This window comes from Bos javanicus, chromosome 18, assembly GCF_032452875.1.
Source record: "Bos javanicus breed banteng chromosome 18, ARS-OSU_banteng_1.0, whole genome shotgun sequence".
NCBI classification, from domain to species: Eukaryota; Metazoa; Chordata; class Mammalia; order Artiodactyla; family Bovidae; genus Bos; species Bos javanicus.
In genome coordinates this window covers 33,429,901-33,501,989 of record NC_083885.1, presented here as the reverse complement: position 1 = coordinate 33,501,989, position 72,089 = coordinate 33,429,901, and positions in this window count along the sequence as shown.

The following is a 72,089-nucleotide window of genomic DNA, read 5'->3' as shown; positions in this document are numbered from 1 at the left end:
TAACTGGGTTGCATAGGCCACCAGGGACCACCCCCCCACTCCCTTTATGTTTCTATTTACTGTTTTATCTCCTACGTCTAACCCAGTACAAGGAACATGGAGGAGTTCAGCAAGACTTGTCAAATAAATGCATAGATATAATATTACTCAAGACATTCTGATTTAGGTAATAGTGAAACTTGTATGAACAAAGCTAGTGGAGGTGATGGAATAGTTGAGCTATTTCAAATCCTGAAAGATGATGCCGTGAAAGTGCTGCACTCAATATGCCAGAAAATTTGGAAAACTCAGCAGTGGCCACAGGACTGGAAAACGTCAGTTTTCATTCCAATCCCAAAGAGAGGCAATGCCAAAGAATGCTCAAACTACTGCACAATTGCACTCATCTTACACGCTAGTAAAGTAATGCTCAAAATTCTCCAAGCCAGGCTTCAGCAATATATGAACCGTGAACTTCCTGATGTTCAAGGTGGTTTTAGAAAAGGCAGAGGAACCAGAGATCAAATTGCCAATATCTGCTGGATCATGGAAAAAGCAAGAAAGTTCCAGAAAAGCATCTATTTCTGCTTTATTGACTATGCCAAAGCCTTTGACTGTGTGGATCACAATAAACTGTGGAAAATTCTGAAAGAGATGGGAATACCTGATCTGCCTCTTGAGAAATTTGTATGCAGGTCAGGAAGCAACAGTTAGAACTGGACATGGAACAATAGACTGGTTCCAAATAGGAAAAGGAGTACATCAAGGCTGTATATTGTCACCCTGCTTATTTAACTTCTATGCAGAGTACATCATGAGAAACGCTGGACTGGAAGAAACACAAGCTGGAATCAAGATTGCCGGGAGAAATATCAATAACTTCAGATATGCAGATGACACCACCCTTATGGCAGAAAGTGAAGAGGAACTAAAAAGCCTTTTGATGAAAGTGAAAGTGGAAAGTGAAAAAGTTGGCTTAAAGCTCAACATTCAGAAAATGAAGATCATGGCATCTGGTCCCATCACTTCATGGGAAATAGATGGGGAAACAGTGGAAACAGTGTCAGACTTTATTTTTTTGGGCTCCAAAATCACTGCAGATGGTGATTGCAGCCATGAAATTAAAAGACGCTTACTCCTTGAAAGGAAAGTTATGACCAACCTAGATAGCATATTCAAAAGCAGAGACATTACTTTGCCAACAAAGGCTTGTCTAGTCAAGGCTATGGTTTTTCCTGTGGTCATGTATGGATGTGAGAGTTGGACTGTGAAGAAGGCTGAGCGCTGAAGAATTGATGCTTTTGAACTGTGGTGTTGGAGAGGACTCTTGAGAGTCCCTTGGACTGCAAGGAGATTCAACCAGTCCATTCTGAAGGAGATCAGCCCTGGGATTTCTTTGGAAGTAATGATGCTAAAGCTGAAACTCCAGTACTTTGGCCACCTCATGGGAAGAGTTGACTCATTGGAAAAGACTCTGATGCTGGGAGAGATTGGGGGCAGGAGGAGAAGGGGACGACAGAGGATGAGATGGCTGGATGGCATCACTGACTCGATGGACGTGAGTCTGGGTGAACCCCGGGAGTTGGTGAAGGACAAGGAGGCCTGGCGTGCTGCGATTCATGGGGTCGCAAAGAGTCAGACACAACTGAGAGACTGAACTGAACTGAACTGAAGCTTGTACTGAACTAATAATTCCAGAGGAAACAGAAAATAAGGATACAACATAAGGAAAAAACAATACAGGAATTAAAGAGTGCCCCCAAAGTAGAAATAAACACTAAGGATTTTATTCTTAAAAAACAAAACCAAACAACAACAACAAAAAAACCCAGCCATGTTTGATGAGACCCACATTTATTTTTCCTCTGAGGCTACTCTAATAGTATGGGTCTGACAGCTAGAGCTCAAGCCACAGTACTTTGGGTCTAAGGAACCAGAGACAGTTTAGGGGCTTCCAGATATCTTGGAACACTGAGGAGAAAAATTCTAAGAAGAAAATCACTGAAAAGAAACTCCCAAAACCCACATATGAACTCTTCTCTAATCTGGGCCTAAATACTTAACTATGAATGTTGGAGTGAGGCTATAGGGAGCCCAGAGGCAATATGAACAGCTGAAGGATAAGAGAGCTAAACAGAGATTTAATCTCCTGCCTATCAAAGAGGCACAAGAGTATGGAGTTAGAATCCCTCTATGTGAGAAGCTTGGTAAATATATTTTGTTTTTTTGTTGAAATTGAAGAGAGGCCAAAACTTAGAAGTAAAGACTCTGAGAACTGAAAGATTTTACCACGAAGGGCAAAACGAACATAGCAACAACCTGACAGACTCTTAACAGTAAGGCAGGATCAAGATGATCTGTGAATAACTGCTCAACTACCAGGGCAGAAAAGCAGCACTGTTCTGAAGGGACTAACGTAATTCAGAGTCTGTACAACCAAGTGATGACGCCCAACACACACTTTTAACAATTATTAGATGCATGAAAAAGCAGGACAGTGGTGAAAACAGTCAATAAAAGTAGACCTGAGATGTCCAGCAGCTGGAATTAGCTGGCAATCAGTTTAAACTAACCAAGGCAGGACGTCCCTGGTGGTCCAGTGGTTAGGAATCTGCCTGCCAATGCAGGGAACATGGGTTTGATCCCTGATCCAGGAAGATTCCCTATGCTTCAGGGCAAATAAGCCTGTGCATCACAACTACTGAGCCCATGAGCTGCAACTCCTGAAGTCTGTACCCCTAGAGCCTGTGCTCGGTAACAAGATAAGCCACCACAATGAGAAGCCTGTGCGCTGCAACGAGAGAGAAGCCCTCACTTGCCTCAACTAGAGAAAGCCCACACACAGCAATGAAGACCCTGTGCAGAAGAAAAAACAAATTTTTTTAATTAAAAGCAAATAAAATAAACCAAGTATTCTGGGGAATAAAGACAGTATAGGAGACTGCAGCTTCCCTGTCCTCCCACAAAGGTCAGTGACTAGAGAGCTACCCACAAACACACCTGAAGACATTTTGGCAACACCATCGAACCAAATGTATGAGAAGAACGGCAGAAGAGGAAGGCAGCTTTGTTTTGCCTGCCTCGTCCCATGTCCCAGGCTGTCTTTGTTCAGCTCTGAGAAGGAACTTCCCAGCTAGTAAAAGCTCCTCTCACCAGGAGAGGAAGAGAGGGGTGAGTGACTAGCTTCTTCAGGCTTTCTGAGCACTGTGTGAAGGACCAGCTTAGTTTTTTCCATCCTAGATAAGCAAAGAGAGCTGGCTAGGGAAAAGAAAGAAGAGGCTATTATTAGCAAACACACAGTGGGAATGATTTGGTCAAGAGAGATCTTTCTTCCAGACAAATTCAGCAGCTTCCACCACACACCAGGTTATGGACTGGCTGTGCAGATCTTGCCAGCTGCCTTACCGGCGTTGATGTTCACTGACACCGCTTGTGAATCAGTCCTTCCCTGCTCCCTTCACCCTCCTCATACCCCCACCAGGGCCTACGCCCACCCTGCAGCCATCTAAGGTCTTTCTGGCAGTACAAATATAAAACAACAGCCCTTTGGGTCCCCTCTCCTCATCAGAACCCAGGATCTATGCTCACAGCCAGCCAGGCTTTAGGAGCTAAGTGAATACTGATTTTTGAAAAAGATCAACAAAATTGAAAAACTTTTTGCTAACTAACTCAAGAAAACAGAGAGAAGACTCAAAAATCAGAATTAGAAATGAGAAAGAAGACACTGAATTTGATACTGCAGAAATATAAAAGATCATGAGAGACTTCTGTGAACAGTTATATACCAATAAACTGGACAACATAGAAAAACAGATACATTCCTAGGAATATACAACCTACCAAGAGTGAATCATGAAGAAATAGGGAATCTCAACAGACAGATATCAAGGAAGAAGATAGTATTAGTAATCAAAACTCCCCAAGCAGAAAAGCCCAGGCAGACTGTTTTACTGCTAAATTCTACAATATTTACAGAAAAATTAATGCCATCTTTCACTAACTCTTATAAGAACTGAGGAAGAGAGAACACTCCCAAACTCATTTTATGAGGCTATCATCAACCTGATACCAAAGCCAGAGGATACAAGGAAACTACAGACAAGTATTCCTGATGAATATTGATGCAAAAATTCTCAACAAAATATTAGCAAACTGAATGCAACAGCACATTTAAAAGCATCGTTCACTATGATCAAGTAGGATTTATCTAAATTTAGGGTGCAAGGATGGTTCAATATGCCAGTAAATGTGAAACACCACATTAACAGAATGAAAGATAAAATCATGATCATCTGGATAGATGCAGAAAAGCATCTGACAAAGTACTGTATCCTTTCATGATAAAAATGCTCAACAGATTGGGTATAGAGGGCATATACCTCAAAAAGTAAAGGACATATATGATAAACCCATAGCCAGCATCATTCTCAATAGAGAAAGTTTTGAAAGCTTTTTTCTAAATTCAGGAACAAGACAAACGTGCCCACTTCTACCACTCATATTCAACATAGTCCTGGAAATCTTAGCCAGAGCAATTAGGCAAGCAAAAGAAATAAAAGGCATCAGAACAGGAAAGGAAGAGGTAGAAATGTCTTTGTTTGCAGATGATATGATTATATATGTATTAAGTCCTAAATTATATATATATATATATATAAAGTCTCCACCAAAATCATAACTAAATCAATAAATTCAGTAATATTGAAGGGTATAAAATCAACATACAGAATACAGTTCAGTTCTGTACATTAGCAATAAAACATATAAAAAGAAAACAATCTTGTGTATAACAGCATTAAAAGTAATAAAATACTTAGAATTAAACTTTTTTTTTAACCAATCCATTGATTTTTAATGTATGTAGTGTAACATTTTCAAATATCAAGTGAAAAGCATATTATAAATCTATTTTTTGGCACTTTAACATGTCTTTAATGCAAATGTCCATTTTAGTATTCATTTGGTGCCCAAGCTCCAATGAATCATTGGAGTGGAATTTTGTTGCCTACCAGGACCCTGAGCTAGGGGTGGGGGCAGAAATTAGCAGAAGACCCGTGACTTAATTCTGGAACTTCTTGGCTGCATGGCCCTAAACCATTTTCTGGATTCCTTGTGCTTCATTTTCATCCTGTGTAAAATGAGTCTTAATGGTACCTGTTCCTCAAGTGCTTAACTCAGTAAGGTATAGGCCACAATGCTTACTCTCCTGGTTTGGGTTCATATAAGCATGGTCTGTACTAACCCAGTATATGACCTCCTGGGCATGTTGCGTGTTGCTGAATAACTGCTAACATCTGTGTCTAAACATTGGTATACACTCAGGCCAAGAGTTTCAAGAGATGGTTTGCTTTTATTTCCATTACTCTGGGAGATGGGTCATAGAGGATCCTGCTGTGATTTATGTCAGAGAGTGTTTTGTCTATGTTTTCCTCTAGGAGTTTTATAGTTTCTGGTCTTACATTTAGATCTTTAATCCATTTTGAGTTTGTTTTTGTGTTTGGTGTTAGAAAGTTTTCTAATTTCATCCTTTTACAAGTCGTCGACCAGTTTTCCCAGCACCACTTGTTAAAGAGATTATCTTTTCTCCATTAGCTTCCAATTAAAATAAATTAATTTACAAAAAAAAAAAAAAGAGATGGTTTGATTCTGAATTTTGCAACTCATGATATGTTCCTTGAATCTCCAAATTTTTCTTTTCTTTCTCCCTAATGTCCTACTGTGGGTTATCTTAGAAAAGTCTGTTGAGGAACTCCAAGCTTGGTGAACTCCAGTTCTCGTACACAAGATCTATCCTCCAAGAGCTTAGTAACAATATGGTAACAGGAACAGAGCTAGCACATGTGTGGCTAGCCTATGGCCCAGTCTGTCATATCTGGAGGAAGAACCACAGCATGCATTTTGGCAAAGGGACTTACAGTGAAACGGACTCAGTCCCCAGTTTGTGAGAAACGCCATGCGCTGCACTGTGCTTTCTTAGCCCTCAAAATCCCAGCTTTGCCTCCAGAGCTGCTTAGTCTCCAGAACCATTGTCCCCAGTCAGGTTGGAGGACTTCAGGCTTCAGAGGGTTGGCAAGAAGAGATCTAGAAAAGCCAGGCATCCCAGACACATGCTGCAGGAGGGAAACGAGATGAGGACAGGTTTCTTGCTTGCTATTATTTTAGGCCAAGTGACAGTCAACACAGAGTCACAAGAGAGTCTGACCATGAATTAGCAAACTCAGTTATGTTCCCCAAACATGAGGCTACAGAAATCTGATCTGTTTTCCCAGAAGGCCTTGCCAGGTGCTAGCAGCTAGGTTTAAAAATGTCAAGTGATGTCACAGATAGGTTTTTCTGCCTTCACCCACTCCCCTTTTCAGTTACTTCCCACATCTCCCCATCTCCTTTTTCTTCCCTTGGACCACTCCCTGTGCCTCCCAACAGTATCATGTGGAATTGAAAATAGTGCTGTGCCCTCCTGATTTGCTGCTGGAAGGAACTTGTTTGTTCCAGAGGCAAAGGGGGCTGAAAGAAAACAGCTGGTGTCTGGTCAGCTTTGTTTGTATTCTGCTGTGATGGTGATGAACTGTTTTCCTTTGGCCATCCTTCCTGCATGGTTGGGTCTGGGGGCTCTCTGTCCTGAGTACATTGCTTCTTTATTATTATTTTTCTTTGGGTCTCTCTTTGCTGGCTTATTTTCTATCACATGCCACTGTAAGATTCATTTAGGGTGAAAGTAATGAAGGCTTTTTTTTTTTTTTTTTAATCAGCATCCTTGATAAATGTTCTTAAGGCTCTGAATGTAGAATACAGGGCTAGACCCAGATGTATAAAGTATATACCTTTTCCAGAGGATTACAATCTACCTAAATAAGTAATCAAATTTAATTCAAGTTCATACAGGGTGGACAGGGCAAAGAGTAGGGGCGGGGTAGTCACGGATCTTGGTCATTGCCGGGTGCTGGGTCCCTAGGATACATCTTACATGAGTGATCCATCCTAACACCCCTTGAGAAAAGGGTGGTTCCCATTTTACCCGCAAAGAAAATGAAGTCAGGGAGGAGAGATGGCTCCACACAGGTGTGATGTGGCAGATTTCATCTGCCACTCTATGAGGGGGAAAGTAAGAGGGTTAAATGATAGGAATTCAAGGCAGAATTATTAATATTAGAGAGCCAAGGTCCAGCAGTGATTCTCAAAGTGTGGTCCCTAGACCAGATGCATTAGCACCCCCTGGGAACTTGTCAGGAAGGCACATTCTGAGGCCCCACCCACACCTACTGACCAGAACCTCTGGGGGTTGGAGCCTAGCAATCTGTGTTTTAACCTGGTCATTTTAACCAAGTTACTCAGAGACAGGAAAATGTTGACAACCACTGACCAGGGAAAAGAAGTCCAGCTGGGTGAGGGAGCAGGCACCCGGAGATGGAGACAAGATGATGATGCAGGACTGAGTAGCAAACTTGGAGCATCCAAAACTTTGAGAAGGCAGCATGCAAACCTCACTGGGAAAGAGGGCCCTGATCTTAGCACACTCTCAGCACAGCCTGGTATCCTGCCAAGGACAGAACCTGAGGCCTCAGCTGGTTCTCTTAGACCCAGCGTGTTTGAATCATCACATTACAATGAATTCAGCAGGCAACAAAGGTTGTGACTATCTGAAATGCTCATGCTCTGGTGCTTATCAAGCATCTAACCATGATGAAACTCCTGCAGGTCTTGGGTGGAAGACCATTTGTCCTTCAATTTTATTTTTACATTAATTATTGTGAAGTAGAGTTTAAGTGTGGACCATATCCTCTGATTCCAGCTAAAAAGATAAGCACATTTGTATTTGTGTGGACAAGCCCGTAGATTTTTAACCATTGTCATTACCTGGATAAAAGCAACACTTTTAAATAACAGTTCCCCTACATGATGAGATTAAAGATTGTTCTTATTGCTGTTAACAAGAATACTCACGGGTTGGTTGTGTAGATGAACAGAAAGTATTTCTATTGTTGCTTGGAGTTGTGACATCATCTGTTGCCTGGTAGCTTTCCTTGGGGCTATCTCTCAGAAAATTGATAAAAAGACAGAAACATAAAGGATTCAGAAGAAATGTTCCCTGAACTCTATTATGAGAACTTCTTTTCACATGTTTATCCCCACATTTTCTCCTTGGAAAACATTAGTTTTGGGTAGAAAAACATACCAAGTACAGTTGTGGGGTTTTTGTTTTTGAGCTACCTATTATATAACTTAGAATCAATCACTCTTTGGTTATAATAAAATATACCAGTTGACCTTTAAACTTTTTTGGCATCTTGAAATTGAAAATGAACTGTTTCTATCTGGATCGCAAGGAAAAATTAGAAAAACTCAATCCTGACATCATTACAGCTTGGCATTTTGCATATATATGTTCAAAGGATGTGTGTCCATGATGTACCAAAAAACATCATGCTGGTGCCTGTTTCTTCACAGTCTACTGAACATCCAGTGTACAGTATAGTGTACATCCCAGTGTACAGTTGAATGTACATTCAGTGTGCAGTATACACCCCAGTGTATGGTGTACAGTCCAGTGTACACTCACTGTCCAGTATAGTGTACATCCCAGTGTACAGCCTAGTGTACATCTATGTACAGTCTGATGTATGGTCCACTGTACAGTGTACATTCCAGTGTACAGCTGGAGTACAGCTGGCATACAGCCAAGTGCACATCTGGACACATCTGGTGTACAATCCAAAGGCACATCTCAGTGTACACAGTGCAGTGTAAATCAGTGTATGTCTGGTGTACATTCCAATGGAACAGTCTGATGCACAGCCCAGGATACACCAGTGTATGTCTAGTGTACACCCATGTACAGTCCAGTCTGTGCCTGTCTCTTTCACATTCATAAAATCTTATGAATAGCTCTTACAGTCATTCTTACAAGAAATGGCAAAGAACAAATAATGAATAGGTTCAAAGAAGAAAGGAAAAAAGGAACAAAATTTAGGCAAATTGAAAATCGGATTGCTTGACATTGAATTCAGGTCAGTGGTGTGCCGGAGCTCTCTCGTATTGTCCTACACAAGCAGTGTTCAAAACAACAGGAATTTTGCCAGCTGATTATTAGGCCCTTTGTAGCTTGAAACTGCTGGGAACAGTTACACCTGGGAAATCAGCAAGCTCTACAAGTCAGGGCGTTTATCAGCAAGTCCAGGTTCTAGTGGGCAACTGACATTCATGGTTGTGGTACAGTTCGTCCAAGTTCTTGTCCATCCAACATATGATGCTACTAAATCTCCCAGATGCCAGTGACTGGCAGTTCACGTCCTAAGTATCTCCCTGGTATGTCCCTTCTCCCCCATCCTGCCATCTCTGCCTAGTTCCTGTCTTTATTGTCTCTGCCTTAGATTACTGCTATTGCTTCCCAGAAGACTCCACCCCTGGAACAATATCACGGTTAAAGCTACCACTAGAGGGACTTCTCTGGTGGTCTAGTAGTTAAGACTCCATGCACCCAATGCAGAGGGCACAGGTTCAAATCCTGGTTGGGGAACTAAGATCCTACACGTTGCATTGTATGTGTGTTAGTCACTCAGTCATGTCCAACTCTGCAATTCCCACGAACTCTAGCCTGCCAGGCTCCTCTGTCCATGAAATTCTCCAGGCAAGAATACTGGACTGGGTCACAGCTAAGCCAAAAAACAAAAAAACAAAAAAAACCTACCACTAGAATAGTTTGGTACGAACCCTGCCAGTCTGGAATCTAAGAAAATAAGACCATTATCTTTGACTACTGGGAAAAATAATGTGTAACACATTCCTATATAAACAGGGAATTTTTGATTGACTATAAAGTAGGTGCTTTTATTTTTTTCCTCTTTTGATGTAGGTTTCTACACATTGAATCCATAACCATAGGTTTTATTTTCGAAATAGTTGGCCATGGCTAGGTTACAGCCTGTAACTATGTGACAGGGATGGTAATATGATCACAGTGGTGTTGACCCCATGACTTTTAACCTCAGGGTTGTCCTGTTCTAGCCAGCTGATCAAAAGCAATTTGTCAATGAAAACATCCACCAGAGGGAATGTTCCTGTGGAGCATGATTAGACCTATTTCTGTCTTCACTCCACCCTAAGCTTAGTCTGGGGGAAGAAGTCTTTCAAGCTGCCTCAGCACTGATTTTCTGTCACCCAGGCTGGTGAAAGTGTATCTATAATTAACACTGGTAGACATGCAGAAATGCAAGAATGCCATCTTCTCTTCTAATCCATGCAGATTCATTAAGAAAGTAAAATATCTATGAGTCTCCTGCAAGGTTTCCTCCTCTGGGTTGTAGAAGCTCTCTGGCTGTTGGCACAGCACTCTGGGCCAGGAAAGTTCAGAGAATTACTTCAATCATATGACAGCTTTGTCTGTTTAAAATGGAATTCAATGTTGGCTTCCTTCAGAGGCATTCATTGAAAGTCTGTGCATGATCTGTTCTTGTAGTCACTTAACAGTGTTTCTTATGTTTGCTGGCCAGTGACAGCATTCCTCAAGATCATTAGGATGAAATGGGCTTACTGGGACGTGATTAGGCTCCTGTGGCTCATTCTGCATCTTGTTCCAAGCAAGAACAGCAGCTGTCACCAGGCCATTAGGGATTCCCACCATGGGCGCAAGTGGAGGGGTCTTAGAAGTCAACTTAACCAAGGAGAGGAAAGATCTGTAAAGTAAATGCTATAAGACTTTGATGAAGACAAACAAATGTAAAGATACCCCAAGTTTATGGATTGGAAGAATACTGTTTAAAATGTTCATATTATCCAAAGTCATTTATAGATGTAGTGTAATCACTATCAAAATTCCCATGGCATTTTTCACAGAAATAGAAAAAAGTCCATGCCCAAATTCTCATGGATCCACAAAGGGCCTCAAATAGCCAAAGCAATCCTGAGAAAGAACAAAGCTAGAAGCATCACATATTTTTATTTTAAACTAAACAATAAAACGGTAACATTCAAAACTGTATGGCACTGGCATAAAAATAGACACATGGAATAGAAGTGGGAGCCTAGAAATAAACCCCTATATATATGGGCAACTAATATTTTATAAGAGTACCAAGAATACCCAATGAGGAAAATATAATCTCTTCAATAAATGATGATTGGAAAAGTGTATAACATACAGAATAATGAAACTGGATCTCCATCTTTCACAGTGACAAAATAGAACTCAAATTGAAGGCTTAAATTTAAGAATTGAATCCATAAAATAATTATAAGTAAAATAGGGAAAATCTCCTTGACATTAATCTCAGCAGTGATTTTCTGGATATGATAGCAAAAGCACATGCAACAAAAGCAAAAATAAATAAGTGGGACTGCAACAAACAAATGAGCGAACTTCAGGAGACAGTGGAGGACAGAGGAGCCTGGAGGGGTACAGTCCATGCGGCTGCAGAGAGTTGGACATGACTTAGCAACAGAACAACATCAAACTGAAAAGGTTTGGCATAGCAAAGGAAAAAATAAACAAAACCTAAAGGCCATCTGAGGAATGAGGAAAAATATTTGCAAATCATACATCTGATAAGAGCTTAATATCTAAATTATCTCAATACAATCTAATAGCTAAAAATCTAATAGATTAAAAAATGGACAGAGGGCCTTAGTAGAGAGTCTTCAAAAGAAGACATACATATAGCCACTGGTACATGGAATGCTGGTCAACATCATAAATCATCAGGGCAATGCAAATCCAAACCACAATGAGATATCACCTTACAGCAGTTAGAATGCTTGCCATCAAAAAGACAAGAGGTAAGTGTTGGCGAGAGTGTGGGGAAAAGGGAACTCTAGTGCGAATGTAGGAATGATGTAATGTACTCTAGGAATATAAATCGCTACAGCCACTAGAAAACAATATGGGAGTTCCTCTAAAAATAGAAACATAACCACCATATCCTCCAGCAATCCTACTTCTAGGTGTATTTCCAAAGAAATTAAATCAGGATCTTGTAGAGATATCTGCACTTCCATGTTCATTGCAGCATTATTCACAATAGCCAAGACATGGAAACAACCTGTGTCCATCAACGGATGAATGGATAGGAAAAAATGTGTTTATTTAAACATAGAGAAAAAGGAATATTATTCAGCTCTAAGAAAGAAGTCTTGGTGTTTGCCAACAACTTGGATGACATTGAGAGCTTTATGCTAAGTGGATAAGTCAGAGAGAGAAAGATACAATACTGAATGATATCACTTATATATGGTAGCTAAAAAAAGACAAACTCAGAGAAACAGAGTAGAATGGTGGTAACCAGTAGTTGGGGGTTAGGTGTAATGAGTAGACACTGGTCAAAGGCTACAAACTTCCAGTTATAAGATTAACAAATTTGGGGCTCTAATGTAGGAGCATGGTGCTTATGCTCTACATTATATACTTGAATATTAGAAGACAGTAGCTCTTAGATTTTCTCAGTACAAAAATGATATGGTAACTATGTGACAGATGGCAGCTAATGGTAGTAATCATTTTACAATTAATAAATGTATCAAATGAAGATATTGTAACCTTAAACTGGCACCATGTTACCTTGTCAATTACATCTCCATGAAGCTAGGGGGAAATGTCTTTGCACTTTGTTAAAAAATAACCAATATAAAATGTTAGAGATAAAGATAATAAGTAGATAATTTCAGGAGATATAACAACTTAGAAAAGGCTCAAATAGAGATCTTACATGGACAGCACATCAGCTAAAATTAAATAAAAAGAATTACCGATTAACAGAAGATTGGATCCAACAAAAATAATTCATAAATTTAAAGACACATTAACAGTAATAATTTTAGACTAAGAACAGAGGAAAGAAAAACTTGGACAAAAACCCCATAGCTGTGTCCAAGAGGATAGGAAAGGGAGAATTAGGGGGATAAAAACTGTATATTGGAAAAAATGTTGGCCAAAGTTTTTCAGAGTTTGAGCAAAATCATCAACCCACAAATTCAATAATCCCAGAAAACCTCAGGCAGAACAAATACAAAGGAAATCACACCTGAGCACATTACAGTTAAACTGCTGTCAAACAAGGTAGAAGACAAACCTTGCAAGCTTAGGGGATGGAAGGTGCGGAGATGTCTACAGGAGAACTCGGAGGAGAATGACAGCGGATTTATTATTTAAAAAGAAAGCCGGAAAAAGCGTGAAGACTGGAAGATAAAGGAAAGACATCTTGAGAGTGTCATGGTGTGATGTGTGGGGAGGGACCATTATATAGATTGCTCCACCAAGTGCAAAAATATCCTTTTTAAAATGACAGAAAAAAATAAAGACTTTTTTCCCAGTAAATAAAAGCTGTGAAAATATATCCAGACTCATACTACAAGAAGTGCTATAGGAAGTTCTTCAGGTTGAATGGGAATAATACCAAATGATCCATTACATCTGAAGAGCACTGCAAACATTAAATATGAAAAGCTGTATTTTCTTTTCTCAAATTTTATACCATGTAATGAACTGTTTAGAGTGAAAAATAATAACTTGAGGCTGATAACAAAGTATTGGTAAAATATGTGATGGTAGCACTAAGACAGGGTGGGAACACACTATTTTAGGCTTTGTCATTATATGTGAAGGGATATAAAGTTAATTCAAATTAGGTTTGAATTTGAATTTATCAAAATAGGTTTAGATAAGCTAAGGATGCATATTGTTATCGGAGTAACAATTTTAAAAAGACTAACTAAAAATGAAAATGCCAATAAAGGAGGGAAGTTAAAAAAAACTCAGAAAGGTGATTATACCAAAACCAGACAGCAAGGGGAGAACAAGAGGACCAAGAACTGAGAATGCAAATAAGCAATAAACAGCCTGCTGGTATAATCAACACAAACTATATCGATATTTCCATCAAATGCAAAGAAACTGCACATTCCAATTTAAAGGAAGAGATGGTCACACCAGACAAAAAGAACTACCAAATACATGTTTTTAAGAGATCTCCTCTGTCCATGGGATTCTCCAGGCCGTGATACTGGAGTGGGTTGCCATTCCCTTCTCCAGGGGACCTTCCTGACCCAGAGATCCAAGCTGGGTCTCCTACATGGCAGGCAGATTCTTTACCATCTGAGCCACCAGGGAAACCCTTTTAGGAGATACAGGGTAAGTATAACCACATGGATGAGTTGAAAGCAAAAAGAAAGAAAAACAGTGAACAGAACCTTAATGCTCTATGTGGCTATGAAGAGGCTTATACTGCACATCGGGTAAAGACGTCAAGACAAGGAGGACTGCCATAAGTAAAGAATAGGATTTAATACCAGCTTGAGCATACTGGTATTTTGTAGAACAAATACCAGCAGCTGCAAAATGCACGTTCTTTAAAAGTACATGTGGCACATTCACAAAGACAGACCGCACGTTGGCCCTTAAAGTGAAGTGAAAGTCGCTCAGTCGTGTCCAACTCTTTGCAACCCCGTGGACTATACAGCCCTTGGAATTCTCCAGGCCAGAATACTGGAGTGGGTAGCCTTTCCCTTCTCCAGGGGATCTTCCCAACCCAGGGATTGAACCCAAGTCTCCTGCATCCTTTACCAGCTGAGCCACAAGGGAAGCCTGCTGGCCCTTAAAAGATGTTCCTAAAATCATCTACTGGTTGGAATTATACAGAGTATATTCTTGTACAAGAGTAGAATAACATTTGAAGTCAGTAAGATTTCTGTAAGATATCTAGAAAGGTCTAACATACTTGCAAATTAGTAGAAATCACAAAGGGGGGGGGTTAAAAATATTTTGAAATAAAGGGTAATGAAAGCACAACCTATCAACATTTGTGGGCAGGAACTAAAGAAAAATTTAGAAATGAATGTGTAAACTATAAATAATTATATCAGAAAAGGAGATAGGCTTAAAAATCAGCGATTGAAGCTTCCACCGTATGAAGCAAATAAAAGTATAAATTAATCACAAAGGAAAACAAAAATCAGGAAATGATGAAGATGAGGTCAGAAATCATGACCGAAAACAAACCAAAAGTGACCAGTGCTGAGTTGTCAAGTCCACAAGGCCAAAGTTTGTTCTCCAAAAGGATTCCTAGACCAATTAAGGAGAAAATATAAATGACAGATACTGTTATGATAGAGGAGAAATCAGTACTGTATTATTGGTCCCCAGACTGCCCAGGTTTCCTGGGATGACTCAGCATATAGACAGACTCATGGCTAAGTGTTTTGTTTGTTTGTTTTACAGCAAAAGGGTATAAAACGAAATTAACAAAGAGAAGCATTTCATGGAGTGATGTTCAGAGGAAACCAATGTGCCAGCAAAAATGGCACTGATGGCATTCCTATCTGTAGGGCAGGGACAGAGACACAGACATGAGAATGGGTCTGTGGACACGGTGAAGGAGAGGGTGGCGCAAATGGAGCGAGTAGCACTGACATATATACACTGTCGCGTGTGAAACAGACAGCTAGAGGGAAGCTGCCCACAGCAAAGGGAGCGCAGCTCGGCGCTCTGTGGTGACCCAGAGGGGTGGGATGGGGGGAGGGGGGCTCAGGAGGAAGGGGATAGGTGTATACTTTTGGCTGATTCCTGTTGTTGTATGGCAGAAAGCAGCACGACATTCTAAAGCGATTATCCTCCAATTAAAAATAAATTAAAAAATAAAACCATGCTTAGTTTCCCCACAATGACTTATGACAGCGTATGTAATACATCTGACGAGCTTAACAGAGACGCAGTGTTCAGGGATTCGGGGGGCTGGTCACGTATGCAGCCTCTGTCTATCAGATAACAAAATTCCAGGGAGACTTTCCTGGTCGTCCAATTTCAACCTCTGGTCAGGGAACTTGATCCCACAGTCTGCGACTAGACCTGGTACAGCCAAATAAGTATTTTAAAAAATTCCAGAAGGAAAGTACATATTTAGCACGCACCATATTGTCTATACAGTTTAGGACAACGAGGACCCTCCTGAAATCCAAGTTTCTAGATGCTAGGCAGGGGCCAACCTTGCAAGCAGCTCTTTCAAATGACAGCAGTCAGATATGCTGTGTTACCTCTTTTTCTGCACTAGATACCCTACAAATATGACAGAACTGACCATTTTACACTAATATCAGAATGACAGAGGAGAATAACAACAAACCCCATAAATATTACAAAACTAACAACTTTGTGTGATTTGTCAACTGAAACAAAATGGTCAAGTTTCTTGGCAGTGACAACATATCAAAGCAAACAGGAAAGATTTTGAATGGCAATATAGCTTTCAAGCACTTTCACAGCATCATCTTTCAGGATTTGAAATAGCTCCACTGGAATTCCATCACCTCCACTAGCTTTGTTCATAGTGATGCTTTCTAAGGCCCACTTGACTTCACATTCCAGGATGTCTGGCTCTAGGTGAGTGATGACAGCATCGTGATTATCTGGGTCATGAAGATCTTTTTTGTACAGTGCTTCTGTGTATTCTTGCCACCTCTTCTTAACATCTTCTGCTTCTGTTAGGCCCATACTATTTCTGTCCTTTATCAAGCCCATCTTTCCATGAAATGTTCACTTGGTATCTCTAATTTTCTTGAAGAGATCTCTAGTCTTTCGCATTCTATTGTTTTCCTCTACTTCTTTGCATTGATCTCTGAGGAAGGCTTTCTTATCTCTCCTTGCTATTCTTTGGAACTCTGCATTCAGATGCTTATATCTTTCCTTTTCTCCTTTGCTTTTCACTTCTCTTCTTTTCACAGCTATTTTTCAGGCCTCCTCAGACAGCCATTTTGCTTTTTTGCATCTCTTTTCCGTGGGGATGGCCTTGATCCCTGTCTCCTGTACAATGTCACTAACCTCCATCCATAGTTCATCAGGCACTCTATCTATCAGATTTAGTCCCTTAAATCTATTTCTCACTTCCACTGTATAATCATAAGGGATTTGATTTAGGTCATACCTGAATGGTCTAGTGGTTTTCCCTACTTTCTTAAATTTAAGTCCGAATTTGGCAATAAGGAGTTCATGATCTGAGCCACAGTCAGCTCCCGGTCTTGTTTTTGCTGACTGTATAGAGCTTCTCCATCTTTGGCTGCAAAGAATATAATCAATTTGATTTCGGTGTTGACCATCTGTGATGTCCATGTATAGAGTCTTCTGTTGTGTTGTTGGAAGAGGGTGTTTGCTATGACCAGTGCATTCTCTTGGCAAAACTCTATTAGCCTTTGCCCTGCTTCATTCCATACTCCAAGGCCAAATTTGAGCTATTTCAAATCCTGAAAGATGATGCTGTGAAAGTGCTGCACTCAATATGCCAGCAAATTTGGAAAACTCAGCAGTGGCCATAGGACTGGAAAAGGTCAGTTTTCATTCCAATCCCAAAGAAAGGCAATGCCAGAGAATGCTCAAACTACTGCACAATTGTACTCATCTCACACGCTAGTAAAGCTAAGCTCAAAATTCTCCAAGCCAGGCTTCAGCAATATGTGAACCATGAACTTCCAGTTGTTCAAGCTGGTTTTAGAAAAGTCAGAGGAACCAGAGATCAAATTGCCAACATCTGCTGGATCATGGAAAAAGCAAGAGAGTTCCAGAAAAACATCTATTTCTGCTTTATTGACTATGCCAAAGCCTTTGACTGTGTGTATCACAATAAACTGTGGAAAGTTCTGAAAGAGATGGGAATACCAGACCACCTGACCTGCCTCTTGAGAAACCTATATGGAGGTCAGGAAGCAACAGTTAGAACTGGATGTGGAACAACAGACTGGTTTCATATAGGAAAAGGAGTACTTCAAGGCTGTATATTGTCACCCTGCTTATTTAACTTCTATGCAGAGTACATCATGAGAAACGCTGGACTGGAAGAAACACAAGCTGGAATCAAGATTGCCGGAAGAAATATCAATAACCTCAGATATGCAGGTGACACCACCCTTATGGCAGAAAGTGAAGAGGAACTCAAAAGCCTCTTGATGAAAGTGAAAGTGGAGAGTGAAAAAGTTGGCTTAAAGCTCAACATTCAGAAAACGAAGATCATGGCATCCGGTCCCATCACTTCATGGGAAATAGATGGGCAAACAGTAGAAACAGTATCAGACTTTATTTTTTGGGCTCCAAAATCACTGCAGATGGTGACTGCAGCCATGAAATTAAAAGATGCCTACTCCTTGAAAGGAAAGTTATGACCAACCTAGATAGCATATTCAAAAGCAGAGACATTACTTTGCCAACAAAGGTCCGTCTAGTCAAGGTTATGGTTTTTCCAGTGGTCATGAATGGATGTGAGAGTTGGACTGTGAAGAAAGCTGAGCGCCGAAGAATTGATGCTTTTGAACTGTGGTGTTGGAGAAGATTCTTGAGAGTCCCTTGGACTGCAAGGAGATCCAACCAGTCCATTCTGAAGGAGATCAGTCCTGGGATTTCTTTGGAAGGAATGATGCTAAAGCTGAAACTCCAGTACTTTGGCCACCTCATGCAAAGAGTTGACTCATTGGAAAAGACTCTGATGCTGGGAAGGATTGGGGGCAGGAGGAGAAGGGGACGACAGGATGAGATGGCTGAATGGCATCACTGACTCGATGGACATGAGTCTCAGTGAACTCCGGGAGTTGGTAATGCAGAGGGAGGCCTGGCGTGCTGTGATTCATGGGGTTGCAAAGAGTCGGACATGACTGAGCAACTGAACTAAACTGATAGGTTTTAAAGAAATCAAATTCGGGGGGAAGATTACAAGAAAACCCTAGATTCATACAGTTACTCTGGTAAATTCTATAAAATGCTTTAGGAAGAAATAGCATGAATCTCACACAAACTCTTTCAGAAAACAGGCTCAGGGAGCATATCTGACTTGTTTCATAAGATCATCATTACTCTGATACCAAAACCTGACAAACATATTATTAGCAAATAAAATTATGGTCCACTGTCCGTCATGGTTATAAATGCATACTTAAAAGTATACTAGAAGATTAACCGAGAAATATATAAAAGGAGTAATGCATCATTGGGATTTATTCCAGGTAGTCAAGATTGATTGATGTAGGCATGTTAAGCCAATGTAACTTAACCCATTAGCAAAATAAAGAGAAAAATTACATGACTACCTTAATAGATGCAGGAAAAGCATTTGACAAAATTCAGTTCCCATGAGTGATCATGGAAGGGGGGTAAAAAAAAAAAGACCTCAGCAATCTAGAAATAGAAAGAAATTTTTTTCAAGCTAATAAAAGACATGAGGTATAACCAACATTATACTTTAGGGAGAAATACTGGATGTTCTACTTGAGACTGGAGAGAAGACAGGGTTTCTGTTCATACCATTTCTGTTCAACATTGTGCTGCATATTTTAGCCAGTGCACTAAAGCAAGAAAAATAAGCTACATTAGAAAGAAAAATCTTTATGCACAGATGACATGATTTCGTTTACAAAGAAAATCCTAAGACATCTTAAAAAGAAAAAACCTACTAAAATTAATGTCCACGTAGCAAGGTCACAGAATGCAAATCAACATAGAGGAATCAGTTCTATTTCTATTGATGGGATTGGCATCTAGTTTCTAAAATGATTTTTAGTGACCCCTTGCTTCCCACTATTTACTCCCTGTCTAGTTGGCTCAGACGGTAAAGAATCCGTCTGCAATGCAGGAGATCCAGGTTGGATCCCTGGGTTGGGAAGACCCCCTGGAGGAGGGCTCGGCAACCCACTCCAGTATTCTTGCCTGGGGAATCCCCATGGACAGAGGAACCTGGCGGGCTGCAGTCCATGGGGTTGCAAAGAGTTGGACCTGACTGAGCGACTAAGCCCAGCACACAGTCTCTGCAGACACTGAATCAGGGCTGCCTTAAGTGACTGGTAGGATAAGCAAAAATGACTATGTGTAGTTTCTGAGGCCAGGTCACAAAAGGCATTGCAGCTTTTGCTCAGTCTTTTGGATCACTCTCTGTGGAGGGAGCCAGCTACCCTGATACAAAGACGGCCAACCAACCCCACAGAGAGGCTCACACGAGGAGAGTGATCAGCATCAAACCACCAGCTTTGTGAGGAGCTTACGTGTGATGAGCTCACCTAGTTAGGGTCAAGCCTTCAGACGACTGCAGCCTGATTTTACTTTTTCCTGCAGACTTAGGAGAGACTCTTGAGTTGAAACTTCCCATCTAATCAGTTCCAAATCTCTGGCTGACAGAAACTATGAGGGGAAATAAATGATGACTGATTTTTTGAGCCCTGTTGGAAGGTGTATTGTACAGCAACTGATAATGAATATAGAGATTAGAAAATGAAATACAAAGTAATACAATCTACAACATCAAGAAAGTATTTGAGGATATAACTTTATATGTCAGGTTTTATGCTGTAAACTACAAAACACTGTTGTGGGGTGGGGCGGGGGTGGGAAAGACCTAAGTAAAAGATTCACCATGTTCATGGATTGGAAGATTCAGCACTCTAAGATGTCTTCCCCTCCTCATTGTTCTATAAAATTAATGTCTTTCTTATTAAAATTCCAACAAGCCTATTTGTACTAATTGATTAGTGGATTCTAAAATTTTTATGTAAATACAAAGGAGCCAAAACTATCTTGGATAAAGAAGATAGAAGACTTACAGTATCTGAATGTTAAGACTTAAAAGAATTCAGTAATGAAGAGTGTGTTATTGTAATGATGAGGACAGACAAATCAATCAAGCATTACCAAATGGAGAATCTGTAAATAAATTCATACATATAGACGTCAAGGCAACTCACTGGGGAAAGGAAGGTCTTCAAGAAATAATATTGGAAGATGTTTCTAACAACTTTTTTTTTAAGATTTTTTTTTTCTTTGAAGTGAACCATTTCCAAAGTCTTTACTGAACTTGTTACAACATTGCTTCTGTGGTTGATGTTCTGATTTTCCAGATGTGGTTCATGTGGAACGTTAACTCCCCAACCAGGATCAAACCTGCACCTCTGCATTAGAAAGTGAAATGTTAACCAATGGGCTCCCAGGGAAGTCCCTCTAACAACTCTTAAAACAAACAAAAAACAGTATTAGATCAGTTATTTACTAGATGCCTTCAGAGCACTGCAGCCCGGTTTTACTTTTTCCTGCAAACTAAGGAGAGACTCGAGTTGAAAAAAAAATGGGAAAACTCAATCCTTACTCATACCATTCACAAAAGTTAATATGAGATGGATAGTATACCTAGCATACCAGCTAAAACTAGGTAACTTCTGGAAGAAATGTAAGAGAATATCTTCATGCCTTAAAGGAGATGCAAATTTCTTAGCTGGGACCCAAATAGCACTCATCATAAAAGGAAAAAAAAATAAACTTCAGTAAAATTAAAATCTGTTCTTGAATAAAAGTAAAAAAAAAAATACATCAGGCTGGTAAACACATTTGCAATGGAAGCATTTTATCTAGGATATACAAGAATTCATGCAGTTCATTAATAAAATAGCCCATTAAGAAAATGGACAAAATGATTTGTAAAATAATACACACATAGCCAATAAGTATATGAGAAGATGTATCACACAATTAGTCATTAGAGAAGTACAAATTAAAACCACTGGGAGATATCACTTTGTAGACTGACATCAGAACAGCTAAAGTTAAAAAGACTGACAATACCAGGGGGTTGGTAAGCATGGGGGGCATCTTGCAATTTGATGGGAATACAAAATGGTTCAGCTGTGTTGAGAAATAATTTGGTAGATGCTTATAAAGGTAAAGATACAGCTACCCTGTGACTCAGAAATCTCACTCCTCTTTAGCCAAGTGAAATGAATGCATGATTATTTCCACAACAACTGTACAGGAATGTTCATAGCTTTACTTGTTATCGCCCAAGCTGTTATCAACCCCAGTGTCCACCTACAAGCAAATGGATTAACTGTGATACATTCTTATAATAAAATACTATTCGGCAATAAAACAGAACCAATTTTTATTGCACACTACAGCAGAGACAATGTAAAATCATTCTTCTGGGAGAAAGAAGTCAGACCGAAAAGCATACTGTATGATTCTGTTAGGCAGGTAGAATAGGGAAAAGGAGTCCAGAATGGCGGTGGCTAAAGGACAAAGAAGGGAAAAGCCCGCGAAAATAGAACAAAGGAAGGTCTGAGGACCGGAGTGAGGACCTCAGGTAAAACAAACAACACTCCTGGCTGGCCCAATTTACACAGGACAGGCCCAGGGAGAGATAAACATATAAAAAGAGGAGCCAAAGCTAGCTCTCTCTCGCGTGAGCGCGCTGGGGCGCTCTTCTCTTCTTGTCTTTGGATCGACGTGCCCTCATGCCTCGAAGATGGATTTTCCTGCTATCTTCTAAATAAAATAGAGCTGTAACACTGAGCTGTAACACTGGTTTGTCTAAGAGCTATAACATGGTCCTTTCGAGACCTGAGAGCTATAACACGGTCTATCCAAGACCCAAAAGCTGTGACACGCTGAGGGGGCTTTAATATCCGTCACTCCAAATCTTTCTTGTGACGAGACAAAGAACCGAGGAACACACACTCTATTTAAATGAAGCTCTAGAACAAGCAGAACTCACCTTGTGATGACAGAAATCAGTGTTTGCCCCTGCAAGGGAAGTGGGGTGAATACTGGCTCGAAGGGGCAGAGGGGAACCACTCTGGGGTGACGGGGAAATGTTCTGTATTTTGACCGGGACACTAGTTACATGAGCGATCTGTTTGCAAAACTCAAATCAGCTGCACCCGTAAAAACAAAACAAAACAAAATAACTGTTGTATGTAAATCGTTCAGTTAGAAAAAGTAAACACCAAAACACTTTTATCCTCGGGGTCAGGTTGGCTAAGGGAGAAGCTGGGACATTCCTGGTTTGGGGTTCTTCAACCTGGGAGTCTCCATTCGGAATCATGCCTGTTCTTTTCTGCCCGCAGTCCCCAAAGACACCCTCCTCTTGGGAAGGGGTGACCTCTGGCTTGGCACGTCTCTTCAACCCTCCCTCTGACCCACAGGGCTCCCGGCCTGCCCACCCTTTTCTCCACTTCTGACTCCATCCCGGACTCACAGATATAAAGCCTCCCAGCTGGAACAGTTTTCTTCCTTCTGCCCCTGAGCTCTTGCAAATTTCAGGTTGATTTGTCTCTAGGGAACAATCTCCACTTAAAGTCATAGCTACCAAGAGGCTTCTCTAATATCAAAAGCATTCGTGGAGCTCAAAGCCTTGTTTTCCTTTGCGGGCTAACCTGCCTGCAGTCACCAACTCTGCCTTGTCCTGTCGCACTTTTACAGCGAGTGCAGGCAAATGGGGCCCGCTTTCCTTAAAAACTCCTGTACCTGACAGGTGACCCTGAACCTCACTTTTCATCCTGAGTTGTTGCTCCCCAACGCAGAGACAGAAAGGCAGGCTCTGGCTTCCTGAGTCCCCATCAGCCGTTCTGGGGGCACAGGGACATCTCATCAGACCACCAACCCCTTTGGCAGACAGCATCTCCCTTCCCAGCACACCCCACGTGTGAGCCTTTCCTCCTTCACAAACCATCAGTAATGATATTTTCTCCCTGGCTGACACCTGCCTTATTAGGAATGTGCTCCACTCAGCAGAGCAGAGCCCAGGCCTCCAGCCTGCCCCAGGGCTGGCTGAACCCAAGAGATGAAAGACAGTCGATTCAGAACATCAAAACTGAGTCGCCGAGATTTGCAGATACTTGTGTCCTTGAGGGAGCTGTTAGGATCCAGGGATATTTTCAGAGTCACCTGACTGGATGTGATTTGGGGGCTTCGTTAGTCCTTGTTCAATGGCATGATCCAACCTTCCTCCATCTTGGCAAGTGTGGTTTGCATTTTGGGGAGCTCCCTCTGCACTCACACAGGGCTCAGGGAGTTTGGAACTCAGATAACAAAAGTTCTTAGAAGGTCCCCCTGCATTCTTTGTGTCAGCTCACTGCAGATCAGCAAAGGAGGGCAGGGATGCGTGGCTGCCTGCATCTAAGGTAATAGCTCGTAAGGACAGGGAATGCTACCTGGAGTCTGCACACAGCAGAGAACACTGAGCTGGAGGGGCAGGGGGCTGAAAAACATCCTGCTGTAATGAGAGAAACAGTCATGCAGACTGTCTTCCCAGACATACTGCTATCAGGAAGCTTGAAGATGTTCTGGGAACCTGATTTCCTTGAGCTTTTCCCAGGCTGGAGGCTCCAGGGGGTCCAGACTGAGGCCATGGGAAGGCATTAAACTGTGTGACTCGGGCATAAAGAACACACATTTCTAGTTCTGACCCCACAGCTGGGTTCCAAATGCTGATCAGGAGTCCCTCCTTCCAGGGCTGTTGAGCAGCACGTGTCCAGATCTGTCTGCTATGTGCCCTCCTCATGTGACTTCAGTGGTCTTCCCTGCTCGCATCGGCCTGGCGCCTGGAGGCTGGCTGTGACCGGAGAGGGGGACACAAAGGCAGTTGAGACCAGCACAGGTTTTGCATCTTTAGAAAACGAAGCAGAAAGGTATAGTGGGCAGCCGCTGGGCAGTACAAAACAGAATCAAAAATAAAACCAGGCTTAGGGGTGAGACACTTGTGTACTTGAATCCCAGCTCTGCCATCAGCCAGCTGGTTGGTTTTGGGAAAAAAACACTGATGTCTCTAAGTCTATTGTTTCTTTCTCTGTGAACTGGGGAAAATATGTGGTATCTGGTGGCTGTGTGAATCCAGGTAGGTAATGGATATAATCAAGTGCTCAGTGCTGGGCTTAGCACACAGAAGCATGAGTAAGTGGTTGTCTTGGCTTACCAAGTTTAAGTTTGAGTCATTACGCCTGAGTTTGAGACCAAATTTCTGTCATTTCATAGCTACGCTGCCTTGGGCTACTAAGACAGAATCTTTTTAAAAACTTCATTGTCCTTACTTACAGGACAAAGAAAGTGATGTCCAACTCATCAAATTGTTGAGCACCCCCGCACAGCTCTTCCCAATCCCCTGCCACGTGGAGTACTGCTCTCAGACTTTAAAGTGCTTTTGCTAAGGCACGGGTCATGATCAGTATGTCTGTGATGGGGTCTGAGAGTCTGAGTTTATAACTCACATCCAGGTTAGGCTGATGCTGCTGGGCCATGGACCACACTTTGAACAGCAAGGATATAAAGTTAATCATTCTGAGAGAGAGAGGGGAGGGGGGTGTGTGTGTGTGTGTACCTTTACACATGTGAGTGTATACATGTGTGTGTGCCTTTGTCTCCCATGCACAGGGCAGGGACCAGGTTGGACTCTCTTCCCTCCATTCTTCACAGATGGGTCCACCCCTGTCCAGGGCTCAAGACAACTTTCACAGGCAGGAGGCTCCAGCTCAGTCTTGTGAGACTTTGAACGAAGTCCCCCGCAGTGACCTGGAGTGGAGAAGCCCAGCTCCACCTGTTGGCAGCCCCATGATTCCATCTTGGATCTCCTCCACGTCCCTTCACCCTCAGAGTCCTTGCCCATACACATAACTTTCGATTCACCACCCTTCAATGGACATGAGTTGGAGCACACTCTGGGAGATAGTGAAGGACAGGGCAGCCTGATGTGCTGCAGTTCATGGGGTCGCAAAGAGTTGGACATGACTTAGCTACTGAACAACAACAATCCCACCCCATGTTGGCTTCTAGAACTCTCTACTGGTCTTTGTGCCCAGGATCCAGTGTCCCTCCATCTGATGCTGCTATCCTCTGCTCATGGACCATAGGCTGCCCTCCTGGGTGGGGAACATACACTGAGTCCATACATCCATGGACATAACTAACCCTAATCTATCTGCCGGGTCAGGACTGACTCTTCCTCTGTCAGAGACCTCAGAGCCAGAAAGCCAGTTCAGCGCTTGCTGCCTGTGGAAGCTGAGCCTGACTCTGCGATAGACCCCAGCATCCTCCCCTCTGACCGCTTTCGGGCCTGCAGGATTCCCCTCCAGAGTGACCCCCTGCCATGTACCAGGGTGTGAAGCAATAAACCACAGAGTCCCCAGCTGCTGACGAAATGACTGGAAGAGCTGGTTCCTTTCCAGGAAGAGAGGAAGAATGAAAAGCAAAGCTCTTTTGGGCGCTTACAGAGGTGTCTGAGGTAGTGAGGGGTGGGTGAGGCAGAGGGCATCCTGTAAGTCAGAGAGCTTCAAATCCCGTGCCTGTCGGAGGCTCCTTCCACACACACCCCCATCACATGTGCACACACGTATTCGCACACACCTGCAGCATCGTCATCCACACTCACACATACACCCTCATTCACACGCCCTCACACCTGCTCTCACCCGCGGCCGTCAGCCTCGGGCGCAGTCTGCTCACAGACTCGCCTCTTCTTCTCGGAGGCCCCAGCACTCCTGTGGGTTTCTGCCTTCTGTCTCATTCTGCTCTGTCTCTTTCAGTCCTCCTCGCCTGTCTTTTATTTTCACGGCCTTTCCCTCTGTGCCCTTCACTCCTTGTCTCTGTCTTGCTCCCCTCTCCCTGTCCCCTCTTCCTGTTACCACTCTTTCTCTCCTTCCCTGCCTTTTTCTGAGCTGTCTGCTCTCTGGGTCTCACTCTCTCTTGTCCTATCTCCCAGCATCTCTGAGCTTCTCCATCTCTGTCTGTTTCCCCAGTGTGTGGGTATATTTTGTCTCCTCACATACCTCAACCAGGCTGGACAATGAGAGAAGGGAATGGCCAGCTATCTTCCTCATCAGGGCCTGACAATCTGGACTTAAGCCCTTTGAGTCAACCCAGCAGGCCCTCTGCTTCCTGGCAGGAGAAGAGCTGGGAGGTCCTGCCTGAGTCATCCCATCCCCGCATCATCCAATAGGCATGGGTCAGACACCGCCCATCAGTGATGCAGACAGTTAAGACACACAGACACACACACACGTATGGACACAGACACACACACACACACACACGTATCAGCTTCCAAATCTCATTGTAAACACACCCTCCCGCCCTTTCTACTGTCAGTTCTGAGGAGAATCATTTCCTCAGCCTTTACTGTCTGCCCTGAGGGAATTCTCTGAAGGGTGGGCTCATTTCTGCTTTCTTCAACCCTTTTCAAATAATTTACAATGACTGTGAATGATCTTTGTTAGAAGAGAAAAAAAAGTCATGAAATAAATAATTAGTGTGTTAACCTTAGTCATCTTTGGACCCACTTTTCATGATTCTGTGATAGCTCCTGACTTTGCGAACTCAAAAACAAAAGAATGTTATGTGTCAATTATAGCTCAATAAGGGGCTTCCCTCGTAGCTCAGCTGGTAAAGAATCCACCTGCAATGCGGGAGACCTGGGTTCGATCCCTGGGTTGGGAAGATCCCCGGAGAAGGGAAAGGCTACCCACTCCAGTATTCTGGCCTGGAGAATTCCATGGACTGTATAGTCCACGGAGTAAGAGTTGGACGTGACTGAGCTACTTTCACACACACACGTAGGTCAATAAAAAAAGAGAGAGAACGTTAGCACGCATGAGTGAGTGTAGGCTTCTATGCTGAGGAAAGAAAGTCATTCTGCACAGAAAGGCCTCTGCTTCTCTTTTGAGCTTGGAAGGAGGAATTTCAGAGGTGATTGATACTTTTTAAGTATTTCACAACAAGAATGATAGATTAGGTGATTAGCACCTGCCCAAGCCATCATTTGGCTCCTCCCAGTTTCTCAAGAACTCACTTTATCTGCTTAGGTGGAGTATTTGAGTGGTCCAAAGATGCCCAGTGAAATACCAAAACCCTTGAATTTTGCAGGTGACATCAAGAATATCAAAGATGCGCCATGTACAAGGAGACTCAAGCCATTTTACAAAAGGGGAACAATGCCTATAGCATTTGCTGACACCTTCTCTTATATCCTCCTTCATAGCACCACAAAAAACAAAATGCCCCGTCTAATTCCATCCACGGGCCTCGGCTGTCTATTACATTATCCCACAATTAGCTCAACAACGGGTGATCTGGGCGGGTGGAGTGATATTGCTGCGAATGACCTATTATTATCTGCAGATTACATTTTCCACGGAAATTAAATGAATTCTGTCAGAGCTCTGGGGCCTGGGAGAGAGGAAAATGCCTCATTGTTCAGTTCCGCGAGCTGGAGGGACTGCACGTGGCGATAAAGAGACCTGTGTTTGTGCAAACAAGGCGTGGGCTTCCAGTTTGAAAGATGCATTTGTTACACCAAAGCTCGAAATAGGAAATGTGTGTGGGCAGAAACAACGGAGATGAAAGGGGGAGAAAACTAATTATTACTACCGCTGCATATGCGTATTGGGGTATTTATATAATGTGCTAAACTTCTTCTGTTGGGAAAATGTTTGTCATATCAGTGAGAATGAAACTTTACCCTGAGAAGGGGTGTTCTAAGGCTTCATGCTTTTAGCTCAGTGTTTTTTTTTTTTCCTTAAAAATTATCTTCTGCACTTTTCTCTTCTCTCCACTTGTCTTTCAGTGAACACTCTCCTTTTTCTCCGTAAGTGTGCCTTTTGTTTTTCTTTCTCAGGCATATGGCAGTTATTAGTATCAAGTAAAGAGCGACTTAGCAGCAGCAGCAAAGAGTCAAAGGAAAAATAGCCTTGGCCTGAAGCCACAGTGATCTGGGGAAACAATATTAAAGCTGAGAAATCTATAAAAGGTCAGAGACTCATAGAGACCTTAACTTGGATGGGAAAACATACCTTCAGCCAAGTGTTCTGAAATGAGGAGGAAGAAATGGGGTGACCGCCTCCTTTTGGAAAAGGAGTTGAGTTCTGACTGATGAAGGTGTTTTCTCATCTGTAAAAGGAGAAGGACAGGTATGAATCAAGTCTCTCAAACTCTTCTACTTCTGATAGTCGCACAAGGCTGATTAGTATCTTGACTCATCCATCCAGCAAATATCAACTGACTTACCATTAGCAAGCATTGTGCTGGGCATTGGTGAAGACTGAATCTGGGAACAGTACATACAACTAATGAGCTAACTCCTAAACAAGCCCTTTTTACCAAGCACCCAATAAAACTTTACCCCTTTCCTTTTTTTTTTTTTTTGTGCACATTTCCTTTTAATTTTATTTTTTCAGTTAATGTTTAGGGACTTTCTGGTGGGCCAGTGATTAAGACTTTGGCTTCCATTGCAGGGGGTGTGGGTTCAACCCCTAGTCTGGGAGCTAAGATCTCACATGCCACACAGCCAAAAAAAAAAAAAAAAAAAAAACCAAAATGTAAAACAGAATCAGTATTGTAACAAATACTAAAAATGGACCACACCAAAAGCAAAATCTTTAAAAAAAAAAAGTAATGCTTAATTGAAGTGATGTTGATTTATAACCTTACGTTTTACGTTGGTTTATAACATGATATAAGTTCTATGATGTACAACATATGTGTATACATGTTAACTTCTGTGTATACAACATGCTTACCACCAAAAATTTAGTTTCTAGCTGTCAGTACCACAGGGAAAAGAATGAAACTAGACCACACTCTCACATCGTACACAAAAAATCATCTCAAAATGGATTAAAGCCTTGAATGTTAAGACTGAAACCACAAAACCAGAAGAAAACATAGGCTGTATGCTTTTTTGACATTGGTCTTAGCAACATCTTCCTGGATACGTCTCCTTGGGGAAGGGTAACAAAAGCAAAAATAAACACGTGGGTCTTCTGCATAGCAAAGGAAACCATCAACAAAAGGAAACCTACTGAATTGGTGAAGATACTTGCAGATCATATATCCTATAAGGTGTTAAAATCCAAAATATATAAAGAACTTGTACAGATCAACAATGATAAAACAACCCCTGCCCCTTTTTGAGGCACCTTTTTCTCAAGAGTAGGAAGACTACTGCCATCTCTCCATGGCTATGCATCTTCGTGTCTCAAATAGGAACAGAAGGACCGTGATTGGATACCCAATTCAATTCATCAGCACAAGGGTAGAGCGGATCTGGAACAAGGTTGCAGCTAAGCCATCTGAGTTGTTGGGGAGTGAGGATCCTCTATGTATGTTTTAATAAGGACTAGTAAAAACCAGATTTTTGCGCTCATTCTCTTAGTCAAGAGGTGCTGCAGACACACGGAGGAACCTGTGTTTTGTTTTGTTTTCCCTTTTGGATTTTTTTGGAACATAATGGATCATCAACAATATAACAAATATGGATTGGGAAGAGAAGAACATCTTTCCCCATCCACAGTGGAAATGATGCTGGTAATGTGCATTCTGGCCATTAGGGGATGTGAATCTTTTCAGGAAATTGCTGAAATGCTGTATGAAATGCTCAAGGGAGAAGAATGCAATGGTGTTTAAACTTATGTGAATCAGAATCCCTTGTGGCATATTAAGATTCTGGGTGCATGTGTACTAAGTCACTTCAGTTGTGTCTGACTCTTTGCAACTCTATGGACTGTAGCCTGCCAGACTCCTCTGTCCATAGGATTCTCCAGGCAAGAATACTGGAGTGTGTTGCCATGCCCTCCTTCCCAACCCTGGGATGGAACCTGCATCTCCTGTATTGCAGGTGGATTCTTTACCCCTGAACCAGGGAAGCCCAGGATTCTGAGTACCACCTTCTCATTCACCTGGTCTCATTCAGTTGGTCTGGGCTGGGGCCAGATAATCTGTGTGTGTAATCTTATAGGTGGTCTTACAGGTATTCTTTGTCCAGGCTGAGAGAAATAGCCCTGATACAGGAGTGAAGTACTTGAATTCTGCCCATATTAGCCGAGTAATTGTATACAAGGCCCTACAACATATAGAGTATGTCTGCTGAAATCCCAAGGAAGAAAATGGCCATGAAGATTGAAAGTTAATCTATATTAGGGCTTCCCTGATGGTCCAGTGGTTAAGAATCTGCCTTGCAACATAGGGGACACCAGTTAGACCCCTGGTCTGGGAAGATCCCACATGCCACAGAGCAACTAAGCCTGCGAGCCACAACTACTGAGCCCACAATCCTCAAATCCTGAAGCTCATGTGCCCTAGAACCTGTGCTCTGCAACGAGAGAAGTCACCACAATGAGAAACCCATGTGCCGTGACTAGCTAGGCCCCTGCTTAGCGCAACTAGAGAAAAGCCCACACACAGCAATGAAGAATCAGCACAGCCAAAAATCAATAAAAATAAATGCATAAATTGGCATATAAAAATTAAATAAAAATAAAATTAATCTATATAAAGCAATTATGCCAGTCTCAGTTGACATTGTGTGCTTAATAATACCAACTCATTACCTTTATCCTGTGAGAAGGGTAAGAGGTTCTGGGGTGTAAATGTCACCCATTGACAGTTCCCAGGCATATCACAGACTGGTAGAAATGTATGGAAGGAGTCCAGAGTCTCAAATCGAATAAAGCTGTGAGGCTAAGGCATGGAATTGGAAGAGAGGCATTTAGCTTAGAAAAGCTTAGGAAGAGGATCATGCTGATAGGAGATGGTGCAGAGAAATTCCAAAAGCAAGACACCGTAGGGGCCTTTATGACATCCCAGTGTGATCTGGAGCTGGCCTGTCGGCTCATTTAAAAAGGTCAGAAGAGGGTAACCACAAGTTTTATGGTAACTGCAAAGACTCCAGGTGACCATACACAGACCATCATGCACTCCAGAAGGATCTTATCTGTGAATCAACACCAATACATGTTTTTTTCCCCCTTTCTTTTCTGGTATGAATTATACTTGATTATTAGTTAGCTTCCTAGAACAGTTCTAGAAAAGGTCTACATGGCTTAAGTTTGAGTCAACAGTTTGCTCCCAAATGAATCCTAATGAAAAAAAAAGTCACATTCAAGCTCTATGAACGAAGTCACTGAGTTAACATTCACTTTTGTAGCTAGCACATTCTAAGATAAAAGTTTGCGGTTTGCTATATAAAGAAACTAATTAATACTGAATATGTAGAGTGAATATAGTATAATATATACACACACAGACACATTTATAGTTTTAAAACTATTTTATTGATCCAGCCCTGTCAAATCACTTTACAGATAATTTTCTCATTTTGGCATCAAAGTTGCTGATGTTATAAATACATCTTTCTATTACTTTAATTATTTCTAACATTTCAAAACATGCTTTTCATCTGTTTCCAGCTATTAGTTTAGGGATAGACATACCATTTATAATGAGATAGTTTCCTATCTTTTAGAGCAGAATGGTGATTTATATGTAATACAAATTTCCATGGAAGAATAAAAGGGTTGATTTTACTTCACTGAAAAATGAGTATTGAAACAGGAAAATAATCTGGAGTCTCACAGGTGTAAAGAAACATTTTCATAATACCAGCCCCACTGCCCAAGTGTGGACCAATTCATCTTTGAATTTTCAATTCATTGTCCCTTTTCTTAAAAAATTAAAAATGCTTTATTTAGATACAATTTACTTATCATATAGTTCACCCATTTAAAATACACAACTCAAGAGTTTTTAGTATGAAATTGTGTAACCATCACCACAGTCTGAATTTCAAAACCCATTTATCCCTCCAAAAAGGAAACCCCCTGCCTCTTTAGCAGTCTTTATTATCTCCCAGTTTTAGGATAACCATTGACCCATTTCCTGTCTCTATGGATTCACCTATTCTGGACATTTCACATAAATGAAATCATGTAATACATATTTTTTCCCCTGACCTTACACTTAGGATATGTTTTCAAGGTTTATCCAGACTATAGCACGTATCAAAACTTCATCCCTTTTCATTGCTTTTTATCACGAGAGTATATGACCTTTTATTCATCCATTCATTTTCTGTTGAACACTTGTTTGTTTCCACTTTTTGGCTTTGTGAATAATGCTGCTATGAACATTCATATACAGATATTTGTCTGGATATATGTACTTATGTATCTACCTAATAGTGGAATTGTTGGGTCATATGACAATTCTATGTTTAACTGTTTAAGGGAATGTCAAACTATTTTCTAAAGTGACTGCATCACTTCACATTCCCACTGGCACTGTATAAGAGTTCCCATTTCTTCATATCTTTGCCAACACTTGCTAATTGCTGTTCTATTATAACCATCCTACTAGGTATGAAGTGGTATCTTATTGTGGTTTTGATTTGTATTCCCTAATTACTAACGACATGAACATTTTTCATGTGATTATTGAGATTTGTGTATCTTCTTTGGAGAAATACACATTCAGACAATTTGGCCACTTTTTAAATTTGGATTTTTTTATTATTGAGTTATTAATTTGATTTTCAGATATGTCATTCATAGTGTACAGAAATACAATTAATTTTTAGCATATTGCTCTTGTATCCTGGAACTTTGTTAAATTAATTTGCTACTTCTAATGGGTTTTAATATTAAGTAAATTCCTCAAGGTTTTCCATGTATAAGATTACCTTCAAATATACTTTGACTTTTCCTGTCTAATCTGAATGCTTTTGATTTCTTTTTCTTACCCTCATGCCCCACATAGAATCTCTGGTATGATGTTGAACAGAAACAATGAAAGCAGTCATCCTTGCCTTCTTTCTCATTTTAGGGGACAAAGTATCCTGTTTTTCTCCACTAAGTTTTAGTAGCTGTGGGTTTTTCATAGATATCCTTTATCAGATTCAGGAAATTATTTTCTATTCCTAGTTTATTGACTTTTTTAAAAAAATCATGAGGGAGTGTTGATTTTTTCAAATCCTTTTCCTACATCTATTGAGATGATCATATTGATTTTATCCTTTATTCTATTAATATAATGTATTGTGTTAACTCAATTTTGGATGTTAAATTTGCCTTTTTTGTATAAATCCCACTTGGCTTCAGTGTGTAATTCTTTATACTGTTTCTAAGTTTGGTGTGCTAGTATTTTGTTGAGAATTTTTGCGCCTGTATTCATAAGAAATGTTAGTCAGTAATTCTCTCATCATGTTTTTGTCTGATTTTGGTATCAGCCTATTACTGGCCTCATAACCATATGGTATCACTTACATGTGGAATCTAAAATATTTATGACACAAATGAACATATCCTTGAAACAGAAATAGAGAACAGACTTGTGGTTGCCAGTGGGAAGAGCTGGTGGGGAAGGAAAGGATTGAGAGTTTGAGATTAGCAGATACAAACCATTATATATAGGATGGCTAAACAACAAAGTCCTGCTATATAGCACACAGAACTATATTCAATATCCTGGGATGAACCATAATGAAAAAGAATGTGAACACACACACACATATGTAACTGAATCACTTAGCTATACAGCAGAAATTAACACAACATTGTAAGTAAATCATACTTCAATAAAATCTTTAAAAGACCCAGAATTGCCAGAGTAATCCTGAGGAAAAATAACAAAACAGGAGGTATAACCTCTCAGACTTCAGACAATACTACAAAGCTACAATAACCAAAACAGTGTGGTACTGGCACAAAATGGATATATATGGAACAGAATAGAGAGCCAGAAATAAACCCACACACCTATGGTCAATTAATCTTGAACAAAGGAGGTAAGGATATACAATGGAAAAAGACAATCTCTTTGGCAAGTGGTGCTGGAAAAGTTGGACAGCCACATGCAAATGAATGAAGCTAGAACACACCCTCACCCCATATACAAAAATAAACCCAAAATGGCTTAAAGACAAGACCGGACACCATAAAACTCCTAGAAGAGAACATTTTATGACATAAACCAATGTTTTCTTAGTTTCCCAAGGCAACAGAAATAAAAGCAAAAATAAACAAATAGAACCTAATCAAACTTACAAGCTTTTACACAGGAAAAGAAACCATAAACAAAATGAAAAGACAACCTACAATATGGAAGGAAATATTTGCAAATGATGCAACTGACAGGGCTTAATTTCCAAAATACACAGATGGCTCATACAACAACAACAAACTACAATCAAAAAATGGGCTGATGATCTAAATAGACATTTCTCCAAAGACATACAGGTGGCCAACAAGCACATGAAAAGATGCTCAATATCACTATTAGAGAACTGCAGGTCAAACCTACAATGAGGTACCACGTTACAATGATCAGAATGGCCATCATTAAAAATTTTTCAAATAACAAATGCTGGAGAAGTTGTGGAGAAAAGGGAGCCCTCCTACACTAGGGTTGGAATGTGGTACATCCACTATTGGCCCAGCCACCCTGGAAAACAGTACAGAGGTTCCTCAAAAACCTAGAAATAGTGTTTCCATATGATTGAGCAATCCCACTCCTGAGCACATATCTAGACAAAACTATAATTCAAAAAGACACATGCATCCCTATGTTCATAGCAGCACTATTCACAATAGCCAAGACATGGAAACAACCTAAATGCCTATTGACAGGTTGAGTGTATAAAGAAAATATGGTCTCTCTCTCTCTATGTGTGTGTGTGTGTGTTTGTGTGTGTGTGTGTGTGTATGTATATGTATGTGTATGTATATATATATATATATATATATATATATATATGGAACATAACTCAACATAATAAAAGCCATATACTATATGACAAACCAACAGCAAACATTATCCTTAATGGTGAAAACTGAAAGCATTTCCTCTAAAATCAGGAATAAGACAAGGTGTCCACTCTCACCACTGCTATTCATATAGTTTTGGAAGTCCTAGCCACAGCAATCAGAGAAGAAAAAGAAATAAAAGGAATCCAGATTGGAAAAGAAGTAAAACTCACTGTTTGCAGATGACATGATCATCTACATAGAAAACCCCAAAGATACCACCAGAAAATTACTAGAGCTAATCAATGAATATAGTAAAGTTTCGGAATATAAAATTGATACACAGAAATCTCTTGCATTCCAATACATAACAATGAAAAAAACAGAAAGAGAAATTAAGGAAACAGTCCCATTTACCATTGCAATGAAGAGAATAAAATATTTAGGAATAAATTTACCCAAAGAAACAAAAGACCTATATATAGAAAACTATAAAACACTGATGAAAGAAATCAAAGATGACACAAATAAATGGGGAAAAATACCATGTCCGTGGATTGGAAGACTCAATATAGTGAAAATGAGTATATTACCCAAAACAATCTATAGATTCAACACAATCCCTGTAAAGCTACCAATGGTATTTTTCACAGAATTAGAACAAATAATTTCACAATTTGTATGGAAACACAAAAAAACTCAAATAGCCAAAGCAGTCTTGAGAAAGAAGAATGCAACTGGAGGGATCAACCTTCCTGACTTCAGATTATACTATTAAATTACAGCCCTCAAGATAGTATAGTACTGGCACAAAGACATAAATATAGATCAATGTAACAAAATAGAAAGCCCAGAGATAAATCTATGCACCTGTGGACACCTCATTTTCAACAAAAGAGGCAGAACTATACAATGGAGAAAAGACAATGTCTTTAACAAGTGGTGCTGGGAAAACTGGTCAACCATGTATAAAAGAATGAAACTAGAACACTTTCTAACACTATACACAAAAACAAACTCAAAATGGATTAAAGATATAAGACCAGAAACTATAAAATTCTTAGAGAAAAACATAGGCAGAACACTCTGTTGCATAAATCACAGCAAGATCCACCATAACCCACCTCATAGAGTAATGGAAATAAAAACAAATGGGACCTAATTAAAATTAAAAGCTTTTGCATAATGAAGGAAACTATAAGGAAGGTGAAAAGGCAGCCTTCAGAATGGGAGAAAATAATAGCAAACAAAAAAACTGACAAAGAATTAATCTCCACAATATACAAGGAGCCCATGCAACACAATACCAGAAAAACAAACAATCCAATCAAAAAGTGGGCCAAGAACTAAACAGACATTTCTCCAAAGAAGACATACAGATGGCTAATAAACACATGAAAAGATGATCAACATCACTCATTATTAGAGAAATGCAAATCTAAACCATAACGAGGTATCATCTCACACCAGTCAGAATGGCTGCCATCAAAAAGACTCAGTTCAGTTCAGTTGCTCAGTTGTGTCTGACTCTTTGCAACCCCATGGACTGCAGCACACCAGGCCTCCCTGTCCGTCACCAACTCCTGGAGTTTACTCAAACTCATGTCCATTGAGTCAGTGATGCCATACAACAATCACATCCTCTGTTGTCCCCTTCTCCTCCCGCCTTCAATCTTTGAATTCATCAGGGTCTTTTCCAATAAGTCAGTTCTTTGTATCAGATGGCCAAAGTTTTGGAGTTTCAGCTTCAACATCAGTCCTTCCAATGAATATTCAAGACTGATTTCATTTAGGATGGACTGGTTGGAACTCCTTGCAGTCCAAGAGACTCTCAAGAGTCTTCTCCAACATCACAGTTCAAAAGTATCAGTTCTTCGGTGCTCAGCTTTCTTTATAGTCCAACTCTCACATCCATACATGACTACTGGAAAAGCCAAGGCTTGACTAGACAGACCTTTGCTGGCAAAGTACTGTCTCTGCTTTATAATATGCTGTCTAGGTTGGTCATAATTTTTCTTCCAAGGAGTAAGCATTTAATTTCATGGCTGCAGTCACCATCTGCAGTGGTTTTGGAGCCCCAAAGAATAAAGTCTGTCACTGTTTCTACTGTTTCCCCAACTATTTGCCATGAAGTGATGGGACCAGATGCCATGATCTTAGCTTTCTAAATGTTGAGCTTTAATCCAACTTTTTCACTCTCCTCTTTCACTTTCATCAAGAGGCTCTTTAGTTCTTCTTCATTTTCGGCTATAAGGGTGGTGTCATCTGCATATCTGAGGTTATTGATATTTCTCCCAGCAATCTTGATTCCAGCTTGTGCTTCTTCCAGCCCAGCATTTCTCATGATGTACTCTGCATATAAGTTATATAAGCTGCTGCTACTAAGTCACTTCAGTCGTGTCCAACTCTGCGACCCCATAGATGGCAGCCCACCAGGCTCCCCCATCCCTGGGATTCTCCAGGCAAGAACACTGGAGTGGGCTGTCATTTCCTTCTCCAATGCATGAAAGTGAAAAGTGAAAGTTAAGTCAGTCAGTCATGTCTGACCCTTAGCGACCCCATTGCAGCCTACCAGGCTCCTCCGTCCACGGGATTTTCCAGACAAGCAAACTGGAATGGGGTGCCATTGCCTTCTCCAGTTATATAAGCACAGTGACAATATACAGCCTTGACTTACTCCTTTCCATATTTGGAACTAGTCTGTGGTTCCACGTCCAGTTCTAACTGTTGCTTCCTGACCTGCATACAGATTTCTCAAGAGGCAGATCAGGTGGTCTGGTATTCCCATCTCTTTCAGAATTTCCCACAGTTTATTGTGATCCACACAGTCAAAGGCTTTGGCATAGTCAATAAAGCAGGGGGAAAAAAAGTTTTTCTGGAACTCTCTTGCTTTTTTGATGATCCAGCGGATGTTGGCAATTTGATCTCTGGTTCCTCTGCCTTCTCTAAAACCAGCTTGAACATCTGGAAGTTCACAGTTCACATACTGTTGAAGCCTGGCTTGGAGAATTTTGAGCATTACTTTGCTAGCGTGTGAGATGAGTGCAATTGTGCAGTAGTTTGAGCATTCTTTGGCATTGCCCTTCTTTGGGATTGGAATGAAAACTGACCTTTTCCAGTCCTGCGGCCACCGCTGAGTTTTCCAAATTTGCTGGCATATTGAGTGCAGCACTTTTACAGCATCATCTTTCAGGATTTGAAATAGCTCAACTGGAATTCCATCACCTCCACTAGCTTTGTTCGTAGTGATGCTTTCTAAGGCCCACTTGACTTCACATTCCAGGATGTCTGGCTCTAGGTCAGTGATCACACCATAGTGATTATCTAGGTCATGAATATCTTTTTTTGTACAGTTCTTCTGTGTATTCTTGCCACCTCTTCTTAATATCTTCTGCTTCTGTTAAGTCCATGCAATTTCTGTCCTTTATCATGCCCATCTTTGCATGAAATGTTCCCTTGGTATCTCTAATTTTCTTGAAGAGATCTCTAGTTTTTCCCAGTCTATTGTTTTCTTCTATTTCTTTGTACTGATCGCTGAGGAAGGCTTTCTTATCTCTCCTTGCTATTCTTTGGAACTCTGCATTCAGATGCTTATATCTTTCCTTTTATCCTTTGCTTTTCGCTTCTCTTCTTTTCACAGCTATTTGAAAGATCTCCTCAGACAGCCATTTTGCTTTTGCAAACTCTCTTACACTGTTGGTGGGAATGCAAACTGGTACAGCCACTATGCAGAACAGTTTGGAGAATCCTTAAAAAACTGGAAATAGAACTGCCATATGTCTCAACAATCGTACTGCTGGGCATACACAGTGAGGAAATCAGAATTGAAAGAGACACATGTACCTCAATGTTCACTGCAGCAGTGTTTACAATAGCTGGGACATGGAAGCAACCTAGATGTTCATCAGAAGATGAACGTATAAGGAAGTTGTGCTACATATACAAAATGGAATATTACTCAGCTACAAAAGAGAACATATTTGTGTCAGTTCTAATGTGGTGGATGAAACTGGAGCCTATTATACTGGAGCCTATTAAACTGGAGCCTATTATACTGGAGTGAAGTTAGAAACAGAAACACCAATACAGTATATTAACATATATATATGGAATTTAGAAAGACGGTAACAATGATCCTACATGCAAGGCAGCAAAAGAGACACAGATAGATGTAAAGAACAGACTTTAGCACTATGTGGGAGAAGGCAAGGGTGGGATGATTTGAGAGAATAGCATTGAAACATGTATATTGCCATTTGTAAAATAGATGACCAGTGAAAATTTGAAGCATGAAGCAGGGCACTCAAAACTGGTACTCTGGGAGAACCCAGAGAGATGGGGTGGGGAGGGCAGAGGGGTTCAGGATAGGGGGACACAAGTGCACCTGTGGCCGATTCATCTCCATGCATGGCAAAAATCACAATACTGTCAACTAATTATCCTCCAATTACAATAAATAAATTAAAAATGTAAAAACAAAAAGCCTCTTGATGAAAGTGAAAGAGGAGAGTGAAAAAGTTGGATTAAAGCTCAACATTCAGAAAACTAACATCATGGCATCTGGTCCCGTCAATTCATGGGAAATAGATGGGGAAACAGTGGAAACAGTGTCAGACTTTTTTGGGGGGGCTCCAAAATCACTGCAGATGGTGATTGCAGCCATGAAATTAAAAGACACTTACTCCTTGGAAGGAAAGTTATGACCAACCTAGATAGCATATTCAAAAGCAGAGACATTACTTTGCCAACAAAGGTCCATCTAGTCAAGGCTATGGTTTTTCCAGTGGTCATGTATGGATGTGAGAGTTGAACTGTGAAGAAAGCAGAGTGCCAAAGAATTGATGCTTTTGAACTGTGGTGTTGGAGAAGACCTTTGAGAGTCCCTTGGACTGCAAGGAGATCCAACCAGTTCATCCTAAAGGAGATCAGTCCTGGGTGTTCATTGGAAGGACTGATGCTGAAGCTGATACTCCAATACTTTGGCCACCTCATGTGAAGAGTTTACTCATTGGAAAAGACCCTGATGCTGGGAGGGATTGGGGGCAGGAGGAGAAGGGGACAACAGAGGATGAGAGGGCTGGATGGCATCACCAACTCGATGGACATGAGTTTGGGTGAACTCCAGGAGTTGGTGATGGACAGGGAGGCCTGGCGTGCTGCAATTCATGGGGTTGCAAAGAGTCGGACGTGACTGAGCGACTGAACTGAACTGAACTGAACTGAAAAACAAAAAGAATAAAATAGTACTCAGCCATAAAAAAAGAATGAAATAATACCATTTCAGCAACATGAACAGACCTAGGGATTATTATACAAAGTGAAGTAAGTCAGAAAGACAAATGCCATGTGATATCACTTATATGTGGAATCTAAAATATGACAGATGAATTTATCTATGAAACAGAAACAGACTCACAGACAGAGAACCAACTTGTGGTTGCCGAGGCGGGGGGGATAGACTGGGAGTTTGGGATTAGCAGATGCAAACTGTTATATATGGAATTTATAAACAATGAGGTCCTACTGTATAGCACAGGGAGCTACATTCAATATCCTGTGATAAACCATAATGGAAAAGAAATACAAAGTATGTGTGTATGTGTATGTGTGTATAAATATATATAAAATACATATACATACCTAATGTATGTGTATATGTATATACACACATATATACACACATACATACCTGAATCACCTTGCTGTACAGCAGAAATTAACATTGTAAGTCAACTATAATTCAGCAACTTAAAAAACATTACCAGTTATATGCGTGCATGCACGCTGAGTCGCTTCAGTCATGTCCAGCTCTTTGCGACCCTATGGACTGTAGCACACCAGGCTCTTCTGTCCATGGGATTCTCCAAGCAAGAATACTGGAGTGGGTTCTCATTTCCTACTCCAGGGGATCTTCTCTATCTAGCAACTGAACTCACATCTCCTATGTCTCCTGCACTGGCAGGCAGGTTCTTTACCACTAGTGCCGCCTAGGAAGCCCCTTACCAGTCACAGGTGCAAATTATTATTTGACTGTTGGCTTAATTTTCAGGTATCTGAGTTTGGACATATTTAAATGTTTGCAATCCACTTTGATTTGCTTTTGCGTGTGTTTATTCATAATCTTGTCTATTTTTCCTATGAAGTTTCTTTTCTTTGTCAATATGTTAAGGTTACTTTAAATATTATAAGACCCATGTTGTATGCAATGCAAAGAGATTTGGGGAATATTATTTTCATATTAAATTTGTGTATACTATATTGTGTTATAAAATTTCCTTTCAATTCTGACTTGAACTAATGTCCCCCCTATTTTCTGTAAAAACAATTTTAGGTTCTCAGATCTGATCAACAATGTCCCCATGCCCTATATATCCTATGCATGTTTCTTGAGTTTTATGTAGTATTTTATTTTTATATTTAAGACTTTAATGTATATAAAATATTCATGTATATGGCCTTAGACATTTTTTTTAGATGGATAGCGAGTTGTACCAATACCATTATGAAATAATCCACTCTTTTCCTGTGGATTAAAATGTATCTTTGCCACTTTTGCTGCTTCTCACAGTTATTAGTCTTTGGTATATAACAAGTTTAACTTGTTAACATTTAATACTTGTACTGACATATTCATAAGTGAACAGTCAGGATTTTTATACTATCTTCATAAGATTTTGGTGTTTTGCTAGCTGCCTGTTAAATTGGCTAGTTTTCTGTTTTTTTTCTATATCTGAACATACATAACATTTGATTGTTTATTAGAAATGATGGATGAAAGTCAGCTTTGAATTTGTCTTGTTGCCTTTTTAGTGATAAATTTTAAATTATGTTTCCAGCATTATCTAGGGTAATATTGTATTCTATTTTTTCCCTTCTTGAATCAATCGTGGTAATACATATATTTTTTAGGAAATTATATATTTATTCTAAGTTTTTCAATTGATTCCATAAAGTTGTAGCTATGATTTTCCCTTAATTATTTTAATTTCCTTTCTGTTTGCAGTCATGTCTTCTTTCTCATAATATTACATGTTTCTCTCTTCCTCTACCTCTCTGAGTGTGTGTGTGTGTCTCTCTCTCTAACAAAACCCATAATTGGTCTATTTTATGCCTGGAAAATCCCATGGACAGAGGAGCCTGGTAGGCTGCAGTCCATGGGGTTGCTAAGAGTCAGACAAAACTGAGCAACTTCACTTTCACTTTTCACTTTCATGCATTTGAGAAGGAAGTGGCAACCCACTCCAGTGTTCTTGCCTGGAGAATCTCAGGGACAGGGGAGCCTGGTGGGCTGCTGTCTATGGGGTCACACAGAGTCAGACACAACTGAAGCAACTTAGCAGCAGCAGCAGCAGCAGCATTGGTCTTTCCAAGGAAACATTTTTGGGGTTTCATTGCTTTCTTAAAAACTTGATCAATTCTATACTTCATTAAATCCTTCCTATCTTTTGTTTCTTTTTTCTGATTAAATTTCTTTAAATTTCTTAGCTTAGTCTTATTTTTAAATTTTAAAATGAATGCATTTATCAATTTAATTTGTAGCTGTACATTTTCCCCTGAGAATAGTATTTTTTTTGTTTGTTTTTAACTTCTGTAGGTTTTGGTATGTGAGTATTTATGTCTTCATTGCTTTCTAGGTTTGTAATTCAATTATTTAGGGGTATTGTTTTTAGTTTTCAACTAATTTTGATTTTGCTTATTTTGGGTAACTATTTCTGAAAGAGATGGGAATACCAGACCACCTGACTTGCTTGTTGAGAAATCTGTATGCAGGTTAGGAAGCAACAGTTAGAACTGGACATGGAACAACAGCCTGGTTCCAAATAGGAAAAGGAGTACGTCAAGGGCGTATATTGTCACCCTGCTTATTTAACTTATATGCAGAGTACATCATGAGAAACGCTGGGCTGGAAGAAGCACAAGCTGGAATCAAGATTGCTGGGAGAAATATCAATAGCCTCAGATATTCAGATGACACCACCCTTATAGCCGAAAATGAAGAAGAACTAAAGAGCCTCTTGATGAAAGTGAAAGAGGAGAGTGAAAAAGTTGGCTTAAAGCTCAACATTCAGAAAATTAACATTATGGCATCCTGTCCCATCACTTCATGGCAAATAGATGGGAAAACAGTGGGAAGAGGGGCTGACTTTCTTTTGGGGGGCTCCAAAATCACTGCAGATGGTGACTGCAGCCATGAAATTAAAAGACACTTACTCCTCAGAAGGAAAGTTATGACCAACATAGATAGCATATTAAAAAGCAGAGACAGTACCTTGCCAACAAAGGTCCATCTGGTCAAGGCTCTGGTTTTTCCAGTAGTCATGTATGGATGTGAGAGTTGGACTATAAAGGAAGCTGAGCACTGAAGAATTGATGCTTTTGAACTGTGGTGTTGGAGAAGACTCTTGGGAGTCCCTTGGACTGCAAGGAGATTCAGCCAGTCCATCCTAAAGGAGATCAGTCCTGGGTGTTCATTGGAGGGACTGATGTTGAAGCTGAAACTCCTAAACTCTGAAACTTCAACTTTGTTGAAGTGCTGACTCATTTGAAAAGACCCTGATGCTGGGAAAGATTGAGGGCAGGAGGATAAAGGGACGAGAGAGGATGAGATGGTTGGATGGCATCACCAACTCAATGGACATGGGTTTGGGTAGACTCCGGGAGTTGGTGATGGACAGGGAGGTCTGGTGTGCTGTGGTTCATGGGGTCGCAAAGAGTTGGACACAAGTGAGCAACTGAACTATGTCTGGATTTCTGAATTTGTTGGATTTTGATTAAGGAATGTGAATTTTATAATCTCTTTAATTTTATTAATTTCTTTTGTGACCAAGTATATAATTGCATATATTCCTGGTGGCAATAAGTTGGCATAGTGATTGGGAGAACAATTTGTCAGTGTCCAGTATTGCTATGGATGTGTGTATTCTGTGACACAGCCATTCCACTTATATTAATAGATTTGTATGAAACTCATACATATGCACAATGTCTCCTGTATATGTATATGGGTGTGTTTACAAGTTTGCACAAACATATTGGGAAGATAATGTGCATATATATGTATATATATACATGTATATGTATACATATATAAAATTTTATTAAAAAAAAACTGGAATATTTGCAAATGAAGTGACCAATGAGGGATTAATCTCAAAATATCAAACAGGTTGTGCAGTGGTATATAAGAAAAACAACTCAGTGCAAAAATTGGCAGAATATCTATATAGACCATTTCTCCAAACAAGACATACAGATGGCCAAAAAGCCACATGAAAATATGCTCAATATCACTAATTATCAGAGAAAGGCAAACAAGACTACAATGGGTTAAATTATATATACATCTGTGTGTATACACATGTATGTATATATATGCATGCATGTATAACAATCACTTTGTTATAAACTAACAGAATATTGTAAATCAACTATATTCTGATAAAATTTTAAAAGCACTGGAATTACCCTAATTATTGTACAGATAAGTGGCCTCACACTGGTCAGAATGGCCATCATCAAAAGTCTACAAACAATAAATGCATGAGAAAGAGTGGAGAAAAGAGAATCCTTTAACATTGTTGGTGGAAATGTAAACTGGTAAAACCACTGTGGAGAATAGTATGGAGGTTCCTTACAAAATAGAACTACCATATGATCCAGCTACCCCACTTCTGGGCATAAATGCAGAGAAAACCATACTTTGAAGGGATACACGCACCCCAATATTCATTGCAGCACTATTTACATTAGCCAAGACATGCAAACAACCTAAATGTCCATTGACAGAGGAATGGATAAAGAAGATGAGGTACACATATACAATGGAATACTACTCAGCCATAAAAAGAATAAAAACATGTCACTTGCAGTGATGTGGATGACCTAGAGATTGTCACACGAAGTGAAGTCAGAGAGAGATAAATATCATGATATCACTCATATGTGGGATCCAATTTTTAAGATTATATAAATGAACTTACATACAAGACAGAAATAGTCTTACAGATTTTAAAAACAAACTTCAGTTATCAAAAGGGAAACATCAAAGAGAGGGATAAATTAAGGGATTGGGATTAATATATACACACTACTATTTATAAAATAGATAACTAAGAAGGACCTACCATACAGAACAGGAAACTCAGTATTCTATAATAGCCTAAATAGGGAATGGGAAAAGAATATGAAAATTATATATATGTCTGTGTGTATACACATATATGTATATATATATGCATGTATAACAATTATTTGGCTATAAACTAACACAATTTTGCAAATCAACTATACTCTGATAAAACTTTAAAAGCACTGGAATTACCCTAATTATCCTACAGGTAAGTGGCCTTTATAACAGGATTGAGTAAATGAAGTACAGTTGAGTCCCACAGTGAATTTCTATACAATAATTAAAATTAATGTGTATAACAACATAGATGAATCAACACAGAAATATAATACGGGATGCAGACAGTAAGACATGAAGTGCTATGCACAGTATGGAAGCATCTATTTAAATCTGAAGTGCTTGCACCAATACTACACATTATTTGTGCAAGCATCCACATGTATCCACATACAAAAATATACATGAAGAGGTTACATATCAACTTTCAGATGTTGGTTCTCCCTCTGGGGACAGGGAGGGAGGTGTGAAGCCATACTGTATTATTTACTATTTAAAAGAAAATTGAAACAAAGATGGTAAAATGATAGCAGCTGTTTAATCTCCGAGGAAAGTACCTGGGTGTCTTATTATTGCCTATTCTCTCGCTTGCATTATTAGACAGAGCAGTTGTTCGGCTGGTTCACCACTGTTACTCAGCGTGAAGCACCGAGCTGAGGAAATTTCTCAATTTTAAACAAGTTAGGAAGTGAAGTTCAAGTTAAATTACACAAGAGCCTAAAACTAAAAGAAATGACTTTTTTAGCCTAGAAAATAGACTTGACAAGATTAGGATGAATCGCTTTAAATTATTGCAGAGATTTCTAATAGAAGAATTGGATTTGTTCTGCCTAGGGGGCAAATGTAGAAACAGTGGTTTGGAACTGAGAAGTCTCAGATCCTAACCCAAGTTATGGCAGATCAACCCAATGGCCAGAAGTATCTACAACGAGAGGAAGTGACTTTTTTGACAGATGTTCAAACAAAGGTAAAACAACCCTGTAAATGCAAGATGTAGCAATGCTCCACAATACTAACGGATATACTTTACTGAGTGCTTTCTATATTTTAAGCATTTTAAGCGTACTAATTTTTAAAATTTCCATAACAACCTTATGAGTTTATAGCAGTTTGTACAAATAACTGCTATGAGGCTTGCAAAGCACATACCACAGTATCTGGCACTTGATCATCTCACAGGGAATCATGTAGTTATTATTTTACGAACAAGCTTGATTAGGACCCCACTTCTTATCCCAAACTTGGTAGTCAACCAGAGGGTTATTATAAGGAGAATAGACACTGAGTCTTAACACATTCATACACAGTGAATTTACTACCTAAGTCACTCCTTCGTGAGGTGGTTAGACATAGAATAAGGAAGCAAGGATGAGGTGCAGGTATTTCGACCAAGATAACACACGCCTGTCAAACCTGGGTGTTGGAGAAGGCATTGAACCCAGAAGTCTGTAAGCTTGGAGTAGTAGAAAGGTCTCTGTCTTTTACAAGTGGCTTTGTGTCCCTGAGCTAGTACTTTTATGTCACCGAATCTGGGTCTCCTTAGCTTGAAGTCACCTTTGTCTCCAAATTCTATGCTGTTTAGATCCCATGTGGGGTCAGTGGAGACAAGTTCTCAGAAAACAGATGACCCAATTCAGTTGACCCTTGAACAATGTAAATGTTAGGGGTGCTGACCCCTTAATAATTGAAGTTCTACGTGTAACTTCTGACTCCCCCAAACCTTAACCACTTACAGCCTACTGTTGAAGGAAGTTTTACCTTACCTATTTAATGTAAGCAATTGGTTAACACATATTTTATATGTTATGTGTATTATATACTGTATTCTTACAATAAAGTAAGCTAGAGAAAAGAAGATGTGTTAAAATCATAGGGACTTTGCTAGTGGTCCAGTGGCTAAGACTTTGGGCTTCCAGTGCAGGGGGCCTGGGTTTGATCTCTGGTCAGGGAACTGGATCCTGCATGCTTCAACTAAGAGTTGGCAGGCTGCAATCCCGCATGCCCCAGTGAAGATCAAAGACCCCAAGGGATGCAATTAAGACCTGGTGCAGCCAAATAAATAATAAATATAATAATTATTATATTTAACTTATAAAATAATTTAAAATAATTGTATTTTATTATTAAAATAAAAGTAGTAAAAAAAATTATAAAGAAGAGAAATACATTTATACTATATATGGGTATTTATTGCAAAAAAACCCCACATAAGTGGACCTGTGCAGTTCAAACTCATGTTATTCTAGGGTCACCTGTACACAAACAGGAGACAGAAGCTCTTTCCTTAATTTAAACCTGTTGATAAACCTGCTGTATTAACTATCAGGCCTGTTTGCATACTGCATCCTATGTGGCTGCTTCCTCCCAATGATGGACATGTTCGGAGCTTTTCAGATCCTGGGAATGATTTGGGTGGATAATGTCAGCTGATTATGAATTTCTGATGTGTGGCCCATAGCTATTGGTGATGAATCAGGCTGCTACACAAGGGGACTTTTGATCAAGAGCACATTTCCGCATAATGAGAGGTAAAGTAGTGCAGATTAATGGTGTCAGCATTTTAATGGGACCTGGGAAAATGGCTGGGTGATGGATTCTTTTTGCAGAGAGCAGCCCAGTCTTCTGCTTCTCAGATTTGCATCCGGGAGAGCCCAAGGGGAGCCACTGAAAGGCCATTGCCTCTCCCTTTGACAGGTGTTGGCACAAGAGTTTCCTTTTTGTGGGCACCTCCTCTTTGGGGCTGTCCTTTCCCTCACTGCATGTGATACTCGGAGCAAGAGACAAGGGACATTGTCCAGGGTCAGGAATGTCAGAAGCACCATCATTAAAAAACATGAAGGAAGTGTATAGTCATTGGGGAGTGCTAGGGTCATGAACGTGGCACTTGCCAAGCAAGGAAAACTTATGAAAGTGGCCCATCTTTATGTCTGGGTGTGGGTGTACACTGGACCTGCCCTCTACATAAGCTTTGTTACCTCAAGTAAACCTGGAGGAGGAAGACCTGTCAGTACGTGAACATCACCTGTAAGCAGCAGACAGGGCCAAGCTCAAGGCCAAGACATTTCATGAGGTTTGGGCTATTGCTCTGAATACCAAGTCATATCTACTGAACATCTACAGGATGCGGAGAAGATGCACACCCTTTGCACTTATCATTTCAGTGAATAATCCCCCTGCAGTGAAGGTATTCATATTACCATTTTATGGATGAGGAACCCTAGGCATTGGGTGTTTATCTGCCTCTTTTGAAATTACATAGAAAACAATAATAACAGCAGTAATAATCATGATTATACTCATGATCATAATTGCTAACATTTGCACAGCTTTCACGATGAGCTGTCTCCACTCTTCCATGAGCCTGCTGGGTATGAATTTACCAGAGTATCAAAATAATGCTACAAGATCAGGCATTGTAGTTTTACATGTACAAATGTGGAAACTGAGGCACCATAAGGTTATATAACTTGCCCAGGGTCACATAGTAAGTTATAAAGATATGATTTGAATCTTAGCATCTTGTATTAACCTCTATGCTTATGAGTCAGATGTAAATGCCAACTTGTAGTGATAACTGGAGTACACTTTTCCCAGTCCTCCCTGCTTCCTTGTGTAACTCCACATCTGCCTGTGAACTGCTAAAATTACACACTGATAAATATTTATATAAATGTCACTGACCCCTAAATTGAGTTGGTCTCTGCTATATGTTTGCATGCTATTCTTCCTCACTTTTAACACCCATCACAATTTCCTATGAATTCTTACATAACACTGTGTCTTACCTTGTAGATTTTAAGCTGCAGCAGGGCAGGTGATGGATCATCTTTGCTGAACAGCATCCATATGAATAAAATCACATTTCTAATTGTTACCACATTTCACAAATACTCTTGACAGCATATTGGCAACTGGGAAGGTGTATTTTATAAGGTCTAAGATAAATATTCACTGGAAGGACTGATGCTGAAGCTCCAATACTTTGGTCACCTGATGTGAAGAGCTGACTCTCTGGAAAAGACCCTGATGCTAGGAAAAATTGAGGGCAGAAGAACGGGGCGACAGAGGATGAGGTGGTTGGATGACATCACCTACTCAATGGACATGAGTCTGAGCAAACTCTGGGAGATGGTGAAGGACAGGGAAGTCTGGCATGCAGGAAGTTCATGGGGTTGCAAGGAGTCAGACACAACTTAGTGACTGAACAACAACAAGATAAAATATAAAACCATATGTCTAAGCAAACATTCCTACTGGAATTTTTATGGTGCTCCAGGGGGCACCATAAGAATTAGACAAGAGCATTCCTGAGCAGTGAACACTGAGCTGCAGCAGTGATGCCTGATGCCCCAGGACAGCCAAAGAGAAGAGAAAACCCCTTCTTACCATGTGCTATGAAAACAGCAAATAAACCATGATTTCAAATACAAGCTCTAAATTGAAAAACTATATGCCTTGACTTGCAATCAAATTTCCTCACCATGGCAACTCTGTCTGGCATGATTAGTGATAGGGAGCAAATATGGTGCATTATTAATGATAGCGAGTGGGTTTTCTAAGCTAAGTCATGGAATAAACATTTGTAGATGAAGGGATGAACAAATGATTGAATAAATGAATCAATATAATACATTCGTGTTTGCTCTAAGGAAACCTAAGAATTTTTCCCCTAAGGAAAAATTGATGCTTCTCCACCACAAGATGCTTCTATTTCCAATGATCCTTTATGTGTACACACTACAGTTTCAGGCCTGTTTCCTGGTGACTGTCTATGGTCTAAAGATGAACATTAGGATCTGCATTTTACAAACGAAGAAAGGGCAGTTTGCAGAGGTGAAGAAATTTTTTTAAAATGATGCATCATGGGGACCTCCCTGGTAGTCCAGTGGTTAAGAATCCACCATGCAATGCAGGAGACATGGTTCCATCCCTGGTTGGAGAACGAAGACCCCACGTGCCACAGGGCAACTAAGCCCACGCACCACAACTACTGAGCCCACAGGCCACAACTGGGGAGTCTGTGCACTGCAGAGATATGATACAGAGGAGACCCTGCACATCATAAGTAACACCAGCACAGCCAAATAAATAAAATAATGTATCATTATTGTTGTTGCTGTTATCTTACATATGCCCTTGCCTTTGAGCAACCTGTTATATGCTAGGGATGATCAGCCCAAAGACAAGCTCAAGTGCAGCAGAGACTAATGGGCTTGGCTGCCTACCAAGAAAAGAGTGGAGGGTCCCAGAGACCAGCACAGCTAAGGACTGCCAGCTGGATCTGAGGAACAAGCAGAGAACTCAGCTACTGCCCCATTTAGAGCAGCACTTACTATGTTCTCAGATCTGTAGTGGTGACCTACTTCTTGTGGCCTCCTCATGCTGGGACATTTGCTCATTTTTCTGCTCCCGAAATCCATGACACTCTGATGTTTATAAGTCCAATGTCAGTCTCACTGCTTGGAATGTGTCTTTAATATTAAAAATGTTTCATGAGACGTGGCTTTGTTTATTCAAACCTCATTCTTCCCTCACATCTTAATGATTTTAAAGCTCAGACTATTAATCTTACCCAAGTTAAACCTTCCTCCCAATATGTTCTTTTATAGATATTTCTCAACACAGAAGCTTACATTCATTGCCCTCTATGGACTTTCTTGGGGACAGTAATTAGCTGTGAAGCCTTGTTATCAGTCAGAAATGCTGAAGGAAGTGTTCTAGTATTAGGTCCGACTGGGGGGGTGGAAGCTTTCTGGGGTATTCACCCTGCTGAAGTCACTGAATCAAACAATTTAATTCAGTTCATTTTGGGAAAAACATTGACTTGCTCTCTGCACTGGCTACTGTGTAAGTCTAGGGAATAAGATTTACTGAAGCCATCATCATATGGTGATAAGAAGTAAGAGATACAGTAGAATTACAAATAATGAGCTCCAGGTAGAAATTTATATAAATAGAGTTCTAGCAGGGACTTCCCTGGTGGTCTAGTGGTTAAGACTTCACCTTCTAAGAGCTGGGGGTACAGGTTCAATCCTTGTTTGGGGAACTAAGATCTCATGCTTCATGGTCAAAAAACACAAAACAGAAGACAAAAGCAATATTGTAACAAAGTCAATAAAGGCTTTAAAACTGGTCCACATCGAAAAAAAAATCTTAAAAAAAAATGTTGTTGGGGGAAGAATTAATTCCATCAGGGGAGTTGCTGGGCAAAGTTTCAGGACATAGATAAATACTGAACCAAAGTATGCACTAGACTAAGAAGGACGACACCATTTGACACCAAGGTAAGAGCAGGAGTGAAGACAGCAGAGGGGCACAAAATAGTTTGTGCGTTATGTTGGGAGAACTGTTTCTTCTGCTAGTGTTCTGGTTTCCTTCATTTCCAAGAATAAAATCTTCTTTCTCGGTGTTGGTTTTTTAAACTACTCTTCCTTCAACCTGTAACCATATCCCCAGCCCAGCTCTGTCCACTTGCCTACCTTCTTCCCATTCCTTTAATTCTCAGCTTCCATGCCACGTTCTCAAGCTGGCCTGTCCTAACACACTAGACTCAACTCTATCGTTTGCTTTATGCTCTCATCACGTTTTTGAAATCCTCTTTGTTAACTTTCATTACATCCTACATACTTGCTTAATGCCTACCTTCCTCAATCCAGGGTGTTAATTAAATAACGAGGTCATTAGACTGATATGTCTCTAATCCACAGACATAAGCACATTAAAATCTAGTGCTGTAAATACCTTGAAGCTAGGAAACTGAAACACTAGGGACAGCCAATCACAGACAAGGAGGCTTTCAGCTACAGCCAATCAAATACTTTCTTCTTCTTTGCTTCCACATTGTTTCTGTGTAAGTCTTACTTCTGGCTCCTGTTGGCAGAGAGCTCCTAAACCACTTCTGGTTTGGCATTGCCTGTTTACAATCAAGTTTTGCTCAAACAAACTCAAAAATTTTAATATGCCTCAGTTTATCTTTTAGAAGAGTAAACTCATGCAGGCTAGACTGTGTTTGGTTCTCCACGTGTTCTCAGTACCTTCCTCAAGACCTGATCCCTAGATACCACTTGTCAATTTGTTTCTTTGTGAAAATGGTGGGAACTGCCTAGAGATGAGGAAAACATTGACAAAGGAAGAGGAAATTACAGCAAGTTTGAGCGATGTCTTCCATGCAAACATGCTTCCAGACACCTTTATTTGAAAAGGCAAAGTAAATGGAAGAAACACAAACATAATTTTCTTTGAGCTTTTAAGGACTGTTTTATAGGAAAGGAAGATAAAATATGGGTAATTCACAACTATATATACATACATACACTTGGAGGCAGGAGGTAGATGGGCCCTGCCTCTAGGGTAAAGCAATTGGAGACTCCCTGTGGACCCGTACTCCAAGACGAGAATGGCAGGACTATTGAGAGAGGAGGCTGCTGCTAAGTCACTTCAGTCGTGTCTGACTCTGTGCGACCCCATAGACATCAGCTCACCAGGCTCCCCTGTCCCTGGGATTCTCCAGGCAAGAACACTGGAGTGAGAGGAGGCTAGGCCCCACCTAGATAGAAGGTAAGAAACCATATATTTCTCATCCTTGAAGTCTGGAGACCTCTCCAACTACACATGAGCAGAAAGGCTCCTTAGAGGTCAAAAGGGGTGTGATGCTAACTAATGCCAAACTACTCATAGGCCTCTTAGATTATATCCTGGCTAAGAGTCACATGGACACACAAGGGAGGATCCTGAGATATACCAAATATAGACTCTGAACCAGGTGAATCAAAATGATTGGCTGAGGAAAATCAGAAGAAATTCCCCATAAAAGTGATTCAAACTATCACAAATGCGTGACTCGGGGACTCTCTCTCTGAATCTACTCACATGTCGATGCTCATGTGAGTAGTACTCACATACTGTGCTCTTTTTTTCCTAAAAAGTACATACTTCTCTATTTTCCATCTTTGTGGGAATTTTTTTTTTTTTTTTCCTGCAAAGTCAAAGAATCAGGGCCTGTCACTGACCATTGGTCTAGTGGCTAGGATTTAGTGCTGTCACTGCCATGACCCAATCTCAATCTCTGGCTGGGAACTGAAGCCCTGCTTCAAACTGCTGCAGGCTGAGGCTCCCCTGGATCACACTGATAATGATTCCTGAGAACTTAATCTCACAGGAAATGATGGTACTAGAAAAATAGTCTCATATATGTGGCAGTCTTTAAATGTTCTTCAAAGTATGGAGTAATTTATCCATGCAAATACCTCAAAAGAAGAAAGGAAAACGAGGGGGAAGACTAAGGGTTCATTCATATCCATGGTAACGGGAAGTAGACGCAACCACATAAATGAAAAGGCCTGTCCAGTCTTACTAGAGGAACGTAGCACCTTGGCTAGTGGTTGATTGATTCATTCACCCAGTGAATGTTCACTGAGCACTTGCTCACTCAGTATCATGTCCATCGTTACACCAGGCTCAGACCTTTTTCTTACAGAATTCACCATCCAATAGGAGAAAGACATCAAATAAATAATTAAACGAGAATTAATTCACCGCAATGGCCAGGGCACTACCAAGGAGAAGCACAGATTTGAGGGTAGGCTTGGCCACGGGCAAGGCCATGAGAAGGCATCTAAGACAGCTCGTGCACTGGCACTGAGAGAGGGAAGCTAGAGTCAGGCCATGCTCACCAGGCCTTGCGGTGTCTTGAGTGCGTCTAGCCCACCTGCCGGCACCCATAACTCACGTGGGTTCATTTTTACTTTTCATCATGTAACGAGTGACACCAGATCAGTTCAGTCGCTCAGTCATGTCCAACTCTTTGCGACCCCGTGGACTGCAGCACGCCAGGCCTCCCTGTCCTTCACCACCTCCCGGAGTTTACTCAAACTCATGTCCTTTGGGTCGGTGATGCCATCCAACCATCTCATCCTCTGTCGAGCCCTTCTCCTCCTGCCTTTGATCTTTCCCAGCATCAGGGTCTTTCCCAATGAGGCAGTTCTTCGCATCAGGTGGCCAAAGTATTGGAGTTTCAGCTTCAGCATCAGTCCTTCCAATGAATATTCAGGATTGATTTCCTTTAGGATGGACTGGTTGGAACTCCTTATTGTACAAGAGACTCTCAAGAGTCTTCTCCAACACCACAGTTCAAATGCATCAATTCGTCAGCACTCAGCCCTCTTTATGGTCCAACTCTCACATCCATAAATGACCACTGGAAAAACCACAGCTTTGACTAGACTCACCTTTGTTGGCAAAGTAAGGTCTCTGCTTTTTAATATGCTGTCTAGATTGGTCATAACTTTTCTTCCAAGGAGCAAATGTCTTTTAATTTCATGGCTGCAGTCACCATCTGCAGTGATTTTGGAGCCCCAAAGAATAAAGTCTGTCACTGTTTCTACTGTTTGTCCAACTATTTGCCATGAAGTGATGGGACCAGATGCCATGATCTTGGTTTTCTGAATGTTGAGCTTTAATCCAACTTTTTCACTCTCCTCTTTAGTTTCAACAAGAGGCTCTTTAATTCTTCTTAGCTTTCTGCCATAAGGGTGGTTTCATCTGCATATCTGAGGTTATTGATATTTCTCCCAGCAATCTTGATTCCAGCTTGTGCTTCATCCAGCCCAGTGTTTCTCATGATGTACTCTACATATAAGTTAAATAAGTGACAATATACAGCCTTGACGTACTACTTTCCCTATTTGGAAGCAGTCTGTTGTTCCATGTCCAGTTCTAACTGTTGCTTCCTGACCTGCATATAGGTTTCTCAGGAGGCAGGTCAGGTAGCCTGGTCTTCCCATATGTTTAAGAATTTTCCATAGGTTGTTGTGGTCCACACAGTCAAAGGCTTTGACATAGGCAATAAAACAGAAATAGATTTTTTTCTGGAACTTTCTTGCTTTTTTGATGATCCAGCAGTTGTTGGCAGTTTGATCTCTGGTTCCTTTGCCTTTTCTAAATCCAGCTTGAACATCTGGAAGTTCACAGTTCACGTACTATTGAAGCCTGGCTTGGAGAATTTTGAGCTTAGCTTTACTAGTGTGTGAGATGAGTGCAATTGTGCGGTAGTTTGAACATTCTTTAGCATTGCCTTTCTTTGGGATTGGAATGAAAACTGACCTTTTCCAGTCTTGTGGCCACTGCTGAGTTTTCCAAATTTGCTGACATATTGAGTGCAGTACTTTTACAGCATCATCTTTTAGGATTTTAAATAACTCAACTGGAATTCCATTATCTCCACTAGCTTTGTTCATAGTGATGCTTCCTAAGGCCCACTTGACTTCTCATTCCAGGATGTCTGGCTCTAGGTTGGTGATCACACCATCATGATTATCTGGGTCATGAAGATCTTTTTGCGTAGTTCTTCTGTGTATTCTTGACGCCTCTTCTTAATATCTTTTGCTTCTGTTAGGTCCATACCATTTCTGTCCTTTATTGAGCCCATCTTTGCATGAAATGTTCCCTTGGTATTCCTTGGTTCCCTTTTTCTAAGTTAAGGGCCTGTATCATGGCCTTCCACCTGTCTTTACCAGTATGACTATTTCTTAAACAGAAAAACAAAACAAAACAAAACTGGGGTCCTCTTAGAATATGTGCACAAGAGGTCTGGAAAACACAAAAATGGACCTTAATCCCCAACCTAGAGGTGACTGCCCCTCTCCTTAGTGAGCTGACCCCCAGACCAAAACCAGTGTGAAGAATTTGACACAGTGATAGTCTTGTTTAGAATAAGAATAGTAACATTATAGTTTTAACTTCTGGATTATTTTGAAATACTGTCTCCTTAGACTTTCTCTCCCTTTTGATTATCTCTAGGTTGAAGAAAAAAAAGAAGAAAACAGAAAGAACATAAAAAGCAACAACAAAATAAACAGCTTCTAGACTCTCTAACAATTCCCAGCCAAGGGCTCATGCCAGTTACTAGATCTATGATGTAGAAGCAGCGTCCTGACTTCTGCTTGATTTCATGACTTCCTGATTTACTTTGAATTTAAATTTGGGGATGGGCCAGAAGTCTAGATTGGGCACAGGTTTTAATCCTCTAGAATGCTAAGGTTAGGGAGGAGGAGATGGGTGGAAATGCATGTGAACTGAACTGAAAATGGCATGAACTGAACACTAGTCAGTAATGAAGGATAAACATTCCCCAACAGGGACTTCACCCCCACCATCTCACAGTACTGACTGTTGGCACATTTTGGATCCTGCTGGAATACCTTCTGTGATGGCTAATCTCGGTGTCAGCTGGGCCAGGCTATGGTGTCCTGTTTTTGGATAAAACACTAGTTCATAGCGAAGGTATGTGAAGGTGTTTTCTTAGATATGTGTGTGTGTTAGTCACTCAGTCATGTCCAACTCTTTGTGACCCCATGGAGAGTAGCCCACCAGGCTCCTCTGTCTATGAGATTCTCCAGGCATGAATACTGAAGTGTGTAGCCATTCCTTTCTCCAGGGGATCTTCCAAACCCAGAGACAGAACCCAGGTCTCCCACATTGCAAGCAGATTCTTTACTGTCTGAGCCATCAGGGAAGCCCTTTTTAAGATGTTACTGCTGCTGCTGCTAAGTCACTTCAGTCATGTCCGACCCTGTGTGACCCCATAGACGGCAGCCCACCAGGCTCCCCTGTCCCCCGGATTCTCCAGGCAAGAACACTGGAGTGGGTTGCCATTTCCTTCTCCAGTGCATGAAAGGAAAAGTGAAAGTGAAGTCGCTCAGTCGTGTCCGACCCTCAGCGACCCCATGGACTTCAGCCTTCCAGGCTCCTCCATCCATGGGATTTTCCAGGCAAGAGTACTGGAGTGGGGTGCCATTGCCTTCTCCTTCATAACATATGAACATTTAAATTGGTAGCTTTTAAGCAAAGCCAATTACCCTCTGTAATGTGAGTAAGCCTCATCCAATCAGTTGAAGGCCTTGAGAACAAAGACAGGTTTCTCAATGTTGAAGAAATTCTCAAGACCACAAATTAGAAACCCTGCTTGAGTTGTCAGCCTGCTGACCTTTGGAATCCGAACTCAAGCCTGCAACGTCAGCTCTGATCTGAATCTCCAGCCAGTCCTGTGAATTTCAGACTTGCGAGCCACCACATCACAGGAGCAAACTCCTTAAACAAAAACAAACCCTACATATATCTTCAAAGAAAGTCTGCTACACTGACTAGAGCACTTCCTTCTCAGGAAAGGTCTGCTGGGTCTCACTTCTACGTCAGATCCCGGGAATCTCAGATGGCAGTACCAGAAGTGACCTTACCCCGTTTGGCCAGTGGATGAAAATCTCTGTAAACTGCAGTGATACTCAACCTCCAGTCACCAGGGCGGGTGTCAGTCAGGGTCCCCCTTGACTATCTTCACAGCACTAGGGGCATGCCTGGCTCATGAACCACTGCAGACCCCCAGTCTCCCCTGGTGGCCATGCCCTTCTCCCTCCTTTGAACCACCACTCCTGCCAGTGCAAAAATGAGGACTTAAGAGCAGAAGGAAAAGTAAGGTTTCCTCTAGCTCTGCAGTGGTAAGACTTTCACTTTGTTGAACATCAGAATTAAAAGGGCAAAACCTCCACCCCGGACCTCCACAGCTACCCCCGCAGATTGGCTGCAGAAGAGAGCCGGGCGAGAGGTAATTAACCACTGCCGATCACTAACAGCTCAATGGGAAGGCCTGGGTCCAGGAATTCCTTTTGCCAGAGGTCCTGGGAGCGTTTGCTGAGGAGAAATGAGTTTGCAAATAAGCACTTTTCTTTGAAAAGGCCCCCTTTCCCCAGCTCCATTAGCTCCCAGCTCGGCTTTCAGCTGCGAGGGCTGTCTTTTCATCTTGAATTTGACATATTCTTCTACTTTAGCCCAGTCACACAGAGCCCTTTGGCAAGCCACTCTCTCCCCCACTGTGAATTGTTGGGTACCAAGGCGGAGAATCAAGTTCGAGGTCGGCCAACTTCTCCCCCACAGCCCTCTGACTCTGTGTCTCTTTGTGTTCAACAATGGGTTTCCACATTTTTGGTTTTCTTTGTCATCAGGAAAGATATTGGAGTCAAACAAAGGGAGAACAAGAATTCCAGACGTGCTGAGAAAATGAGTGAGTGAGTGAGTGAGTGTGTGTGTGTGTGCGTGTGCGCGCAAGCGAAAGCGCAAGCGCACACGTCTGCATGCTGTCTCTAGCCACCCCCAAGGCCATTGATCAGCATTTGCAACCCTCAGGAATGTGTGTCATTTAGGGTTGAGTTAGCGGTTGGAGAAATGTTCCTTCCAACTTCTTGCTGTAATGTTTAACCTCTTTCTCCTCTTCGGTGAGGTGAGGAAGCAGAATGCCGTGTGTCTCTGCTCTTACCTGCGGCACTTCTTTAGAATGCAGTCCCAGCTCCCCATCTGCATCGTCCAGCCATTTTCCTTTTCTTGGATTCTCAGCCTATGTCCTAAGCTTTTCTCATCTCCTGTCTTTTGCTCCCTCCAAAATATGCTCTGACCACATCCTAAGGGATCTTTCTAAGATGTGGATCTGACTACCTAGCCGCCCATTTCCTGGAGATTTAAGTCTAAGCACCTAGGGGTAAGTCAAGGTGCCCTGGGGTTCTGATCATACCCACCACAGCCCCTCGGCTTCCCTTTCTCTTCTCTCCTTCTCGCTCTCCTTGCCTTTCTCTCTCTCCCCACCCACTCTTTTTATTTTTTGTAGCTGTGCTCCTTTCTTGATATCAGTTTTTGTTTGTTCGTTTTTAAAGGTAAACTCTGCCCTTCCCTAAACTCCTACGTCCTGATCTACTCTTGCCACCCTAGATGGGTGAGCCATTTATGAAGTTTTCACTGCTCCTCTCCATTCTCAGTGTATCACTTGCATTTGCTCACCTTTCTGGCCAGCCTGAAAGCCCTCTGGGGTGGAAGCTTTCTATCCATAATGGAGCCCTGCATAGCGCGGGACATGTAAACTATCCTCAGCTATTGCACTGGACTAACAGGAGGCATAATACAAATATACTGTAGGAGTTACCCACTCTGACTCTGTAACTGGATTGGTGCAGATTGAATCCTGGCATTCATTGCCTGAGCCTCTATTGCCTTACCTGTGAAATGGGCATAATCATATCACTCTCAGAGCACAGCTGGTCAAAATTCACCAAGATACTGCATGCAAAGTGTTCAATGCACCCCTAATATAAACAGTTAATAAAACATTGATATTTACCATCTTTGGGAGGTGGAGACCTGTTTATCTCCTCCTCTTTGTTCATAGGCCACCTCCATCCCAGTTCCCCACCAAGGTCATTCATTACAGGGGAAGAAAGAGTTAAGCCTGACTCTTCACCACAAATCCACAGGCACTAAATAAGGCTCCAGTGCTCAGGCTTTAAGTATGGGCTGCAGTTAACTATAAACAGCTGTTGGAAGATAATAGCCTTCTACTGGTAAAATAAGGCCAGCCCCCCTTCCTCACAATGAAACCTTTCTTGTAAAGAGCATTCAGAACAGATAGATAGATCTCAGTCTGGCAATAATCAGAATTAAGAGATGGGGGATGGAGGGGCCTTCCCAGATCAGGCCGACATATATATATATAGCAATTATATTTCCCTTTCCAAAAGCCCAAACACTGGGCGTCTCTTACTGCAGTACATTCCCCCTTTTGTTCCAAGTGGGATACAGAACTCTGGCTCCTGCTGCTCCCTTCCTGGGCCGGCATTAACTCCCATAACAGGCAAAAGAACAGACATTAACCAAGAAGACATACATATCGTTCTTTATACTAAAGCGCTTCCCTCGGCTAATCTCTTCCCATTTTAGGAAACTGTGTTTGAATCAGAGCTCAGCAATGTGAGTCTACATGGAATTTAGGCACCTCTAGGCCCATTTTGGAATATAACAAAGGTGAGGTTCCTGCGAGTTGCTTCCATTCTGCTGGACACAGATGCATGGGATGGGCTTGGGGAATAGATTATGGAAAACAATGTTTGTTTCAGAAAACATCCAGAATTTGTTAAACATGTCCCTGGTGTCAGGCAAACAGGAGGCATTTGATGTCTGTGTGTTCTTGAGTGTGCTCATCAACATCCATGTGTGAAGAATGATGAAACAACTCCAGAAGCAAATGGAGTTGCTTTCAGAGAGTGGGTGCTGGAGCCAGTCTTTGGAATGGCATTTTGAGTGGGTTGTCTAGTGTAAATTCTACTCATCCATCCACCTAGCCCATCCTTCCTTCCACTTTTCTATCATCTATTCTTCTATAACCTCTCTCTATCTATTGAGTTTGTTGAGAGACTCAGAAAAACTAAGTAGTTTACACAGTGTCAATCAGAAAGTTAGAAGCAGAAACAGGAGATGTAGCAAACCTTACGACTCCCAGGCTTGTGAGTCAATCAGACATGGAAAATCATGGGACTAAAGTCATAGCACTGTTGCAAAACTTCTAGGGCCCACAACAGATTTCCCAACCTGGGGATCTGGCATAGGGACTGAGAACCCCCAGAGAATTTGACTTTGATGGGCCAGTGGGATTTGATGAATCTTGGAGGGCACAAACAAACCCTTGTGCCCACCAGGACCCAGGAGAAAGCAGCAGTGACCTCATAAGAGACTGAGCCAGACTTGCCTGAGAGTGTCCAGGAGCCTCCTGGACAGCGGGTTGGAAGCATGGGTTGACAGTGGCCTGCTGCAGGGTCAGGAGTACTGAATACAATAGTCCTGGGAGCCCCAGCTTGCTGGAATAAGGTCCTTTGTATGAGGTCACCATTACCGCCGTTCCCCCTACCGTGGATTGGTCTCACAGGGAGGGAATACAGCCCCAACCATCAGCAGAAAATTGGAGTAAAGACTTACTGAACATGGTGAGACTTTATCGGGTTGGGGGGGGGCTCCAAAATCACTGCAGACAGTGACTGCAGCCATGAAATTAAGACACTTGCTCCTTGGAAGAAAAACTATGACCAACCTAGACAGCATATTGAAAAACAGAGACATCACTTTGCTGACAAAGCTCGCAACTTTTGTTGCCGAAGTTGAACTGGAATACAAAAGTAGGAAGTCAAGAGATACCTGTAGTAACAAAAATCTGAATGCAGAGTTCCAAAGAATGGCAAGGATAGATAAGAAAGCTTTCCTACGTGAACAATGCAAAGAAATAGAGGAAAACAATAGAATGGGAAAGACTAGAGATCTCTTCAAGAAAATCATAGCTACCAAGGGAATATTTCATGCAAAGATGGGCACAATAAAGGGCAGAATCCATATGGCCCTCACAGAAGCAGAAGATATGAAGAGGTGGCAAGAATACACAGAAGAACTGTACAAAAATGATCTTAATGACCCAGATAACCACAATGGTGTGATCACTCAACTAGAGCCAAACATCCTGGAGTGTGAAGTCAAGTGGGCCTTAGGAAGCATCATTACGAACAAAGCTAGTGGGGTGATGGAATTCCAGCTGGGCTATTTCTAATCCTAAAAGATGATGCTGTGAAAGTGCTGCACTCAATATACCAGCAAATTTGGAAAGCTCAGCAGTGGCCACAGGATGGGAAAGGTCAGTTTTCATTCCAATCAGAAAGAAAGACAATGCCAAAGATTGTTCAAACTACTGTACAATTGCACTCATCTCACGCCCTAGCAAAGTAATGCTCAAAATTCTCCAAGCTAGGCTTCAGTAGTACATGAACCAAGAATTTCCAGATGTTCAAGCTGGAATTTAGAAAAGGTAGAGGAACCAGAGATCAAATTGCCAACACTGCTGGATCACAGGAAAAGCAAAAGAATTCCAGAGAAACCTCTACTCTGTTTCACTGACTATGCTAATGCCTTTGGCTGACTTGGAAAATTCTTCAAAAGATGGGAGTATCAGACCACCTTACCTGCCTCCTGAGAAACCTGTATTCAGGTCAAGAAGCAACAGTTAGAATGGGACATGAAACAATAGACTGGTTCCAAATTGGGAAAGGAGTACGTCAAGGCTGTATTGTCACCCTGCTTATTTAACTTACGTGCAGAGTAAAATGTGAAATGCCAGGCTATATGAATCACAAGCTGGAATCAAGACTGCAGGGAGAAATATCAATAACCTCAGATATGCAGATGACACCACCCTTATGGCAGAAAATGAAGAGGAACTAAAGAGCCTCTTGATGAAGGTATAAGAAGAGGGAGAAAATGTTGGCTTAAAACTCAGCATTCCAAAAAACTAAGGTCATGGCATCTGGTCCCATCACTTCATGGCAAATAGGTGGGAAAACAATGGAAACAATGACAGTCTTTATTTTCTGGGGCTCCAAAATCATTGCAGATGGTGACTTCAGCCATGACTTGAAAAGATGCTTGCTCCTTGGAAGAAAAGCCATGACGAACCTGGACAGTATATTAAAAAGCAGAGACATCAGTTTGTCAACAAAGGTCCATCTAGTCACAGGTATAGTTTTTCCAGTAGTCATGTATGGATGTAAGAGTTGGTCCATAAAGAAGGCTGTGTGTCAAAGAATTGATGCTTTTGAACTGTGGTGTTGGAGAAGGCTCTTAAGAGTCCCTTGGATTGCAAGGAGATCAAACCAGTCTATCCTAAAGGGAATCAGTCCTGAATATTCATCAGAAGAACTGATGCTGAAGTTGAAGCTCTAATACTTTGGTCACCTGATGCCAAGAGCTGACTCATTAGTAAAAAACCCTGATGATGGGAAAGACTGAAGGCAGGAGGAGAAGGGGATGGACAACAGAGGACGAGATGGTTGGATGCCATCACTGACTCAATGTCCATGAGTTTGAGGAAGCCCTGGGAGATGGTAAAGGACAGGGAAGCCTGGCATGTGCAGTCCATGGGGTTGCAAAGAGTCAAACACTACTGAACAACAGCAACAAAGTCAAAGTCTCTGAAGCTTGGGTAAACAAAACTCAGAAGGAGCGGTAGTAGGAGCAGCACTCAGGAGTTATGTTCTGTTTCTTGCTGTGGTCTCAAGAGAAACAGTGTTGTCTGCTGATGTCGATCCCCAGCTAGACCTTATATCTTGGAAAGTAACAGGGATGGTAAGTACTGTTGAATTAACAAATGACTTATGGACCTGCCCACTGCTGTGAAGGCAGCTTTTGCATGTCTAACAATGCAGGAGTAATGAGTACCCTTGGTTATCCTTATTGAAGTTAATCATGAACCAGTAAATGATGGCCTGAGAGATGGACTCTAGTTATTCCCATTTTACAGATAAGGAAACTGAGGTCTGGAAAGATTACAGCATTTGCTTCTTGTCACTCAGTTAAGAAGTTCCAGAGCCAACCAAGGTTCAAAGCTCTATTTTCTGACCTACACCTTGATGTCTTGACTACTAAGATGCCTTACTGAAAAATAATTGAAAAATCATTGCCCTCCATGTATGATGCAAAGCATACTTGTGTTTTTGCTTTGTGTCCTTAAACTGTCAAAAGTGTACCATCCTGAGAGATAACTTTGTCATTCCTATTTGACATGAGTGAGATCCGAGGCTCTGAGCAGGCACCTGACTTGTCCAAGGTCACTCAGTTTGTGAGATATGGAGATTCCTAAACTCAAGTCCCATGCTTCTTTCACGACAGCATTGATGTGCTGTGCTGTGCTTAGACCCTTAGTCGTGCCCGACTCTTTGTGACACCATGGACTGCAGCCCGCCAGGCTCCCCTGTCCATGGGGATTCTCCAGGCAGGAATACTGGAGGGGTTGTCATGTCCTCCTCCGGAGGATCTTTCAAACCCAGGGATCGGACCCAGGTCTCCCACAATTGCAGGCGGATTCTTCACCGTCTGAGCCACCAGGGAAGCTATCTTCCTGGATATTTTAAATCCACAAGGTGTTATCTGTACTGTGTCCTAGCAAACACAGGTTAAGATCACCTTTCAAAAAATTCTAAGATGTTACCAACTTCAAAATGATCAAACCAACCAAAGAACAAAAAGGAACAAGGTCCCAGGCTTGGGTTGAGACAAATGTGACAAATGTAGCCCAACTTCTCATCAGTTACTTCCAGGCCAATTCCAGTCAATTACTCTTAGATCCCTGGAGGGTTGTGCCAAGAAAGACCATGATCATAATGGGAAAGCATCCGTTGATACTGAATTAAGCAGGTACCATGTTGGAATGCATATGGGTGGCTGGGAGGGAATGTCTTATTTGTCTTTCCAGATGTCCTTTTCCCTTTTCACTCTGCTCTGTGGTTGACCCTACACCAGAGGAGTCCCTTACTCTCCAGTCTCTGGCTGGGTTTGGCCAATGGGGAGCCCACCAGGAGACTGAAAGGAGGGAGAGATGAGTGGAGGTGGTGGTTTTTAGTTCCCTGATTCCCTTGCTGTGGGACCACCATGGCTGATTGCACCCCCTCAGAGGAATGTCACGGCTCCTGCTGGGAGGCTGTCTGCTCTTGGCATTCTCTCTCCAGATCCCAATCCTTCCCCCTTCCTCCTTTACTAGCCCTGGGTTACTGTGCACTGCACGTGTCTTGAGGGTTTCTCACATGGTGCTAGGTCTGTAGAAACATTCTCTTTACCAAACTCTCTCCAACTGGAGCGTGACCAACTGACACACGGTGCCGAATGGCCGAGTGGTCTTGTCATATGGGAACGTGTCATGGATGGATGGATGAGTACAGCCTCTTGTGGAAAGGGGATCCTAAAGATGCTTTTCCTCTTTTCTCTCTTGTCTTCCCTTCTCTTCCTTCTCCCCCCTTATTTTACTGGTGACATTTTATTGTATATTATTATATATTACTGGAAAAGATTGGGGGCAAAAGGAGAAGGGGGTGGCAGAGGATGAGATGGTTAGATAGTATCAGTGACTTAATGGACATAAATTTGAGCAAACTCAGGAGACAGTGGAGAACAGAGGAGCCTGGTGTGCTACAGTCCATGGGGTTGCAGAGAGTCAACCAGGACTTAGCGATTGAACAACAACAACAACAACATTATTGCAGACCTTTTTTGGATCTGTCCAACCTCCTTCAACTGAAGACAATGTTGCATAGTGAAGAGTGTCTGGGATCTCACACCCAATGGAACAGACCTGGACTCATTCATATCCAGCTCCAGCCACGCCTGAGTGTCCAAGTTCCAAGCTTGGATGGATGGTTAGACATTTGGGGCCTCAGTTTCCTATACAAAATTGGGATAATAACACCTACATCACTAGGTTTTGTGTTATTTTTTGCTTGGAAGACATGGCACCTGTAAAATTACTGTTATTTATAACATTTGACCAAGTTTACATGGATATAGAGTAGAAATTTTGGGATAAGCCTTTTTTTTTTTTCCATCTGCCCAAAGTTAGCAGGATGGCAGGGTTCTTTCCTTCTTCCCTCCTTCCCTTCCCTCTTCCCTCACTCCATGACTCTTTTCCTTCTCTTTCTATAATAATTAATCTTGTTGCTTCTTTAACCCTGACAACTTAGAGGTGGTTCTCACCTCTAGGAGTCCTGGAAGACTCAGAGAAGAGGGAGGATTTAACCATCAGCTTTTCATACCATAGAAGCCTCAGCCATCCAGACCCCAGTTAAATTAGATGTTGAGCTTCCTGAAGAGAGGAATTGATATTATTTGTTTCTTTATCCCCAATTCCTGATGTACAGTTTATATACAGCAAATGATTACTGAGTTAATGAGTTATACTGGGTAGTCTTGCTTCCCATAGATATACGGCTTCCCTCCTTTAAATGTGGAATGACTAACTCTTTTATTTAAATCATTTTGAATGAAAACCTTTTCGAAAAATCACCATTTCAAGTAGAGTATACAAAACACTATTTGCATTTAAAAATAATTTGGAAACATCTTTCTGAGCACAGATTATGCCACCATACTTAAATGAACTGGTGCCATCAAGGGAGATTGAGTTGTAGAGACCCTTTGCTTCTTAACCAAATGTTCCTGGATGGTTTCCTATTTTAAATCCTTAAAGCCCAATTTTACTACTCACTCTCCTCTCTTTCCAGTTGCTGTTTCTAACATGTTGTGGGACTGGATACCAAGAAATTATGAGCATTTGAGTTCTGTGTAAAGTGAGAGTAAAAAGCTCTGAAAAGGTGTGTGCAAAGAGGGAATGGAATGAACACCACCTGCTCTGACTGTTCAGAAACTATTTTCTTGGTATTTTTTAAAATGATGTTAGATATGAGAAAGCATTGGTACCTAAGAATGATTTGGGAAGACAAAATAAAACATCTGCTTTTTTTGCCAAAGGAGGCCAAAGAACACCTTGAAATGCCTTGAGGTGGCATCTGGGCCTAGCATACCTGTGAGGGATTTTATCTGAAGTCCAAATTGTCCATATTGAAATCCCCATCCCTCTAATGTGGATTCTCACAGGAATCAGAAATGAAGTTTACACACATAGCCTCAGGTTCAGATTAGCTTTATCTGGGGTTCTGTCCCCAGAGTAGTCAAGGGTGATGGAAGCAGCAAGAGTCCCTTTGGAGGAGGGAGGAAAAGCTGGGTTCTGGGATGGAGCTCCTTATCCTATGTGCCAACGGGAAACCAAGCCCTTTCTGGCCCTCAGCTTGCTCATCTGTAAAACAGGAGTGACTGTACAGCTGGTAAGACGTCCCAACGTGGGCCTGAAAATGATAGGAGGAGGAGCAAACAGAAGTATCCTGTAAAGACAAATGTTATCAAAAGTGTTCAAATGGTAACATGAGTGCTCAAGTGTCTTGCATGATGATGAAGGCTCATTTCCGGTGCTGGCTGTAATCTCATTGTGCTTGTGTGAACTTCTAGGGGAGAGATTCCTGAACCAACCATGGGAATCTGAAATGAAATCTCCTCTGGACTTTGGGGTTAAAGACTTTCCATCTGGGAGCCTGCAAGCAGCTCCAAAGTCAACTTCAGTCCATCTCACTCTCCTACAGAAACTTTACAGCTGACACTGTGTTTAGGGCCGGAAAAGGATCTGTCTGTCCTAGGATGCTGCTCTGCTTGGAGGCCAGGCAACTCTGAACTTTCAACTTCTATTGCAGTAACTGCTTCACGTTAAGCTCTGATCAGTTTGTCTACACCATTTCTCTCTGAGAATCTCTGCAGATTCTGATCTTTCTGTTTTACTTTAAATACCTTTAAAGACTATTTCTAAATGTCAGTTAATTCAACTTATTTTTGAGTGTGTGAAACAAGAGTACTGTAAACAGTGAATAAATGGGAGATAGATGATGAAAAATAAATGAATAATAAAACTTGTACAGCACAAAAAAGGCACTTTAATGCATACGCACACGTGCGCGCACACACACATACCATTTAGGAAATCGGGAATTCCAGGAAAGAATGTAGACTGTGACAAGAAAACCTAACTGTGTTACAAATGTGTAAGACAACCTCATTGAAAAGGGTGGGAAGAAAAGGTGCTGACCTAAGTAATTTTGGAAATGAGTAGAGTCTTCAAGATTGAAGGCAAGAAGAATGACATAAGCACTGTACCCAGGCTGACAAAGTTGTTTTCCACGGGGCTACAGGTTAACAGTTCTGATACTGTTGTGCACTGGAGCGAAACAAATAACTGAATGGATGGCAGGAGATGGGAACAAGGTTTCTCACTGCTGGAGTGGAAACATAAATGAGCAAGATGAGGAAGCTAGAGTAATTCACATGCTCAATGATCAAAGCTGGAAACATCAAGATGAACTGATATTTCCTTACTATAACTGCAGATGGTTACAGATGGAAATATTTACATGGGTGTATACACAAATGTGTGTGTGTATATATATATATATATGCATGTATACATGAGTCAGCATACACATGCTTAGGTAATACATATTTTTTGATCACTTAGCTGACAACATCCAAAAGAAACAGTACTCCAGTGGAGAAGGAAATGGTAACCCACTCCAGTGTTCTTGCCTGGAGAATCCCAGGGACGGGGCACCCTGGTGGGCTGCCATCTATGGGGTCACACAGAGTCAGACATGACTGAAGTGACTCAGCAGCAGCAGCAGCAATGAGCACAGCTAGTACCCAAGCTAGATCTTGGTTTCTAATACCATTCTCCATTAAGAGAAACCAGGGCTTCTTGGAAAAATGCTCTAGGACTTGAGCAAGAAATATATAAAATGAGCTTGACGGAGAAGGTAAGAAAAGGCTCAAAAATTTTAAATGCTCACAATGATGTAGGGATGTCAAAGGAGTACAGGTGCTCGTTGAAAGAACTGAAAGAAGTCTCAAAAGCCAAAGTTAGACAATTTACAGCAACAAAAGTATGTAGTGTTGGATTAAAACTCAAAGTAGAAAATGCACATTTATGAGTCTATACATATCTAAATAAATGATTAAATAAGTTAATAACTCAGGGAGGAGGGACAAATAACCTGTTTAAATGATTTCCAGACTATTTTGTAGATGCTCTTGTCTTTAAGGAGGGGAAGCATAGTTTCAGACTATAGGTTTGGTCTGCACACTGTGACTTTGTTCCCAAGAATGTATGAAAATCAGGGGGGAGGGGATTAGTAATTTCACAGTAAAGAAATCTGACACACACTACCTTGGTCTTGTGATCAAGGTCAACCTCCACCCTCATAAATCACGTTGATGATAAATAGCTTTGATAGGACATGATGGAAATGGAGTTTTGCCACTGTAGTTCTCCTCTCAAAACCCCATAACTCTAGACTAGCCATGGGAAACCATCAAATTCCAATAAAGGGACATCCTACAAAATACTTGGCTCCTTAAAACTGTCAAGGTCTACAAAAGCAAGGAAAGTGACATGTGGTCACAGCCAAGAGGGACCGAAGGAGACACGACAGCGAAATGTACTGTGATATCCAGGATGGGATTCCACTGCAGAAAGGACAACAGGTGAAAACTAGGATCTGAATAATCTGTAACTCTAATAATCATGCATAAATATCAGTTGGTGAGTTACAGTAAATATACTAAACTCACGCGTGATGTTAATAATAGGGAAAACAGCATGGAGTACAAGGAAACTTTCTGTACTACATTTTCAATTTTTTGACAAATCTACGACTTCTAAAAATAAAATCGATTTTTTAAATGAATGAAAAACAGTTATAAATTTAGCTTTACAAATTATTGAGCAGTTGCTATGTTTACTATGTCCCAGACATTGTCATATTTGGAAAGCTCAAGATTTTGTTTGTTACTTCATTTAATTTCAAATCTATAGAGATGCTGTGTATATTAAAAAATGAGAATATATTTCAAGTGATTAGAACAGTGGCTCAAACCTAAGGGACCCTCAATGATTTTTTTGGAGGGTGATGATGATGATTAGGTTTTGCTTTTTACTTTTTAAAATTGAGATATATTGATGTACAATATTATGTAATTTATAGGTATACATCATAATGATTCACAATCTTTAAAGGCTGTACTCTATTTATAATTATTATAAAATATTGGCTATATTCCCTGTGTGGTACAATACATCCTTGGAGCTTTAATCCCTACCTCTCTCTTGCCCCTCCTCGCTTTCTCCTCCCACTAATAACCACTAGTTTGTTCTTTGTGTCTGTGTCATTTTGGGATTTCACATTTAAGTGAGATCACACAGTATTTGCCTTTCTGACTTATTTCACTTAGCCTAATACCCTCCGAGTCCATCTGTGTTGTTGCAAATAGCAAAATTTCATTTTTATGGTTAAACAGGATTCCATTACACACACACGTACAGACATACCACTTGCTAAGTGGGAGAAAATATCTGCTAATGATATGATCAGGGAGTTAATAATCAAAATATATACACAGCTCATACAACACGACATCAAAAAACAAACACCATGATTTAAAAATGGGCAGAACAAAAATATACATGCACCCTAATGTTCACTGATCACTATTTATAGTAGCCAGGCGATAGAAACAATCTAAATGTCCATCAGCAGAGGAATGGATAAAGAAGATGTGGTGCATACACACAGTGGAATATCACTCAACTATGAAAAGGAACAGAATCGCATAATCTACAGAGATATGCGTGGACCTAGAGACCATCATACAGAGTGAAGTGAGTCAGAAAAGCAAATGTATAATGTTGCTCCCATGTGAAATCTAGATAAATTACGCAGATAAACTTACTTGCAAAGCAGAAAGAGAGACACAAACACAGAGAATGGACATATGGATACCAGAGGGAGAAGGGAGGTGGAAGGAGCTGCCAGACTGGGGCTGACATAGATCCACTCCTATGTATAAAACAGATAACTAGTCAGAATCGACTGTATCGCACAGGAACTCTACTCAGTGCTTAGTGGTGGCCTCAATGGGAAGGAAATCCAAAAAAGAGAGGATATGTTTATAACTGATTCTCTTTGCTGTTCAATAGAAACTAATACAATATTGTAAAGCAACTATACTCCACTAAAAACTAATTTAAAAATCTTCCCACAAAGAAAATTATATATCTAGCTGGCTTCAAGGTAAATTCTACCAAAAAAATTTAAAAATGGGCAGATCTGAATAGACGTTTTTCCAATAAAAAGACATACAGATGGCCACCAGGCACTTGAAAAGATGCTGAACATTGTTAATCATCAGAGAAATGCAAATTAAAACCACAATGAAATATCACCTAATATCTTTCAGAATGGCTATCATCAAAAAGACCACAGATAACAAATGTTGGTGAGGATGTGGAGAAAAGGGAACCCTTGTACAATGCTGGTGAGAATATAAATTGGGGCAGCCACTGTGAAAAACAGTATGGTGGTTGCTCAAAAGCCTAAAATCATGTGACCTACCATATGACCCAACAATTCTACTCCTGGGTATTTATCTGAAAAAAAAATGCTAATTTTTATGAAAAGATACATATACCTCAGTGTTCACAGCAACATTATTTACAATTGCCAAAATACAGAAACAATCTAAATGTTCATCAACAGATGAATGGGTTTTGCTTTTTAAAACTCATAGATATAGCCTAAGGTGACTCCCCTGCTGTAGTCTGGGGCTGGTCAAGGAAGTTTTTGGATAAGGTTTGAGTCCTTAAGGATGAGTAACAATTTGCTGAGTGAAGAGGGCAGAGGCAGAAAATTGAAACTGACATAGATACACCGGGCTTCTCTGGTGGCTCAGCTGGTAAAGAATTTGCCTGCAATGTGGGAGACCTGGGTTCGATCCCTGGGTTGGGAAGAGTCCCTGGAGAAAGGAACGGCTACCCACTCCAGTATTCTGGCCTGGAGAATTCCATGGACTATCCATGGGGTCACAAAGAGTCAGACACGGCTGTGCAACTTTCACTGATACTATGGACAATATAGATAACTAATGAGAATCTACTGGACAGCACTGGAAACTCAACTCTGCTCCAAAGGAAAGGGAATCCAAAAGAGAGGGGATTTATGTAAACATATCATTGATCTACTTTGCTGTACAGCAGAAATTAACACAACAAATGACTTCCCTGGTGGTTCAGTGAACAAGACCTCAGGCTCCCGATTCAGGAGGCCTAGGTTTGATCCCTGGTCAGGGAACTAGATCCTACCTGCCTCAACTAAGACCTGGCACAGCCAATTAAATAAATATTTTAAAAAGAAGACGTTAGCAACATTGTAAAGCAGCTATACTCCAATAAGAAAAAAGTTAAAAAGATTATAAAAAAGAAGGCAGAGGCAGCATTCCTGTGGTGGAACCAGCATAGTCCAAAGCAGGGAAGTATTACCCCAAGTGTCCTATAAGTCAGGATGCAGCTTGATGTGATCTGCTTTTGCTGAAGAACGTTACA